The 72,089-nt window shown below is 33.3% G+C and overlaps 3 protein-coding genes across 3 annotated transcripts; 1 reads left to right on the plus strand and 2 right to left on the minus strand.

Moving 5' to 3' along the window:
• Positions 1–12,462: 12,462 nt before the first annotated feature.
• LOC107940603 (dof zinc finger protein DOF5.7) lies at positions 12,463–13,921 on the minus strand. The gene has a single exon (XM_016874043.2). It carries the CDS (start codon positions 13,587–13,589, stop codon positions 12,657–12,659), a length of 933 nt encoding a protein of 310 aa, XP_016729532.2. The 5' UTR covers positions 13,590–13,921; the 3' UTR covers positions 12,463–12,656.
• A 10,805-nt stretch (positions 13,922–24,726) lies between these two features.
• LOC107940605 (probable mannitol dehydrogenase) lies at positions 24,727–27,639 on the plus strand. Its single transcript, XM_016874045.2, has 5 exons — positions 24,727–24,919; positions 26,020–26,133; positions 26,369–26,882; positions 27,054–27,207; positions 27,292–27,639. Exons 1-5 carry the CDS (start codon positions 24,822–24,824, stop codon positions 27,495–27,497), a joined length of 1,086 nt encoding a protein of 361 aa, XP_016729534.2. The 5' UTR covers positions 24,727–24,821; the 3' UTR covers positions 27,498–27,639.
• Positions 27,640–28,586: 947 nt separating this feature from the next.
• LOC107940604 (probable rhamnogalacturonate lyase B) lies at positions 28,587–33,506 on the minus strand. The gene is made up of 15 exons (XM_016874044.2): positions 33,313–33,506; positions 32,714–32,777; positions 32,495–32,616; positions 32,363–32,401; positions 31,913–32,152; positions 31,693–31,834; positions 31,441–31,611; positions 31,189–31,350; positions 30,799–30,905; positions 30,617–30,707; positions 30,257–30,398; positions 30,019–30,175; positions 29,781–29,897; positions 29,076–29,202; positions 28,587–28,976 (listed from the first exon to the last, which is right to left on the minus strand). Exons 1-15 carry the CDS (start codon positions 33,423–33,425, stop codon positions 28,731–28,733), a joined length of 2,040 nt encoding a protein of 679 aa, XP_016729533.1. The 5' UTR covers positions 33,426–33,506; the 3' UTR covers positions 28,587–28,730.
• Positions 33,507–72,089: the final 38,583 nt, after the last annotated feature.

A 72,089-nucleotide genomic window follows, 5' to 3' on the forward strand; every position in this document is an offset into this window, starting at 1 on the left:
TAGGGAGGACCATGGAATGCAAATGGTTTCATTCTTCTTCTTTATCTGTTTTTCGACCCATGCATCAGTCATGTCTGTCAGTCTCACTATCTTTTTCTTGAAGGTCATCGGCTTAGGCTACTTCACATATATTTTGCCAAATTGTACATTGTCGATGCGGAGTAAAGCAGCATACTCTTCTATGGTTGGAGTCATGTCTTCTTGATTGAAGGTGAAACACTGATAAGCTGGGTCCCAGAATCGATCCATGGCTTGAATCAACTGTTCGTCTACACGGATGGTGATCAGGTGAGCTATATCCCCATACCTCTCAGTGAAAATGTCTCTAGTGTCTGAATCCCACTGATTCCAAATTCGAACCAAATCCTCAAGGTCATTTTAGCGAACATTTACAGTTATATGTTCGGGCAAATTGGCAATACACCCTTCCACTAGACTATCCCCCTTTTCTTTCTAAATTTTTAGAGACCAGTCCCGAACCACGGCACTCTTCTCGGTTATTTGTGTAATTGACTCCTCCATCAGAAACCCGTTTTTTGGCAACCAACTTTTAATCAACACCTTCCTAATATGATGCCTATGATGCATGATGAAAATAAAAGTAAAAACAAACAAACTTGGTTAGTAAACACAACAAATATAATTTGAAAAACAAATTAAACTACCCAATCCAATTATTTTGCATAAACAGTGTAAATGAAAGGCAAAAGGCATTTTCCCCGTGTACTTATTTTGGTGACTATAAGCGGACAGAGGTTCGGCATGGCTCTAGTTAGGTGGCTCGTATGGTTCACTATATGCAGTCTCGGTTCTAGACAGGTACTCGAATTGCTCGTACTATCATCTGCTAAGATCAGCACGAAGCCTCGGTCATAGCCTATCACAGGCTTACGAGATCAATTCGAGGGATTACATTTACTTATGCCTAAGCGGAGGGACAAGTTAACTCACGAAAGCATAAGTCATATGTAACCCGAAAGTATTCACTAGCCTGTGCGGAGGGACGAGTTAACTCACGAAGGCGTAGTGTTTACTTTCACTTAAACGGACGGAGCCCGGGTAGAGAGCTCATGTTATGCGAAAATGCAAGTACACGGTGTGTGGGGAACAACTCATAAACCTTTACGTTTCACTTAAAGAGACCAAACCAAAATTAAAACCATAAAAATTGAAACACTAAAAAACAACCAAATAAGCAAGTTAGAAGAAATATTTACAGCACGATACAAATGCATGAATTTTGAAAACGAGATTTTCGGATCATGACCAAATATTTACTTTGAACAAGGAAATTTGAAAATTTTGACAAAATGTGTTTAATTCCAGACACGACTCTCAACAAGGCTGTCCCCAGTGGAGTCGCCAGCTGTAGCGACGTAAAAATTGGTTTCGGGTCGCTAATTGTGGCAATCTAGTGAAAAAGTTTGAAAACTGAAGTTTGATTTTAAAATAAAGAGGGAGTCGCCACTGATCCTTTTCCTAGGTGTGATTGGACACCTATTAGATTCATTTTTTTTAAAACAGAAGGAAGGCTGGATTTAGGTCTACGTTAAAAGCCAGAGGAAAATTAGGGTTCGGGAGTCGGTTACGCGCGAGGAAGGTATTAGCACCCTCGCGACGCCCAAAAATTGGTATCTCATAAACACATGTTGTCTTAATTTTCAAAAATGCGAATTCAATGTAAAGTTTAGTTATGATCCGAAAAAAATGAGAAATTTTAGTTTATTCCGGTTTTTGAGAAGGGTATGCCGTTTTAACACGAGTCAATTGACGTTCACCCAACATAGCGATGAACTCGATGACTTAATGTTAAATCGGTACATTTCCTTGTTTATTGAAATTAATTAGCAAAACAAGTATATGATTTTCGAAATAATGCAAAGTAAATTGATATGAAATAAAAATAAATAAATGATAGGGCTAGGCATATTTGAAACAAATAACAAACATGACAATAATATTAGAAAATAATAACCGCGCGTGCAAGATCAAATGCAATGTTAGCATTGAATACGAGAACGTAAAGAGAATATGATGAATATACACATGAAAATAATTAAGAGTATATATGTAAAATATGTATATATAAATATTAATGGTATTAGAAAGATATATAAGATAATAAAAATATATAACTAGTAATGTTAAATATATATTCATAATATTTACATATGTACATAAAATAAATATTGAGGAACACATGCACCTAAAGAACATATATATACCAATATATAATATTATGAAAGGGAACGAAACAAATAATGCATAAGATTAAAACGAAGTTTTGAAAAATTATTACCTGTACACATATATAATAATAAAAATGGATACATGAAATGACATGAGAAATATACGTATGAATCTAGTATACAAAACTAACAATTAAATAGAATCATATACATGCACGGTATTAAAATGTATATACATACATATATATAATGTTGGGACGCCTATTAATAATATTACATAAATATATACATATATGTATAATAATGATGAAAATAATAATAATAATAGTGAAAATAAATAATATAATAATAAATATAATAGTAACAATATTAGTAATATGTAAGAAAAAGAAAATAAACGAAAAAGGATTAAATCGGAATAAGAACAGAATTTCAGGGCAAATTTAAAAAGAAATAAAGAAATAAAGGACTAAAATGGACACGCGTGAAAACAACGAGGACCAAAAGTGCAATATTCTCTATTACCAAAACGCAGCGCAACACGGAGGGACTAAATTGATGAACGGGCAAAATTCTGGGGCCAAATTAAAATATTAAAAACCTGATTGTAAAATAGCAAGAATGCGGAAGGGCCAATCTCGCAATTAGCCCTTCCGCTTCAAAAAACACGCGGACCCTGGCCGGACGGGTCGGGTCGACGCTACCCGAATCAAAACGGCGTCGTTTTCTGCTTTAAGGGGGGGTCCAAAACGGTGCGTTTTGGACCCTTATATAAGCCACATTTTTTTGTTTTTTTTCATTTGAAACAGCTGAGAGAAAAAAAAGAAAAGGGGGAGGGGAGAGGGAAGTCCGGAGCGATTTTCGGCCAAGGGGGAGGGCTCCGGTCCGATCGCCGGACCGTTGCCGGCGCCGGCGCTGGCCACCGCACGCGGTGGCCGGAAAAGGTAAAATTTCTTTTTTTTTTGCTTAATAATACATATGTTTTTATGTTTGATATTTTTTAGTATTTTATGTAAAAAACAAACTCAAAACAGTAAAGAAAAAAAGAAAAAAAGGTCACCTTAGGTTTTAGGTTTGATTCTCCGATTTGGTGTTAGAGCCCCTGATTGTATATGTATTTTCGAATGGTTCTTGTATTCAATCTGTTAATATTGAAAGAAAATCTTTGTTTTCATAGCAAAAATCCCTCCCCTTTTACAAATGCTTATTTCTCAGCTTTATAGCCGACTACAAAACTAGGAAAATATTGTTTATCTTTTGTCTTATTCTGTTTGGTCTGCTTCTGTCTTTGCAGGGTATGGAGGAGCTGGTGGTGGAGGAGGAGCATGCAGCGGCAGATGGTGTCAGACGCGTGGGGGTATGGGGCTGCTATAGTGGAGCAGTGTATGGGGCTAAGTACAAGTGGGGAGGGTTGCGGCTGAGTAGGCTAAGGTTTCTGAAACCCTAAGTCTGGAGTTTGGGCTTCTGGGCCTGGGTCAAGTGTTGGGTTTTGGGTAGTTGGGCTAAGGTTTGGGCAGGGGTTTTAGTGTATTGAAATGGATCAATCAGGTTTGGGTTGTAAGAGGGGGAAATGGGCTTGGTATTAGTGGGCCAAAATTGGCCTACTACACATACAAATAGTGTTCCTAGTTCTAACACACACTAACGAAGAACCCTCACTTTTGTATTTCAAAAACTAAACCTCTCACCACTAAATTCTCCCATTGAGAATTTAGTTGTAAAACCAATAACAAAAGGTTTTACCAACACAAATACACTCTCACAAATAATGTTCCTCAATAAAATCCTCACTATCTACTTCTAACTTACACAAGCCTCTAATATCTAAGATTTTAAGGCTTGCTAAGAAAAAGGTAAAGAACAATAAAGATCTTACTAAAATAGCCTTATAGAAAGGCTTTACAAATATACTCATAGAGTCTAGAATAAATCAAAGATTTTTAATATAAATATTCAAATTAGGCTTGGTTCAATCTCCATACTTTACAAGATTCGAATCTTCAAAGATTTGTTGTTCCACAAGATGGATCTTCAAATATGAGTCAACACACATCTACAAAATCGTTTAAGTCATTGCCCAACTGTTTTGGTTGAAAAGATTTCTAACTCCAAATAAGACAACTTATATTGTCCGTTCATGTGCTAGTGGAAGTGACCACTTCCATTGGCACATCAACGACAACTTGAAAAAAAACTTGCCCTAACAATAAAACCTTTTCAACATTGAACAAGCCTTCCAAATTTTTAATATGAATCCATCTTCATAAGGTAACCTTTAATCTATTTTGATTTGCCCAAATCTAGTCAAATCAATTATCCTTAATATAAGGATACAAAAGATCATAAAGTCAACTTATATTTTCATGGATTGCATATCTCAATATATAAGGTAAGCAGACCATATTAGAATTAATGGAAAATAATCTTACTTGATTCAATCTCTTCTCCGATGATAAACATGAGATTGGCTATACAAGATCCTAAAAAGAATGCAAGCAAATCATCAAAATATTTTGGTCAAACATGCCAACAACTAAGACAAGTTATGTGTCTAGCGCAATGATAGTGAAAGTGGCAACTTTTATTGACATATAGACCACCACTTTAAAACTAGGGAAAATAAAAAAATATTATAAAGGTATTAATGTCTTTTGATAATTTTATAAATTTTTTAAATTAAAACTTAAACTACAACCTTCAAAAAAAAATCTTAAACTACAATTTTAAAAAAGTAATGTTAAAATAATGAATAGTTAAATTGAGAGATTTTAAAATTCTTTGAGTGGATTTAAAATATATATTTTTATATAATTATCTTTTTCATTTTGAATGCTTTTATTGTTGATTTTAAGTTAGATTTTAAGGTTAATACATATAATAATTTCTTGATTTAATATATTAAATTTATGAGTAAAATGATAAATTGTTATAAAATATTTGTTACATCCTATCTTAAATCCCTTTACCATATCGTTTGATGGTTATATAAATTCGACAAAGTGTAGCTTTATACATGGCGAAGCTTAGCCGCATACCCTCTCCATTAAAGCAACATACCTTCTCTAAGCATCCTTCTAAATCAAGTGAGCCCACATAATTCTCAGAAAATATATTGGGAAGAGTTCACCTATCAATATGGGAGAAGGGTGGAAGACCTTAGCTTGGCTAAGGCAACCAAATGAGTTAGACAGTAAACGGGCGCAAATAGTCCACCAGGACATTAAACATAGGGATTATGTCAAGTCAGATCATGGTGGCATGTCGTTAAGATATTAAGGAAAGTTCACCGAGACAGTAAATGCATAAAGGTCTGCCAATAATGATACAAAATGGGCCAACATCACGTCAAGTGAGTTCGCCAGAGAGGCGACGTATCTTATGAGGTTAAGCAGACACAGACCAAACTCTATTGGCCTAATGTCATCAGTCTTAGGTTGATGGAAGGTCCGTTGGAAATTTGTAGGTAAAAGAGGCCGAAAAAGGTTGGCTGTTTAGAATAGTTTATTAGCAAAATATGGGAAATCGAGGTAGCAACGAGTGATCAAGCGGAGCCGGATAGTAGGGATCTGTAGGTGAAGGTTCGCCAAGGGCGGAATAAGTCCGTTGACAACCTCGCGGAGAATAGTTCACCAAGAATAGTAGAGAATGAGTAAAAAGGTAGGGTTAGGGTAAGGTAAAGCTAGGTCTGCCCTATCAAGTGAGCAATATCATTAAAGAATGCACTTGTGTCTCATAATGATTTTGAGTCAGGGCAACAAAAAATTGTAAGTGAAATGAGAGACAACATCTCTAGTGAAAACAATGATATACCAAAAGGAGATAGGGAGCCGAAATCTCTGCTTAAACCTTATTTCTTTATGTTCTCTTGCCAGTTTGTTATGTTATGTTGTTTGGCTGATTTTCGCTAAGTTCATCGGAACTTATAGATTTTGTTGTAGACCAAGCCAACCATCGCATATTCAATATAATGTAGTAGAAGTTATACGTGTATGTAGAGGGGCACTGATAAACCATAAATGTAACATATTTTAATCCCATTATTAATGCGTTTATGGATGATTAATAATGTAAATAGGTGAATTTGATGCTCCTAATCCCGTAAATTCATGTTTCTATACTTAGGAGAGAATTTGGGAGCAAAATGAGTGAAAAAGGGGCCAAAATCGGAGTTTTCAATATCCACACGGGCAGGCCACACGCCTATGTGATCCACACGGGTAGGCCACATGCCTATGTGCCAGCCCGTGTCAATATCGCTCCCTGTTTCCCAAACACGTGGAAAAAACCAATTTTTAGGGTTTCTGAGCATTCAAAAGTCTATAAATACATACAAGAAGAAGACCTAAGGGGGGATACACAGAGCAGATAGCAGAAAATACTCGAAGAGACACCGTCAGAGTCATCTCGGAAGCAAGATGTCCTCTAAGACTGAAGATTTCCTTTCAATTTCTTTCTAAGTTTTTGGGTTTTCTTTATTTTTTGTGGTTTTTCTATTTTTGAAATGTTTTCCCCCATTCGTATGAACTAAACTCCCTAAATACCTAGGGAGGATGAAACCTATGATGGATCTTATTATTTAATTATCTAAATTACGCGATAAATACTTGTTATTGTTCTTAATCATTGCTTTAATATTTTCAGGATATTAATCCAAGTTTGACGTGCTTATTCAGTGGAGCAAAAGTCCCTGTTTAAGAGAAGATCTAGCATAATTAAGCGGAGTTGCATGCAATCCTAGAAATATGACGACATAAATCTGCCGAATTAAAGCCAAATCTAATAGGGGAATCTATAAATCGAGTAATGCCACAATAGGGGTTTTAATTAGAAAGAGATTTCAATTAATCAACCTAGAGTCAGTTGTTCTTAGTCTCGAAAGAGATATTAACATAATTTAGGGGTTCCTACGGATCATGACAAGTGAATAAATCGTTTAATTCAGAGTCAGAATAATAAGTGAAGGCTAGGTGGATTCTTCCTTGGGTATTGTCCTCATTATTGGTTTATTCGTTTATTTCCTTCACTCTCTGTCACGTTCATTAGTTAATTAGTTTAGTTAATTTTAGATTAAAACAAATCCCTTTTATTTTAAGCTAAATAATAGAAAGATAGTTAATACTAGTACTTTTAGTCCTTGTGGATACGATATTCTGAACTCATCATAGCTATAATACCTTTCGATAGGTGCGCTTGCCTTTTTTGTGATCGTAGTTTAGTTTACTGTTTCATAAAACGATCATCAGGCACTTGCAGAGGCCTTGCCTAGGGGGCTGAGGCAAATATAAGAATTGTAGAATCATATTCAAACAGTGAAACTGTAGAAACTAAGGTCATAGGAAATCATTACGGTATTTCTTTAGTGTATGAGATTAGTGGCAATTAGGCCTATGTTTTCAAGTTGTTCTTACATGTAACTGAATTGATTATGAATGCATAGTAAAATTAAATAGGTTCTTGTAGCATCCGGTACTCGGAACCAGGGATCAGGTCAGGTATGGGGTATTTCAATTCCGCTTAGTAACATAAGAAATCATTATGGTATTTCTTTAGTGTATGAGATTAGTGGCAATTAGGCCTATGTTTTCAAGTCGTTCTTACATATAATTGAATTAATTATGAATGTATAGTAAACTTAAACGGGTTCTTGTAGCATCCGGTACCCAGGCCTAACGATTGGGTCGGGTATGAGGTGATACAATTCCACTTAGTAACCACAATAGGGTCGGGTATGAGGTGATACAATTCCACTTAGTAACCACAATATAATTCCTGCTTCATAGGAAATACATCATACAAAAGCCTTAGGATTGTTAGAAAAATAAAATAATGTTATTAAAATATAACGACTTTGAGACGTGTACCTTAGGATTTTTATAAGATACCCTTTTGTAGGGATATATCTTTTTAACGAGATACCATTTAATAGAATTGTGTTGTTTTACAAGACAACCTTACGTAAAATATATTTATAAGATAACTTTACGTACAAAAATTATGCCTTTACAGTACAACTATCTAATCCATAATTATAATTGATTAGACTTTTTAACATAATAAAATATTATTATTATCAACATTATAAACTATTAACAATAATGCCATGTAGCAAATTTGTCATAACTGATAATGGTGATTTTAATATATAACATCCTTTACTTAGAGTTTGAAAGAAACTCACTTTAATTGTTTAAACTTTAAAATGATATATAAAACAAAATATTGAAAAGAAACTCATTATTGTATTGATACAAACATCTAATTAACAAAGTAGATAGAAATTAAATTAATTTGGGACAAAATGAGAAAGGACATGGAAGTTCATGGAAGAAAATGCTAAGAATGAAATGATGAATGATGATGTCTGGGTTGAAGGTGTGGCAGGGAGGGAAAAGGGTAGACCGAAGCATTTTTCCCTTTTTGTTTCTATACACGACAAAATAAAATTCGGGTTTAAATTAATTCTAGTTTTATAAATTTGAAATTCAGACTCTAACTTTTACAAATTTTTTTAGTTTTTTAAATTATAACCTTTTTCAGAATATTATTATCGATTGACAATACTATATAAATTTCCTCTATTAATTATAATTGAACAACATATGACAAATTTTTAATATCAATTACGGAATAGTTAAAGTTTAAAAAGTATGATGGTTAGAATGTTCATTGCTTTAGATATAGTTTAAGTTCAAATCGCGTTAGTCGTGTTTGTTGTTCAGACTTTATCTTGTTATTGTATTTCACCAAAAAATATATATAATGATTATATTTAGTAATAGTTTTATATTAGTTAAATTCATGATACAAAATTTCTTTTATTCTTTTCATTTTCTTATTTTAATGTATATTTGGTATAATTTATATGATTCTAAATTCCAAAAGAAGATTTGCTAAGAATAGCATAACTATTGTGATTTGCTAATCAATCTTACTATCTTTGGACAAAATGGGGCCCCAGGAATTGTGTTCTAGTATTAGAAAAAGTAAGATTGAAAACTTATCATATGATTTCGTTAATTGGACTCATAACAAGGATTTATGTAAATTGAATTTTGTCGTTTTTATACATTGTTCATTAATTACAAGATTTATGATTAACAAGTGAGTTAAAAGTATTTAATTTAATAATATGTGTCACTTTACTATAAAAAGAAAATAATATGTGTCACTTTTATAATGTTATTAATAGGTTAGAATTTTTTTAATCAACTTCAAAATTTTAATTAATATGTAAATTTATTATATTGTCGAATATAAATGATTGAATTTCTACGTAATCTTTACTGATAGATCAAATAACAGCAAAACAAAAGTTTCACATTATCATTTTAACGAAGGATACTAATGATTATATTAATTTGGACCTACTCATGCTATTATAAAAGAAAAAAAAATCTATGCTAAATTATTACAAAAAAAATAGCTGACTAAGTTCAAGTTTTGGTAACCTCGTCACCCTTCCTCAAATGTGTAACCATAGAAAAACCAGAATTTTGGAACTAAGCCAGTAAAACCTCCGATTTTCGGTTTAGCTGGTTCAAATATAAATAAACTATTAAAAACTCATGAAAATATTAAAACAAATTATAAAGCTTGGTTTGTACCACTTCGTGGGTCAATTATTTTTTTTTCATTGTTTTGGACTAGTGTACCAGCCAATTCCCATTTTAACCGGTCTGATTTGGTTTCAACAATCTTGAAAGAAGCAAATAAAAAGATTAAATCCTAAATTTTAGACGGTAAAGGGACTAAAACCATAATTAAACATAAAAATCAATAAAAGGTAGTGTGGGGAGAGCAACAAAGGTGGTTGGGAATCAACACAGATAGTTTTCCAGCGTTGCAATGACTCATGAGCTTCTTGCATGTTTGTAAGTTGTAAAAATGACAGTTAGAAGCACCAACATCACCAAGTAATCTCTCTAACAAAACTTTTCTTTTATATTTTATTTTTTCCCTCTCAAAAATGAGACTCTGTCACGTTAATCGCGCTCCTTCATGTTCTTCATCAGTTTTTTTCTTCTGCTTCAGCCAACCATTTCTTTATCTGTCTCTCAACCACTATATATATAAGTAATATATACAATAGTTATTATTGGGTTAAATTATTATTTTGGGTTGAATTTAACGAACTTTTTTTATATTGGGGCTCAAGTTAAATATTGAACTTGACAATTGTTTCTTCATTGGGGTCCAAACTAGACAATTGTTCCTATATTGGGGCTTAAAATTTTTTGTCCAAGTTAATTTAGAATTTGACAATTGTTCCCGTATTGAGACCTGAACTAGGATAAAAAAAATTTCAAGCCCAATGTAGAATAATTATCAAATTTAGGATTTAACTTTGACAAAAATTGTTTAAACTCTAATATAAAAAAAATATCATATTTAAGTCCCAAAAGGTGATTTTAATCCTTATTATTTGATTATTGTCATGTCGTGGAGAAAAAAGAAAGGGGAAAATTCAGAAGAATAAAACAAATGGGTAAAATGATTGCTAAAAGCTTTTGGCGCATATGAGGAAAACGTTGGTAGGGAAAAGGAGAAACATGATGTTAAAAGGTGGGATTGGGAGGGGTGGGGGACCTTAGCCCAAAAGCAAAATTGTTTAAAAAAAATTAAAATTTTTGGTTGTCTTTTAGTCATGGCCTTTGTTTAGGTTAACATAAGCCTATAGAATGTTGAAAATTTAATGTTTAATAAAAAGAGTGAAGATAAAGGCAGACAAGTGATTAAATGGCCAAAAGTGTGTGTTTTTTCAAGGATGGTTTTATGTAATTACATATGATAATAGTTTGTAGCTATTATGTACCCCAAAGACAAATAGAAAATGAGACAGAATGGTGGCTTTAAAATAAATTATTTTTTAAGATAAAAATAGGGTTGCACATATTAATACTCAATTAAATTAATAATTATTTTTTAAGGGTTTGGAAAACTTTAGATTAAAGAAATGAAAAGTGGAACTAATTGGTTAAAGGTGTTGCTTGTTACTTGATTGATTGGTTCATTGGGATATGAAAAAAATCATATTGGTAATGATTGTGATTATATAGGGAAAACAAGGTAGCCATTGCATTAACCATGAAAAAAAAGTATATCTGGGAATGACATCTTATTTTATAAAAATGATGTATCTCAACCCCAGATTTTAAATATTCTTATTTCGATCAAGAAATTTAATATTTTTAAATAAATTTAAAATTTTAATATCGTGAAGTGAAAAAAAAAAAGAGAAAACAACTTTATCAATTATTTAAGGATAACATCTCCCTGAAATTACCATAAAAAGCTTAAAACAAAGAATCTTCAAGTGTTGACAATCTTTTCATTCAATTCACTTTGAAGCCACCATTTTTTTCCCATCAAACACCACCGAATTAGACCACACTGCAACTACTTACATCGATATTCGATAAGAGTAAATTAATAAATTTAAGTTTTCATCATTTAATTTTAAAAAGTAATAAAATAATATTAAATTATTTAAATATTTTTATTGAAGTCATCGAACTGTTAAAATTATTATTGTATGACCTTTTTTAGTTTAGTTTGTTTTACGAAATAATTTTATATGTCTTGAATCTATTTGTTAAAATCTAAACAGCTTTATTTTATGTTCTTCTACTTGTTGATAGGTATTTATTTATTGTACCGATTATCAAGTCGTCGCTTGGAGCTCGCTTGTCAGATTTTAAAAAAAAATACTTAACATCCAAATGACTCAAATAAAAACTTTCAAATAGTTCAATGACTTAAAAATAACTTTTGAATAGTTTAATGACCATTTTGTAACTTTTTGAAGTTGAGTGACCAAAATATAAACTTGCTAATAATTTAGTGACTCTAAGTCTAGTTTACCCGTTCGATAAAGGGGGAAAGTGGAAACAGTGGCAGGCTTAAACACAACCAAGGCAAAGGCAAAGGAAGGTGAAGCCGGGGCTTGGCCAGCCTACTCCCAGTGGCCGTGGTGTTTCATTTATAAGGTGACAAACTGACAATGTCCAGTAGATCTGAACAGCCTGAAACACAGTTCCTTAATCTAGCAGCTAGAGATATCAAAGGAGACAGTACTGAAACACTGGGAGTTTTGGACACTGACTCAACATACCACAAACAAAACATATGCCATTAAATCCCCCAACATTCAATAACAGTCCAAAATTACAGATCCCAAAGCGATTCGAGTTAAAATTTTGTAATCCATGTCAATTTCTTCAACACCAACAGTATCTAAAGAACAAATACAGAAAGCATATATCAAACGCAAACAGACACAAAACATAAAGCGATTACTTAATATTCAAAGAAGAACAAAAAAAGAAAAAACAATATCTCTTTTTGTTGTACCTGATTCAACTTTTACATGTGAAAGAAAATCCAATGGAACATACTAAACAGATAATTAGCTAAATGGGTTTTTGTTTTGGAAAATATATTAGTTTTTACTTTTTTTAATCTACCTTTTTAGGGCAACGTAGTGTACTGATTCAAATCATTCCATGGTTGAACTTGAACACCATTCCAGTTGCTTGTATTGTTATTATCATTGCCATTGCTGCTAGTGGTTGGAGTTGCATATGAATTCCCAAAGAACCATTCCTTTGCAGTTTCATTGCTTTTCCTTGGATTCCCCATTGTTGAAACGTTCTCAGGTTTTGAAACCTCTAGGTTTTGAAACAAAATAGGCAATGGCTTTTGTTGTTGTGCTTGGTTTTGCTCACCGCCATCAAAGAGCATAGTAGCCAACCTTTGTTGCTGCAACTTCCAGTGTAAATCTTGGTTTATGGAACTTAAAGACTCAATTGAAGAAGCAAGGTTGCTATTAACATTCAATGAAGAACCCATGTCTTGAATTGCACCAGTAAGGTTAGTAGTAACCGAAGGTAATGGTTGTGGATAATTACTAAACCCCATCAATGGAGAACCCACCGAGCTGTTATTGTTGCTAACTCCAAATGAAGCAAACTGGTTATAAATACCAGTTGCTGGTGATTGAAACGACAACCCACCGAGCTGAAAATCCATAGCTGGTGATATATCATGAAAGAACTTCAATCCACCACCCATTTCTGAAGTAGAGCCTTTAGGGTCACCTGATGACAGTCTTGAAGATGACTTCATCTTCTTGTTCTTACGGCAACCGCCGCCGATCGGCACGTTACGAAGAGCCCCACCTTTAGTCCAGTACCTCCGGCAAGTCTTGCAGAAATGCCTAGGCTGAGTGAGGCTGTAATTGTTGTAGTAACAGAACTTGGTGTTGGGCGAATCACATCTTGGACACTTTAGGGCTTGATCTTGTGTCCTTGTTGAACTTGTTTTCCGGCTGCCACCTTTTTGAGTTTCTTCTTTAGAATCACCACCACCTGGTTTCGCAGGAGGATTATCAAGAGACATCATGAAAATGAACTTGAAAAAAAAAGTGAAAGGAAAAAAAGCAAATAAATTTCAATTTCCTTTTGCAGAGGCAATAGTGATACTCAATTGATTGGTTTCATGCATGGGTTAGATAGATAGAGAAAGAGAAAAATATGGGTTTGATTTGATGATCAAAGAAAGCTTTATATACATATATGCTACGGGGTAATCTCTTGAGGTTAGATCTGAATGGAAAATGAGGAAAGAGTAGAGATATAAGGTTGAGGAAAAGAAACTATAGATGATCTGAAACCTTTGGCATAATATAAAGAGATGCAAATGTGGATAGACTGCTTGATTTTTTTTTTTCAAAAAAAAATTTCGGTATTTAAGTCGCACCCCTAAATATGAACAAAATTATTTCATACCTCCTTTTTTTTTTTCTTTTTTAAACTTGAAAGGCTAATTTTTCAAGATTCATGATTATAATTTTTTTTAATAATGTAGTGTATTTTACCAGTATAAAACAACACTTATTGGTCCTATAATTATTTGTCTTGGCAGTACTATTGCCTAGTCTATTTCATGGTACCAATTAAGACAAAGTGATGGCATTGAAACAAGAGGGCTAAAAGTAGGTTGGGAGCAGTACTAATCTAAAGTACTGTAATGAAAATGAAGCATATTTGGTTTTGTGAGAGGAAGTTACATAAAATCCACTCTCAGTTCCTTTGTGTCTTGTCTATTTCCCTTAAGTGAACATACGATGGGTCAATCTGTTAACCCAAAATAGATATTCAGAAATACAATGAACTCAAAGTATTAGAAGTAGCTAGTCAGCTACAGTCATCACCTTATCACTTTCGATTTCATTTGTTCAGAACTATCTCTTCTGATTTTTGACAAGGTTTCATAATTTAACCCATTATAGAAATTACTATTTTAAGAATTCAGTCAGTCATTTATTTTGTTTAAAAATAAATCAATCATTGTACTCAAAATTCAAAATTCCAACAAAAATGTTCTTTTATTTCTTAAATGAATTTTAAATAAAAAAACAAATTTACGTTTTTTTAATTATTATTTCATTTATTTTTATTAGATTTTATCTTTATATTCAATAATTTTAAAATAAGAAAAATCTAATTCATTATAAAAATAACAATAATAAAAGTTATTCCTTATAAAATAAAATCAATTTATAACAAGAATTTTTCCCAACATAAATCATAATAAATCTATATAATTTCCAGCCATAAACTGGAATTAGTCATTATCGAATGTAGTTGAGATGGGAAAGTGGGCATAGTAGAACCGACCAAAGAGCAAGGATGTTAAAGTAACAGTTACAAATTGGTAAGGAAAACGGTTCGATGGAAGGGTCCAGATAGACAAATAGCATCACTTGTCTGATATATACATATGAATATGAATGAAGAAACGAGAGAGAGAAAGAGACAGAGAGAAGGAAGAAGAAACATGTGATTGTTGAAGAGAGAGACAGAGAGGAGGTGGCTGGATTCCCGTGATTACCAAACCAGAAAACCCAACCTCTATACAAATACATACATATGCATGTTGATGTTAATAGTCGGGTCCGGTTCGATTTGATTGAGGGTTAAAAAATTGGGTAAATTGTAAAATGAATTATCCAATTTTTAGTATGTTTTTATTTTGGCCACCAAATTTTAGTTAGTAACGTTTTAGATAATTTCTATTTTGGTTACTCTATATTAAATAGTTAACTGAAGTGATGATGTGGCCTTTTTCTTACTGTTATAATAACATATTTAGTCCTCAATACTTATTCATTTTATTAATTTGAAAATTTTAATTTTTCACGTTTACAAATTTTATTAATTTATTTCTTGGACATATATAATTAAATATAAATTATTTATTATAAAAATTATAAATTATAGTATTATTTATACTAGTTTTAAATCCCGTATAAGTGGGGATTTACAATTTGATTTTATAATTAAAGTTATTTTAAATTAAATTTATATAACTAACATATTATAGCATTTTAATCATGAAATTTTTTATACAATTATAAAATTTATTTTATAAAAATAATTTAAAATCAATTAATAATTTGTGAGTAAATGTTGAGACCAATATTTTAAATACATAATTTAACATTGAAAATACTTTATCTTTTAATGGGTTATCTAATTAAGTGGATAAATAAAATGAACTTATGAATTTTTTTAAATACATCATTAAGAAAATGAATTTTTGGATACAAACATGTATGATCATAAACTTACAAAAAATTATATAAAAAAATTATTGATGTGTAAAAATTTCTAAATTTTTCTTGAATGTACTATAGGAAAACAATTTAACACAATGTAAAAAAAATGTAATTTGAATATAAAAGATTATTAATATATTAAAAAATCATATTAGTCTATAACTATATATAAAAAGTAAATACACAAACTTAAAAATAAAAATAATAACACAAAACTACTTCTTTTTCTTTATTTTTCTATTCTTTTTTCTCTTTTCTTTGTCAAATTACAATGGTGGTCTTTCTATTATGCTCAAATTTAGGATTAAGTCTCTATAATTTAATTTTTGACATAATTTGATCTTTTGTTTTTACAATAATGTTTTTATTACTCCATATAGCTAAAAATTAATTTGAACTATTCTGATTAAAATAATGTTGTGTATCATTTCTTAAAAACACCTCTTCTAATTACATCATGGCTTAATTACCTTTTAATTAATCATACTAACATTGAATTTTGTTTTTTTTTGTTGGAATAATAATTTTAAGGAAAAATCCACTTCAAAAATTCAACTAAAATTGTTAACAGCGTTAATTATTTTGACTAACTAATTATATTATAAAATGACATTAACAAATTATATCAAATTAAGTTATAAGGACTGAATCTCAATGTACTAGCCTGGTTTAGACCCTATTCAGAACAGTAGTTTTGGGACCACAAATCTAAGACAAAAAAATATTCTAATATTATTTTTGGTGTTTACAGCATGTTAATTTATATGTGTGAAAATTTTGTGTAAAAATTTTATCGTTTGAGTGTTAGATTTAATTAAAAGGACTTAATCGCATAAAATGCAAAAGTGGCTTTCTATTTGTTAAAGTATTTATTTGTTACGATTTATTAAATATGAGGTCCTTGAGATATTATTAGACCATAGTTAGTGGAGTATTACATAAATGGCCATCCATTATATGAATTTTAAATGTTTTCATTAATGGCAAATTAGTAATTTGTAAATAATGTTATTAAATTAAAATAAAACAACATTTTGTTCATCTTTTCTTCACTATTGCCGAAAGTTAAAGGTGAAAAACACCATTTTTGAGCAAGCTAGCCCATGCTTGAATTTTTGAATTGGTTGTGGATTTTGTGATTTGCCATTGTTGATAGCTTGAGATTTTTTTTATTTGATGATGAAAAATAAATATATGTTGTTAGGTTGTCAAGTTTAATTAAATGATTTTTGATAAAAATGTCTATTTAGGATTAAATTGTAAATTTTACAAATTGAGGGGTCAAAATATGAAATAAATGAAGCATATGGGCTTATATGGATTAGGGGTAAATTCGGCCTAACATGGGTGTATTCAAATTTTGAATATTTTGTGTTTTGTGAAATTGGGATTAAATTGTGAAAAATATGAAATGTCAAGGGTAAAAGTGTAATTTGTCTATTTATGTGTTTTTGGATGAATTTGATTGAATATTTGATTAAATAAGTTTAATTTATATTAATTTAGATCAAGAAAAGAGAAAATCGGATTTGGATCGGGGGAAATCTAAAGTTGTTGAATAGTCGACCCGGTCTATTCGTCTTCGTACGAGGTAAGTTCATAAGTAAATAAATGTCGTTAAATTCGATTGTATGTATCTTATTTATGCTGAATTGAATTATCACTTGTATATGTATGTTCAAACCGAATTTGTATAAGTATAGGATAAGTATTTACGAGCCTAAATTGATCGAGTTATGACTAGGGGTGTGCAAAATTCGGGTAAAATCGAAAAAATTTGGTTAACCGACCGAATTTGGTTAATCGGTCGGTTAACCTAATTAATTCGGTTGGGGGTCGGTTAATAATTTTTTGAGTTTTCGGTTAACAGTTAATTCAGTTCGAAACCGGTCGGTTAACCGAAAAAAATTAATAAATAAAATTATAATATATAAATAGCCTACTATTCACTCAAACCCAATCCAACATAAACCCAAATACCCAATCTAATATATATTAACCCAAGTACCAAAACCAACCCAATCATAAAAATTACAAATAATTTAATAAATAAAAATAAAAATAAAAATAAAAATCTAAAACTAAAAATATAAAACTAAAACTAAAAATAAAAAACATATAATTTTATACAAATAATTAGGTTAATTCGGTTAATTTGGGTAATTCGGTTAATTCGATTAATTCGGTAAATTCGGTTAATTTTATACTTATTTTAACCAAAAATAAAAAAAAAAACATATAATTTTCGGTTAAGTCAGTTAACCGACTGAACTAACCGAAAAATTTTCGGTTCGGTTAATTTTTTTGAAAAAATTTCGATTCGGTTAATGGTTAAAAATTTTGAAAGGTCGGTTAATTCAGTTAATGTTATTTCGGGTCGATTAACCGGTCAGTTAACCCATTGAACACCCTTAGTTATGACGTTAAAAAGCCCCGTACGAACCTTAGGAATAGTTAGGATACATATGTCATGACATAGGATTCCGATATGTGATTCATGTAAGACCACGTCTGGGACGTTGGCATCGATTTGTGATTTACGTGTAAGACCCTGTTTGGGACAGTGGCATCGATATGTGATTACATGTAAGACCACGTCTGGGACGTTGGCATTGTTCGAGCTTTTCGACTATCCGAGTATCCTTATTAATTCCGAATGGTTCCACGGACAATATTAAGTAAAGATCGAATGTGAAATCAAGCTAAAAGGTCAGGTATGTGCTAAGTTAAATGATTGAGAAAATAAGGTAAATGTGTACTTATGATTTAAATATGAAATATGCGTTATAAAGTGAGAATTATTTATGTTATGAGTACATGTACATTTATGAGTTAATGATTGAGTTTGTAAGCATAATTCATGTACACAAGGTTATAATTTGTTTGGTTCATTTTAGTTTAATTGAATTATGCATATTATTGAAATGTTTTATTTGCTTATGACTGACTAAGCTATTTAAGCTTACTGTGTGTGTGTTTGTTTGCTGTTTTATAGATTTTGGAAGCTAGTTACGAGCTCGGGGATCGTTAAGGAAATCTGCCACACTATTGTTCGTTATTTCGGTATTTTAAAAGTTTGAACTTTGAACTTATGACATGTATAGACTAATATTTGTTTTGGTCGATTTTGGATTTGTATATTTATATATATAGCCATGCAAAAATGGCTTGATCATTATGCTTATGTTCGATTATATTTGATCATGGTTTATGCTCATTTTAGTAAGTATGCTTTATGACATATATGAATTGTGTTTAGTTTTATGTCTTGATTCGGGTAATGATATGAACAACTTAAAACTAGCTCATTTAATAAGCTTGGTATAGGGATTTGATTAGCATATGTGGTTAGTCTTGTGATTTGGTTTTGTAATGGAGTAAGTGATGAATTTATAGCCGATTGTATAATGGTTAATCTAATTCATTTGTAATGGTTAATTTGGTTTGTGTCCTATAAATATAGATGAAGGTTATAAGCTATTTATGAAATGGTATTGGTGATTAAATTGTAGGTTGAGTGTTGGTATGTCATTATTTGCATTTAGCTATTTATATTCGATTGGTGATGGCAAATTACAAATATGTTCTATAATTGTTTTAATTTGATCAGAGGAGTTTTAACTTGAGAACCGAATATTTGATTAATGAATCGGTTGTGCATGTGTTCTTTGGTTGATTATAAAATAATAATAATGTCTAGATATGATTACTAGAATGCCGAATAAGCATGTTATGCTTTATTATTAGTGATTGCAATTGATTCAAATTGAAATGGTAAAATGTGCGTAGACTTATAGGTTCAAAAGTTATATTTGGCCATTTGATGATCGTTGTTAATGACTCATTTTTTTGTGGGTTAATAAATTGTATGCCTTTATTTGATATATGTGTTTTAAAATGGTCTATTTTGATATAGTAATATGCGCATGAAACTTTGTAATAAGTAAGAAATATATTTGACTATTTAGTAATGATTGTTAATGTTTCATGTAGACAGGATTAACAAACGAATGTGATTTAGTTTACAAAATGATGTGTTTAGTAATTATTGTAAGAATTAAATGTATACAAGTGAATGTTTTGATGCATGCTAGATATACGAAATTTTATAATCTTGATTAAGTACTGGTTGTTAAATGTCATAGTTGAAGAGGACATTTGGTTCAAACATGGATTTTTTTTATGTATGACCTAAACAACTTGATGTATATTTGTTGCTTCGAAATATTGATTAGATATTTGGTTATACTTGGTTGGTTTTTGGAAATCAAATATGCATGTCTGGTTTATATGAACTGTTGACTTGTGGCTATTTTAGTTGTGAAACTTCTATAAAGAAGATAATATTTTTTTTGTATATTCAGAAATGAATGATTGTTTTGGACTGTGTTTTGGTTGATAATGCCTCGTAACCTAATCTAATCCGGCGACGGATGTGGGTTATTAGGGGTGTTATATTTGATTGGTATCAGAGTTACAGTTTAGTCGATTCTAGGACTAATGTAGCGCGTATGAGTCTAGCTATACATCCCTAATCTGTCCCCCTCACTGACCGCGCTTCCCGTCCCCTTTTACCGTCTCTTCCTTCGAGACACCACCAAAATCATTGTCCCTTCTCTTCCCTGAGTCCACCATGCACAACCACCCATGCCTCTCTTTTCTTATTTCTACCGTCAACAACACCCTAACCTCCCCTAGATCTACACCGTGTGCAGCCTACTTCCCCCACCATTTCCTTCACCAGCCATTTCTACTAGCCTACTACTGTTCGCGTCGACCTCCATATCTCTTTCCATAATCGCCACCATCGTCCAACCATAACCCTGGCAGTCCTTCCATTTCCCTTATTTTATTATTATTTTATTTATTTTACTATTATTATCATCATCATCATTATTATTATCATTTTTATTTTTATTATCTTTAGTATAATGCGTGAGCTTACTGTTGCAATTAAAATTTTTAGGTTTAGTTATAATTTTATTGTTATTGTTGTTCCTATTTGATTCTAATTAGTATTAGTTCTAGTTGATATTAGGAGTAGACTCTTATTTTGGTTATGTGATTTGGCTTTCGTCATTGGTTGAGTTGGTGCTGATGTGTTCTACTTTTTCATGCTGATTTGTCCATGTGCTATTTCATTTGTAGTGATGTTGCGTTATTCAGTTGTTATCTATGCTTGCAGGTACATTATGACTAATACCAGAGGTAAGACTAAGACCGCCGTCCTTGCTTTGAAAAAGCGGAAGACACTAGGGGCGACTTCGTCTTGGCCACTAATTCAGTCGCGAGACATCTGTGTCTCCAATCATTCTTAGGTTCACATGAGGACTAATATTAGTAGCTGAAGGCACGACCATTGGGTCGAGTTCGTTGCAGAGATTGGGAAGCATTAGAGGTGATCCATTTGGCTGATCGGGTTCAGGCTCTCATCGGCACAGCTCTATGGGATCAATTTTTTACCATCGTCGAGCTGCTTATTCAGAGCTCACACAAGAGTTATATTCTACATTCTTCCTTCAACATGCGATGTTGTAGTAGGACAGTATAGGGCAATTTCAATTCTCTCTCGGGTAAAAATCCTTCAACATGCGAGCTCGGGGGTGTGACACACTATTTGAGAATCCCGGGTTTTGAAGCCACACTTGGACTCTATTATGAGGAATTCATGAGTACCGAGGGGTTCCCCACATTATACCAACACATTCACCAGTCACTTTCTCTTTGTTGGATTGACATTGTTGCGGCTGTGACACCATATAACCCGAGTCAGTCGAAGGCAACTTCTCTACCTCCGACACTACACTACCTCCATGCCATTTTGGTGCACACATTGATCAATCGGAGGGAGAACATTGGGGTCATCGGTACTTATGATGCATATTTTCTTTGGAGCATGGTAATGCGACATTCATTTGATCTTGCATACTTCATCGTCTTATCTTTTTGCCATCAGTCTGACCGTAGTAGGAAGGGTCATATTTGTTTGAGCCTTTACGTGACTCGCCTAGTGAGGTATTTTGGCTTTATTGATACTCCAGAGTTGACATCCTCTATTACACTGGTTGGACAGATGATCTTGCAAGGGTTATTGATTATGAGTCATATGAGGATGATTGAGTGACAGTATGGAGTGGGTCCCCATCGATATAGATTATCTCATTTTGATCGTCAAGATGAGCACGAGGAGTTTCTCGATGATGATCCTCCTCACCATGAGGACTCACCTCATCATCCACCTCTGAGTCACCTTACTGCTACCTCGCTGTTACACTCGAAGATCTCTCCGAACGGTTTGACCGTTTTAAGCAGTGATGCTTTGAGTGGTTCAATAGCCTCGACGTGACTTTGCATTAGATTCACTAGCACCATCAATCTCTCATTCTGATTATGCACTGCACGATCCCGACGCCTCTTATGATGACGATCACTGTTCTTTAGCTTGGAAACAAGCTTTTCATTTAGATTTTCCCATAACATCGATTTTCACTATTTTGACGATTTCATCCAAATTTAGGGCAATTTTAGTTCTCTCTCTCTCTTTTGATATCGTGCTTATTCTGTGCTTATAGCTGTTTATACATTGAGGACAATGTACATTTTAAGTGTGGGAGGTTGTTTGTATATCTATGATAAAATCTCTGAATTATTTGTTGTGTTTAAGTAATTTTCTCATACACTTCATTAGAGTGAATTATTTTATTTGAATTTTTTATTGATGTTGTTTTGGATTAATTTGTGAATTGTTATGTATTGGTTGATTTATACTTTAAGACATGAGAGAGTCAAGCATGATAAGTTGTTTTTTAGAGATAAATATTTTAGGTTGTCTCCCTGAATTGAAAAATTATTTTGAAATTTGAAATTGCAAGTTTGACATCAAAACCATAATTTTTTGTGAGCTTTTGAGCCTATAGAGCATATATTTTATTTTGTGCTCATTTTATTTTTGGTTTTGAGTATGTCAACTTGATTTGTTATTTTAGAACTTACTTCGATTATGCATATCGAGACCACATTATTGATTTGATATACTAAGATGATAGAGACACTTAGGATTTAACCCACTTAACCTATAAAAAGCTTACCTATTGAATTAACCCTTAGTAAACCCTATTAATCCTAACACATTTTTTCCTAACCCGTTAATGTTAACCTATAACTCATATTTATGTTGTAAAATTATCATTTTTATTGACTCCCTTTTTGTTGAGATTTGATTTGGTTAGTTGCCTAACTATGTTCCATTATTTGAATTGCTGAATTTTATTTAAAAAAATCAATAAAAAATTTGGTTAGTTGCCTAACTATGTTCCATTATTTGAATTGCTGAATTTTATTTAAAAAAATCAATAAAAAATCAAAATAAAATGGAGGAAAAAAATCAAAAAGAAAAAAAAGAAAAAAATATAAAAAATTTGATTGAACTTAAATAATTAGTTTCATATTTTGTTGAAAAGCTTAGTTCCATTTGTGATTATTCTTGTTGATGTAATTTCTTTTAATTTAGCAACTGAATTTTTTTGTCTAGTTTGGTAATTTATCAACTCGATCTAGATTATAATCAACTTTTCTGACCTTTTTCATACTCTTAATCTAGCCCCATTACAACTATGTAAGACCTCTTGATTGGTGTGTCATCTCATTTTATAGTGGTGGTGATTTGATTTTCATGCAAGCATATGGTAATAATATTTCTCGTTTGATTGTTGTGTGCATATAACTTGAACCTTAAACACCTTGAGTGCTTTGAGTGAACCTTAGTGAGGATGTCAATTCTTGTTGAGTTTGAGTTTTAAGTAATTATTGAGATAGGAGAGGTGCCTATGTTTTTATGTTTTAAAAATCGCTGCTTGGATTGCTTGTGTTCTTTAGTGTCATTTGGGTTGAATTTCCAATGTATGATTATCTATAGGTTGTCCTAAAACATGATTGGTGAAAATAATGAATTAAGAAAAGTTAACTTGCATGTGGGTTGGGGATTTTGTTTGAGGATTAACTTGCATGTGGGTTGGGGATTTTGTTTGAGGACAAGCAAACGCTTAAGTGCGGGGATATTTGATAAATGTCAAAAGTAACATGTTTTAGCTTCATTCTTAATGCATTTTTGGATGATTATTCGATTTAAAATGGTGAATTTTATACTCCTAATCCTTTAAATTCATATTTCTATACATAGGAGAGCATTTGGAAGCAAAATGTCAAATTTTTTTAACTCTTAAAGGTCAATTTTTTTTACTAACTTTTAAGGGCCTAAATTATTTTTTCTACAACTTTTAAGGAACTTAAAACCTTATTGTTTTGCTTAGGTCCTCAAAAATGTCAAGGACGGGGTTGGTTACCCCTAGAGGTGACACATGTCCTTAGATGTCTTAGGGAGGATGTTGACGAGTAGGGGAGAGCGAGTAGGACATTGGTTATCTAGATTGTATATTGTGGACTAAGATGAGTGACGAGCACGCGTGTACTTGATAAAAAAACTAGAAAACGGGCGAATCGGACAATAGTGAAAAGTCAAATCTCGAGTCAAACATTCAATATTTTATAGATAAATTGTAACTTAAATATTATACTGAAAATTTTTTGATTCATTCTTCGAACGAGAGTCGATAGATATAAATTGTGAAGCCGAAATTTGTAAACAATGTTATTAAACTGTCGTAATTACCATTAAAACATCCATTGTAACAGCTTTATGGTATTGGGAGAGAATCTGCAATTAATTTATTGAGCATTAAATTGAAAGATATAAATGATAACCTCAAATAGGAATTAGTTTAATAAGCATTAAATTCAAAGATATAAATGTAGAATAAAAGTATTAACCACAAATAACACTAAACAATTAAGTATTCAGATTGTAAATTCTATAAAATTCATAAATGATTAAACTTCATGAAAAGCTAAATATAAAGCCTGTTTTTAAGCTATAAAGTTGAAGCTTTTGAGAAAGAAAGAACAAAAACAGATTCAAATTTTGAAGAATTTAATTCCAAAAATTAGAGATTCAAACAATGACAAGATTGCCAGAAGAAGTGCACTACAACAAGGCTTTTGGATGGGCAGCCAAAGATAGCTCTGGTGTTCTTTCTCCCTTCAATTTTTTCACAAGGTGTTTGTTATTTACTAGATTTTATCATTAAATCTGCGTTTCTTCTTCTAAAGGGTGTTTTTTTAATGGTTAAATTCTATAAAATAATTTAGGTATGGTGTATTTTTAGTGGATTTAGTCCGTTTATCCTAATTTAATAATTTTTAGAAAAAAGATGTGATGATGTGATATATATATTTATTTGGATATTTTTTATACTCTTAAAATATAAAAAAAAATTATCATATCCGTCAAATGTCAATATGTTTATGTAATATTAAAGTAGTTTTTATAAAATAAATCATTTCAAATTATTTGATTGAATTAATGGAAATGAATTTCTCTAATCTTGCAAAAAATTCATTTTATTATCCTGAGGTTGGCTCCTTTGGTATCACCATCGTGCATGCAGCCAACAACCAGACCGACCTAGCGTACTCTAATACTAGTTCTCACCATTGGTGGCCATCACCAGCTTGACTGTATGGCATTCTTTGTTTTCTCGATGACATTTGTGGCGGATGTCGGCATTGATGGCTCGCCGGTGCCTTGTTTGGTGGTTGGGATTTGGTTGTTCTGGTGTGGCTCTTCCCATGATGGTGGGCTTCAATTTTCTGGATTTTTGTATTTTGTTCCTCATTGTGACCTTTATTTGGGTCTTGGGATGTTATTGGATTTGACCCAGTATGCATATTCATGGTTGCATGTGCCGGTGCTCTTTAGTATTGGGTTTTCATCTAAAGTTCATATTATCCAGCTGAAATGGAGGATCTTCGTGTAGAAGGGATCATGCACATTTACTCGACTTCTTTGAATAAATGATTAAAACCTCATTGTATGATAATGATCCCTCCAACATTTCAATTGTTTAAAAGGGGTGACGACACAGACACTTTTTTCTTTAGGGTGTTCTCTTGGTGTTGATGTTGCTTTTTTGGTTTTAGGATCTTTTTGTATTTCTTTTGATGAAATGAGTCTCGACTTTCAATGTGTCCAAAAAAAAATTTATCAAATAATAGTAGAAGGACTAAATATACTAAAACTACATATACAAGGACCTTCGTTACTATTTTACCTTTTTTCTATTTGTTTGCTAAACAAAAATGATGTGAGATTTGCAGGGAAACAGGGGAAAAAGATGTGACTTTCAAGGTGCTTTATTGTGGGATATGCCATTCAGATCTTCATATGGTTAAGAATGAATGGGGGAATTCCATTTATCCTCTTGTCCCCGGGTAACTCCAATTGTCTCCGTTTATATCTTTCGTGTTTATTCTACTGTCTATAAAAATTAATTTAAAATTGTAGTTGCTACTCTTAACAATATGTCTTCAAAGTTTGGAGCTGTGTTCTCTCCCTGAAAATACAATGTCCGTTACCATTGTACCAGCACTTGTACCAACACTTGGTTCTGTTAACTCTTTTATCTTCGTACATTTTCGTTGCTAAGTTACATTAGATTTTATGCAGGCATGAGATTGTTGGTGAAGTGACTGAAATTGGATGTAAGGTTCAAAAGTTCAAAGCTGGAGATAGAGTTGGAGTTGGCTGCATGGTTGGTTCATGCCATTCTTGCGACAATTGCATTAACAATCTTGAGAATTACTGTCCCAAAATGATTTTCACCTATGGGACAAAGTACTATGATGGAGCTGTTACACATGGAGGTTACTCCAACACTATGGTTGTCGATGAACACTTTGTCGTCAGCATTCCTGAGAACCTGCCTCTTGATGCTACTGCCCCTCTTCTTTGTGCCGGTATCACGGTGTATAGTCCGTTGAGATTCTATGGACTCGATAAGCCTGGTTTGCGTGTTGGTGTTGTTGGACTAGGAGGACTAGGCCACTTAGCTGTGAAATTTGCAAAGGCAATGGGAACCAATGTTACGGTGATCAGCACATCTCCTAGTAAGCAAAAGGAAGCATTGGAAAATCTCGGTGCCGATTCGTTTTTAGTCAGCCGAGACCAAGATCAGCTTCAGGTATGTCGTATGTATGGATTATAAAAGCCGAGTCACTCTACGAAATTCACTTGAGACAATTTTAGTAAATTCTTCATCAATACAATCGTGGGACGGAGATGGATGAGGACATCTCAACCTCCGTCCTGTTTCTTTGTCATTCGTAGCCTTATCTTCTTTTTGCATGTTTAGGATGGCATTGGCACATTGGATGGAATCATCGATACGGTATCTACCCAACATCCATTGTTGCCATTGCTTGGGCTGTTGAAATCTCATGGGAAGCTTGTGATTCTTGGTATTCCAGGGAAACCATTTGAGTTACAAGTATTTCCTTTGATTCAAGGTAATTTACATATCTTCAAATTTGAGTCCTGTAATGGCTAATTTCGATGTTAACGGTATAATTTCTGCATCACTGAATGGACAGGGAGGAAATTAATAGGAGGAAGCATGATTGGAGGAATGAAAGAAACTCAAGAAATGATTGATTTTGCAGCTGAACACAACATAAAAACAGACATTGAAGTTATAGCTATGGACTATGTGAATACCGCCATTGATCGCCTTCTCAAAGGTGATGTTAAATACAGATTTGTCATTGACATTGGTAACACATTGAGGCCCTCCTCTTAAAGGTGTTTCCCTTTCATTTAGATATAAAAACCATCGAGACCATTTGTTCAAAAAAAAAAAAAACCATCGAGACCAGTCCCCTTAGTCTTAAATTCCGGTAGTTTTCATCTCCTTTACTATGTAATAAAATTTGTTTTGAGTACTTGAATTGTTTTAAAATTTTCATGTTCAATTCACCAAAAAAAAATTCATTTTCTGATCGAGATAGCCTCTCCTTTTCAAGACTTTTATATGCATTAATTTTTTTTTTATGTTATAAGTATTTCTTAATTTTAATCGAAAATTGATTCAAATTGACTTAATTGATTTAACCAATTGCTTGGTTCAATCATATCAATTATGATGGTTAAATTGGTTTTTTTCGGTGGGCCTATTATCCATTATCAATTTTCATATAACAAACTTAACCAACCAATGCTAAGTAGGTTTGTTGGTTGTTTTCAATTTTTTTTAATTGAATTGTTTTTCTCTAATTGTGATAATTTCTATACTCAATCCTTGATTTTCTTTAAAAAAATTATAGACCCTGTTTGACAATTAGCTGATAACTAATTATAGTGGTTGATTTGACTGGTTGATTGATTCTATTAACTGTTTATTTAAAAGTATTTAGTAAAACTTAATTAATAAATGAAAGTTGATATGTAAAATGACAAATAAGGATATGACCCAATTTATTGTTAAGTATTTATTTGTTTATAATACTTTAGTCTGGTGAAATTATTGAAATAAAACACTATTACCGAAGAATTAACACATATGTTATGAAAATTAATTAGTGAATATTTTTGAAATTTTAAATAAACAAATTTCTTAGTATTTTTTTATTTAAATAAACATTCATTATGAAAATTAATTAGTGAATAATTTTTTAACAAGCATGATCAGATACGTATTTTCACATATGTTATTCCTAATCAGTTGTGAAAAAAATTGTCTATCTCTGCGTTTTTTATTTTGAAGGTTTTAGCTTAAAAAACTCTTACAAACCTCTATTCATCATACACTACAATTAGAAGTTTTGATTATCAAATTTTTAATTTATGTCCAAATTAATTAAAAAAAACTTAAAACTCTATTTATCAAACACCCATAATTTATTTCATAAAATTAATATATGATATACAATCGAATGTTGCCAGAGTAATAGAAATCAAGGCTTGAATTACAATCATATTACCATTAAAAAAGAATTTAAAAAAACAAAGAACAAATCACATTTGATACCATTAATTAATTGTTTAAACTATTAGGCCCTTCTAACCGAATGTAATCATACATAACAGCTTCAAAGGAGTTGTCACTTCTTGTCTGAGTAAGATATATTGTGTTGCTCCCTTTAAGAAATCTATATCCAGGTACTTCAATGCTGTACAATCTGTACAATCCATGAATCCCGTGCCTTGGTACGGCGTTGTCGTAACCGATTCTTCTGGTTGTAAAATGAGGTCGATCGGAATTTGGATCGTTGAATCGAACCTGTAGATGCCAATTCATGAATAAGTGGTTGAAATAGTGAAATAAAGTGAAAAAGATATCTCTGATAAATGATGGAAATGTGAGATGAGATTTATGTACCTCTACTTCTGCAAAAGAAGCTGCTGCTATTGCCATTTGGAGAGTGTAGGTTCCTCTATTGTTTACATCTTGGAGATTGTATTTGATTTGCCATGTTGTTGGTCGGTACCAATCGTCCCCGATTTTCCTGTAATTGATAAGGATCAAAAAAATGGATTAGACAATAGCGGAACATAGCATTAAGTTTTGGGGTTAAGAATTTAAAAAAAAATTAGGGAGTTTAATTAATTTTCTTTTAAATTTTGAGAAAATTAATGAGAATTTTCAAAAATTTTAAAAGGTTTAATTAAAATTTTCAAAGTCAAATTAAAATTTTCAAAATTTTTGAGGGGCTCTTAAGTTACATTCCTAGGATTAGACTAGTCAATTCTAATTTGAACTTAAAAAGTTTAGTCAAGTAATTTGAATCCGCACTTAATCTAATCCAATTTTATTATAAAAATTTGCACCTTAAACTTGATTAGCGCAAACTTAAAAATGATCCAAATTAAAAATGGTTAGAACTAATGACTTAAAATAATCTAAATTCTAGATGATTCGATCTAAATACTTAATTAGAATTCAAACTAGAAATAACTCGTAAATTCTAAAATTCAAATTAATCTGATACAAATTAATCCTATCCAAAATTAAATCCAATGTCTAAATCAACCATGAAAAACATTCGAAGATGTTGATGAAATCAGTGAGTTAAAAAAGTGGCACCTTGGAACATGAGCAAAGAACCAATCCTTTGAATAGTTGCTTGTACCCACAGTGTAGACAAGGTCACTATCACGATAAATATCCGAGTATCGATCCCACAATCCATATTGCCTGAATCTGTTCATTGTAATAATAACATCAAATAGCAAGTTAATGAAAAATTGAAAATTCATGTTGAAATCTTAAGCAAAAAAAGGATTCAAATCTCGACCATGGTGTTAAGACATAAAGAGCTTACTTGTCTGCACCATCATTGGTAATTGAATTGACATATTGTGGGTATGGTTCAGGTATGAAGAACTCGGCCGCTGTCCTGTCTGGAATCCCAATTTCCCACAATGTTGGTCCATTTCTTGGTGGATCATATATAAGTGTATCCAATTCGATCTTATTTTCTGGTATTCAAATATTTCTTTAAAGAACTAATCTGTAATGAAAGTTACAATTGAAAGAGATCAATAATATATGAAATTGACCTGGTTGGATAGTGATATTGAGATCTAATTTGTAGCTTCCAATGAAACCATGGACCCAAGCATACAAATTATACACCCCTGGTCGCACATTTTTTATGTTGAAACGACCAATCTTGTCGGTTTGGGTCCAAAATTGGTAGCCCTGTAGACAAAACAATAACATGATAAAATCAGTTGAATCTTCATATTAAAGTAACGTTTCAACCAAGTCTTTTTGCGAGTCTAGCTATCGGTTTATATTTGACATAAGCTAATAGACTAACTAAAGGACCTGACTAGAATAATACTTTAATTTGAGGGTGTACTTGAAAAGTTTTGAAATTTAGGGACTAATATGTAAAATTTGTTCATAATATTAACCTTTCCTTCTTTTTGCCATGAATCAGCTTCTCCAGGGGGGGCCAATCCCACAAAGGCAGATTTTGCCTGCATTAATTGCTTATCCATGTACCTAAACACCAAGAAAATTAAAGTAAAGATAAGCTTCATGCAATACTAAATTGAATTAGATGAAGATATAGAAGGGCTAACTAAACAAATACCGGTCTTGCACTAGCAGTTGTCCATTAACTTGTCCTCGTTGTTGAGAGTGAGGAAAATCTTCTGATCGAGTGAAATTGTAAGGCCAACTTTCAATTTCTTCACTCAACTAATAGTAAAAAATAAAAATAAAAAAATTAAGAGTTTAAATCGTTATTATAATTAAATATGGAAAAATTTTGGTATTGGTCCCTCTACTATGCTCATATTTGGTATAATTTGGTTTCTATAATAAAACATCATTATTTAAAGTATTAACTATTTTGACTGATTAATGAGAATATAAAAATAGAAAAACCAAAAATAGAGGAATTAAAACTAAAATTTAACTATTTAATATGTTGAAGAGAAAAAAAAAACAGGGACTGAAATTAAAATAGCGATAAAAAAACCTGTCTTTTAGCATCATTCCACAGGATCTTTCGGTGATCATCGTCCTTTAAAGAAGCAGAATTAAGATAGATCAAAACCGGACCAAAAACTTTTTTCCAAGCCTCTCCTTCCTTATAGAATGTGTCGATTTCAGTCCCGGTATAATGTGTACTAACAAACATCTAAATCATGAAAATTAAATCGAATTAAATTTATTTTATGACAAATATTATAAAAAAAATTGTTTGTGTTAGGCTTATAAATAAAATTACCGAAAGAGCAGTCGGACCAACATGAGAAGTAAGGTCCTGTTTATGCGGACCGCCTGTTCGAAACTCATTACTAGGGGTCATTATCCAAAAACCAATGGAATCGTGGTCTGATATCCAACCGTTAAGCTTGTTATCTTTATTCTCAATAGAATATTGGTACTTATCGTCAACCTGTCCTTTTTAAGGCACTTAGTTAGAACATTATTTTACATGCGATTTAATTGTTTTAAAAGGCTATTAGAAAATTATTACCTCTCCTTTAAGTTTTGGATTTGATGGATTTGTCAGTAAAACAGCTTCTTTGAAGTCAAGAGGCTTACTATGACCTTTGACCCGATCTTCACTTCGAGGCATGACTCGTTGTATCGTGTCCGATAACGCCATGAATCGGAACCTAATTCAAAAAATAAAAAATGTCACATACACGTGTACCATATATATATTGTTGTTATCAAGGTTTCATGTATTTTACTTGTCTTCCTTAAGCTTGAAAGCAATCCTTATTTGGTACATATGAGCTTTGGGAAAATCTTCCTGGCGCTCGAAAATGCCGTACATGTAGACCCCTGAGATGCCGCGCCGGACTATGTACCTTTTTTGTATGTTCAAGGGAATTGTCTTGCCATGGTTTTTGGAATTCCATGTTTTGGTAAAGGAAAGCTCTACAATGTCATTAGTTTGTGTTATGACCTCGACGTGTTTGGTTTCTAGTCTGTTATGAAACATTAAACAGTTAAAACCAGGGTTAATTCCACTTGACAATCTCAATTTATAGTTAAAATTTTAAATTAGTTCCTAAAACATGACAACCTCAAATTATCATTAAAATTTTAAATTAGTTCCTAAAACAAAAAATGTTTTAATTTCTAAATGAGGATAGAGTATGTCAAAAAAAAAAATTATTTGGGGTTTAAGAACTTACTTATCATAGGAATCACCATCCCACACAATGTCCCAGTACCTAAAACATAAAATGTAAGTAATGGAAACAATAAAACAACAACGATAATATTACCTTGCGACCGTTATTTAAAACTTAAGAAAATTTGAATACCCTCTATTAGAAATGTGGTTTCTCCTTTCAAGTACATTTTGCATCTTTTTATATTTAATTCCTATCAAGTAACCAGATGGATTCTCGATAGTGACTTCAACAAGTCCATTATCAATAATCACCTGAAATATAAATAAAAAGAAAGTTAATCATAATAATGAAAAAAACAAAAAGCAAAAACAAATTATAAGAACAGTGTAAGAATATTATGAATCTTACTTGGCGATCACTTATGTGTAACCGGACATCATTAGTGTTAATGTCGTTGTCCTTTAGGAATTTTCTGCAATTAATCAAAATTTTAAGTATATGAACAATTGTAAAAAAGGAAAAAGGAATTGAAAAGTTGAACTTTAAATTGTTGTTGGAAAAGTATGACTAACGTATGCTATAATTCTCCAGCTCTTTTATTTTACTTAAACTATTATGACGTTTCAAATGTCTATTCATATCTACACTTGAATTTGATTTCATCGGTTAAAGACATCATAAATAATACTAGAAAAATAATTTGTATTAAAACAAACTGTCAAAGGGAGGATGTGGAACTGTTGAGATACCAACTCTATTACCAAGTTATGGTGGTAACCGGTAAGAATTTAATCTTGCCTTTGTGGTTTAGATTAAGTGTGAAAAAGGCTATGATGTCCCTAAACCTATAGCCGAAGACTCAATACTTTGTGAAACAGACGAGAAAACAGCGATTTGGATTAAACCCAAAGTCGAGCAGGAGGCAAAACTCAAACTCGAACCCGAAACAGAAAGTGAAAATATGTGGGTGGGGGTGGGGTGGTGGGGAGAAGAGATTAAGGAAGAACCTGGCATGGATTTCAGTAGAGAAAACAGAGAGAAACAGTGATAATTGAATCACCATTACCATCCACAAAACAAGTTTTCTTCTCCAATGGCTCATGTTTACCACCTTCTCCATTATTTACCTTCAATGGATTAATCCAACTGTACAACCACAAAATAAAAACATGCAAACCATGAAGACGAAGATTCCATTATATATCATTTGTAAACGAAAACTAGTTAAGGAAATAACGCTTTACCAGAGTCAGCGTAAAACGAAAAACAAATCAATGAATTCTAATATCTGTGTATGTATATTTATAGTTTTTAAATGGCGAAAGAACGACTCCTTGTTCGTTTAGTATTAGAATTATGATTGGTTTTTAATATATTTTTGGTTAGGTTGTTTGACCTTTGACTCATAACTACGTTTTAAACCAGAATTGGTATATTCTAGGTTCAATTGCAAAAATTAGACTAAATCGAATAAATTTTAAAACCTAAATTTGATGTCTCTAGGTGAACAATTAGATAAGTGAGACTAAGAGAAGAACCTATTAGGAATCAATGTGATTGTCCCAATTTAGTTTAGTGAAGTTAAGAGATAAACTGGACTAAATTGTCTAATTTGATAAAATGATTAATGAAAGGTAAAATTGGACCAATTAGGAGTATGAACCCTTTAGATCCCTAATCCAAGAATTAACTAGAAACATGTATGTCAACCAACCACTTTAGCTCTTTAAATTGATTTTTGTGCATTGTTGATTGTTTTACAATTTAGTCCTTCTAAGTATTAGACATTGTAATTAATCATTGATAATGATTTGTCGTATTATAATACTTAGTGAGTAACCGGCTAGACTTTTATTTGAATGCATTCTCATTGTTAATCACCTTATCACCCGAACTCCCCGTGTTTCTTTGTAACATAAAAATATTACAACTAACCTGTCACACTTCTAGATAACCATTATATATATTTTTATTGTATTTATGTTGATTCTCTTTCCCTTGGTGCATGCACGCCACTTGAAATTAATGCTAACAGCCACCTGATAATTAATTCTAACAGCTTTAAGATTAAGCCGACAATGATTTAGATGATTTAATGCAACTTGCAATTTAAGAGCTCCATGAATGAGGATCCTAATAAACACCTTAAACATTTTTTCTGTAACACCCCTAACCTGTCTCTGTCATCAGATTAAGATTACGAAGCATTACTGTACAAAATAGAATATTCAACATTGAAATAGAATTAACATGCAATTTATATATTAACATTTGATGACATAATTAAATTATAGCATAATTAACTTTCGGGACTAAACCTAAATGCCTTAAAAAAATAGTTTGGAAATAATCAGGGACTTATTTGAAACAAATCAAAAATTTCATGCCAAACTTGAGAATTTTCAAAATAGAGGTCACACGGCCGTGTGAGCATTCGAACAATAAGACACAAGGCTGTGTCCCGGCCTGTGTGTCTAACCGTGTAACTCACTGACTTGAGTCATACGGCCGTGTCATAGGCTGTATGTCAGATTGTGTGAAACTTGCACATAAATTAATATGACACACGGCCGTGTGACCCAGGCCATGTGCAACAAAAAGTGCCCCTTAAACAAACCATTTCAAATTCAATTACTTGCATCGCAATGCACACCATATCTAACCTATTTCATATGGTTAAAAGTATATTCAAAGCATAAAAAACATGCCAAATTCTCATCCAACCTATGACTAACTAATATGTCATCAATAGACTCTCCAATTCACACTCCAAAACCATTCATGAACTAAATTACAATATCATATCTCAATCATATATCATAAATACCAAAAGATCATTTCTTTTCAAATTATACCATCAAAACTTACCATTTTTGACAAGTAAAATTAAAATGATCATGTCCATAAAATTCTAAACATATACAAGCCAAACCAAACTATATATATATAATACTAGACACAAGAAGAGCCAAAATACACCATGTGATCAAACTACACAAGCACTTGTTACATGTCAAATCACATGTATCATTTAATCATTTCAATGAACTAAACACATATCAATCAACCATTTCTTTCATAATTTCAAAAGGCCATGCCCAATTAGTAACAAAAGATATTAAAACATACCAAAGCTTGACATAACCCAAAGCATACCAATTTAACATACAACCCTATACATGTCATTTATAACCATAGGTTAAAACATTAAAAAAAAACCAAAACAGATCGATGGATAGTGTGATTGTGCTCTGACGATGTTCCCAACTGATTGAGTTTTCTGATGACCTACAAAGAAATGAAATAACTAACATAAGCATTAAGCTTACTAAGCTCGTATAACATGAACTTAGTCTTACTGAACATAAAAAAATTAAACCATTGAAACATGAATTCATTTATATGTCAATTGCACATCTTTCATTTCTATACCCTTTCTATACACACATGTTTCAAAGGTTAGCAAATGAAACAATAAGACATATAAATACAACCAATCTTGAACGTGCGTAATAAACTTTGCCTTCCAAATTCCATTTAACACTTAATTCACCATCATCAAATCCTATATCAATTCTTCACAACATTAATTTTCAATTTACAAATAATAACTATGTAACCTTCCATACATATATTCGTATTATTCCATTAGTCCTTGATTACCCAATGTACCTAATGAAATAACATCGAATACTTAGAAAATACTCATATATCTATTTTACTCTTTAAACCCTCCGCAAACATAACTAATTAACATATTTAAAGACTCATGAAACATATAATTACAACAATGCATTTATATTCATCACCAAACTATACTAGTCAAACATTCATCTCATATTCCTACTTGTGATACATATCTCACCTGAAACATATTTCCTGAATAGCGAACGATTGAAGGATGAGATACCTTTTTGTTAATATCTTTTTCAACCTTTTCATTTATATCCTTTCAACCTTCTTCAATGGATTGTTTATACATAATCAACATGGATCAATCTGTTTTTGGCACCTAATGCTCAACAGATAAACTTAACAAAGTTTCGCGCCCAATGCTAGTCGGACAAACTGACGATAGATGTGCCCTACACTAGTCGAATAAATCGACAATGTTTTGTACCTAGCGCTAGTCGGATAAACTGACGATATCAAATGTGTGCCCAGCACTAGTCAGATAAATCGAAAATGTTTTTGTAACACCCCTTACCCATATTCATTACCGAAATAGGGTTACATAGTATTACCACACTTATTACACAGTTAAACATACATTTCTCATGCATTTTCAAATTCCAAGTAAACATTAATCAAAGTCATCCACATTGTCCCTAATACGAGCCTACAAGGCCTAAAACATGCATTCGGAGTGGTTCAGGACTAAACTGATAACTTAGAAAACTTTTAGAAAACTTAGAAAATTTTTCATAATACAGGGGACACACGCCTGTGTCACAGGCCCTATGGACATTTGAAATAGGATCACATTGTCGTGTCTCAGCCCGTGTCCGACCCTGTGTAACTTTTTGACTTGGGTCACACGACCAACACACACGCCGGTGTGGCTAGCCCGTGTGCCCAAAAAAATGGCCACATACGCCCATGTGTCAGGCCGTGTGTTAGGCTATGCCAAACCTGTAGGGTATACTAACTTATGCCACACGGCCAGGTCACATGCCAGTGTGTGAGGCCGTGTGGAGCATATTGACTTGCTTTCTAATTAAACACTAGGGGATAGACGGACGTGTCACCTGGCCGTGTGTCACACACGGCTGAGACACACGCTTGTGTCTCTGCTCGTATGGAAAAAAATAGGTTATTTGCCAAGTCATTTTGCTCACCCAAATAACACACACCTTGTAACACCCCCTACCTGTATCCACTGCCGGAATAGGATACGAGGCATTACCGGAGTTTACTGAATATTTTCAGATAATTCTGAGTCATTTATTATTCATATTTTGAAAATAATCATAACGTCTCTCTATTGGGCCCTCAAAGCCCCAAACATACATTAGAAACCAACCGGAATTAAATCGGGATTATAAAAAAATTTCGCAAAATCTTAAATTTTATTTTCATCTAAGTACTTACTATTTCAATGCTCCTTATAATTAAACATGTTACCATTCAATCAATAGTTTGGCACTTGTCTAAGCGTCAAACAACATCATTGTTAGTATTCTTGCACATATTTCATCTAAATTCAACATTGATATACTTATTTTCTCTACATATTGCACTTGAGTTTAATAATAGTCTCAACTTACATAATTTCCTTGTATCAACATATCAAAGATAATCATATTTGTAACATATCATGCTCTTACCGTTTCTTCATAAGCATATATCATTCATTTCATTATATCAATATTTCATGCTCCATCATTTCCATATATTTTATGTATATTTATTCCGGTAATAGTTTATATCAAACTTAACATAAATTATATTCAATGTACTTATACTTATTTCGTTTATCTATCTTCATAATTATTTCATACAACTATTTTGTACATATATTTCCATATGACCAGTTCTTGTAAACATTTCACACAACCATTTCATATAACCATTCGTCATCTGATACATATTACCTGAATATCAATTGTTCAATAGATGTCATAGCGTCTCCCATCCACGGTCTTCTTTATCTTTGACATGATGCCATAGTGTCTTTCAACTATGGTCTTACTCATTTTCTGTCATGTTGCCATGGTATCTTTCAACCATGGTCTTATTCTTTTCATATCACGTTGCCATGGTATCTTTCAACCATGGTCTTATTCATTTCATATCACGTTGCCATGGTATCTTTCAACCATGGTCTTACACATTTCATATCAGGTTGCCATGGTATCTTTCAACCATGGTCTTACACATTTCATATCAGAGAGCACACTCCCGCGAACCTCATCCTTACAGTGGGATTACCAGTCTAGGCTAAATCCCCTGTAATATAAACTCATAGAGTATTGTCGGGATTACCAGTCCAGGCTAAATCCCCTGCAACGACAATTACTCTAATGAGCTTGGATCTGAATTACCAGTCCAGGCTAAATTCAGACCCTGATTCGGATTACTCGTCCGGGCTAAATCCATTTTACACATATTCTTCGGGAGGGCTATATCAGGATAGGATCACCCATCCGGGCTAGATCCTTTTTACCGTCAATTCCTTTTCAGAGATCCATCGAAATTTCCTTTCATTCAACCGGGATTTCTTCCTCTTTTATCAAATATATCAATGTTTCATAAATTTTCATACAATGAACTTTCAAATCATATTCACATCAATAACATACATTTCAAGCATTTAAGAATATAATTCAAGTTACATGAACTTACCTCATTGCTTGTTTGTGTTTGTAATTTCATTAATCCGATATCTTTTCTTTTCCACGATCAAGTCTCATATTTGAGTTGTCCGGATCTTTATAAATAAATTTAATCATCATTTTCATTCATTTCATATTCTAATGCATTTAATTAATGCTCTAGGAAAATTACCATTTTGCCCCTAAACTTTTAATTAATGACGATTTCATCCTTAGGGTAAGGAAAATAAAATTCTTGCAATTTAATCCTTATTTCCAGATATTATTCTCATACATATTGATAACAATCCATGAATTCTATAAAATATCAGAATTTTCCATAATTTCAAGACTTTTTAATTTAATCCCTAAAACATATTTTCCCCTATCTTGAACTAAATTAATAATTTCATTCAATTTTGTAATTTAAATAATAAAATTCATCCATTTCATGCAATTTGGTCATTTTTGACATTTTTACAAAATTACCCATAAAATTTTACTTTTATTCAATTTAGTCCCTGAGCCTAAAATAAGCAAATTAGCCATGCTAAATGAATATTCATATATGTTTTCCTCCTCCTCCTCTCCATTCCACATCCTTAATGCATATAACACACTTGTAAGTAACATTATCTATATTTTTTTATTATTTACTTTTATGAATATTCAAGCTATCCATCCGTGTCATAGTCACTAAATTATTCATATCTGGAGCTATAGAACTCCAAATTAAGATCCAATAATTTTTCCTGAAAGTATACTCATATGTCTTCTTACCATAACATTTTCAGAATTTTTGGTTTAGCCAATAAGTACATTTTATTCTTTAAATTTACCCCTGTTTTGTTGTCTGATAGTTCTGAACCTTCTTCACTAAAAATTAATTATCTCCTCATACAGAATTCAAATGATGTTCTTGTTTGTTCTATTAAAAACAGACTCATTCCGAATTCTAAAAATATAAATTTAAGCTCATAATTATTTTTATCCAATTTTTTATGATTTTCCAAATTTAGAACAGGGGAACCCGAAATCATTCTGACCTTGTCTCATAAAATTTATTATATCTCATGATTTGTAATTTCGTTGCTTACATAATTTCTTGTATAAGAAACTAGACTGAATAATTTTTAATTTCATATTTTATTCATCCTATAATTCGATTTATAAAATTTTTGGTGATTTTTCAAAATTAGACTACTGCTGCTGTCCAAAACTGTTTTAGTGCAAGATATTATTTACCATATTTATAACACCCTTATTTTTTTTCTCTACACTATTTCTCACCACTTTCTCTTGTTTTCTCTTCACTAACATATCAAGAATATAGGACCATATGTAAGGAAACTCTACATTAACATTAATCCCATGCTTTTTCAATAATATTAAACTTAAAAATATATTGAAATCAAGATGTTCTTACCTTGTTCTATTGATTTCAATCTTCATCTTGATTTTCTTTCTCCTTTAGCTTCCATTTCTTGAATCCAACTTGATATTCTAACTTCCCATAGTCTCCTTAACATTTTTCTCTCTTGGAAGCTATGGAAATTCTTTTGATTTTTGGGTGAAAATGGTGAATTTTTGGTAAAAGGACCAAATTGTAAAGAAAGTAAAATTTTCTTTCTTTCTCTCACGTTAGTGCATGGGAAATATGGATGAGAATTTCTCATATTTCTTTCTTTATATACTAATAAAATAATAATAAAATAATAGTAAAATATCTTATTAAAATATTAATAAAATAATATTTATCTAATTAAATAATTATAAAATATCAAAATATCTTTAGCATCATTATTACTTTCTAGATTTCTCTCTCTTCCAATTGACCATTTTTCCCTTCATTATCTTTTAAAATTCCATCCTTGAGTCATCATTTAATTTGGTAAAATTACAATTTAGTCCCTCATAGTTCTTTATCTATTCAATTTGGTCCTAATTCATCAATTTTCCTTAGTTTGTAGATCATTCCACCCTTAAAATATTTACACTATTGGTCCTTCAAAATTTTCATATTTACACTTTAACCCCTCCAATTTTGAATATTTTCTCTTGTGCAACAAAATTTTTCTCACTTTTACAATTTAGTCCTTTCTTGAATTAATATACCATAATATACTTCCCAATATTGTCATAACTCAAAATTTCCCTTTTTGTCACTTTATTTCCTTATTTTATAATATCACGGATAATATTTTACTGTAAAAATTTTCGAGATATTACACACCTATACCAAACCAATTTGTACATAATATGGCATAAATAGGCAGTCAACCAAACTCAACCAAGCATAATTCAGACCATTACAATACCAACAACTATTAGACACACAAGTACTACAATATGCTATACTATTCATGCCAATTTGACATTCTCAAATCAACTAAATGAACATTTTCAATCATGCATTATTTTACCTAAGATTCACCATCATACCAAATTCAAATATCAACCATTTAATATCCCTAATTACCATTATCAACAAGCATCACATATCCATAATCAAACACATAACAAAAACCATATGCACATTTATATACATTACCAAATAAACCAAAATAAGCCAACTCACATGGCTATATACAAAAAACCAAATACTTAGCATTTACAAGCCAATTCAAATGGCTAAATTCACTACCAACATATACCAAAATGACCATAATTCCTATACATGCCATATAACCAAAAACATAAGCTCAAAAGTACCAAAGTGATAGCTTGATAGTGTGATAAAGTCTCCGACGATTCCCAAATCCGAGCTAGCTTTGATTTCACTATAAAACATGAAAAAATAAACAAAGTAAGCTATATAACTTAGTAAGCTCATATGATAATAAACTCAACTTACCAAAAATATACAGTTCAACAATTGAACATATCAATATACAACTCATATAAATACACAAACCTATCATATTATAAATCACAAGGTTAGATATGAACTTCACAAGTTTTTTCGATTCAAAGCTTATATGGTTCATGTAATAGCTCGGTTTAGACCCTAGTAAGAACAGTGGTTTCGGGACCATGAATCTGAGTCAGGAAAATATTTTAATATTATTTTATGTGTTTAAAGTATGTGAATTGATATGTGTGAAATTTTCGTACGAAAATTTTATCGTTGTGTGCTTGATTTAATAAAAAGGACTAAATCGCGTAAAACGTAAAAGTTGCATGCTATTAGTTAAAGGTGTCAATTGGTCTTGGCTTTTTAATATGATGGCCTTAAATGGTAAATAGCCCATTTATAAGATAGTGGATGATATTTGGTTTGGCATTTGTGTAAATATGAATTTATTTTAATGGTAAAATGGTAATATGTTAAAAAAATTTAATTAAATAAATCAAAAGCCATGTTTTTTGTCTTTTTATGCTATCATCTTTCTCCATAGCCGAATGTGAAAAGAAAAAGATGAGTTTGGAAGCTTTGAATATTCGGCACCTTTGGAAGCTTAATTCGGGTATGCGTTTTACTCGATTTTTGATAATTTTTACGTTTTTGAGATCGTTGCTTCGTGTACTAGTAAACCCATGCCTTAATTTTTGGATTTAATGAAGAATTTGAGATTTTCCATTGTTTATTATGTGATGAAATTGTTGTTTGATGATGAATAATAAATCTCTGATGTTTGATTTTCATGTTTAATTAAGTGATTTTTGATAAAAATTTGTATTAAGGACTAAATTTAGAAATTTGTAAATTGGGGCGTCAAAATGTGAAATAAATAAAAGAAATGGGTTGCTAGAGACCTAAGATAAATTCGGCCTAACATGGGTTTGATGAAATTTTGAGTAATTTGTGTTATTTTGAAATAGGGCCTAAATTGTAAAAATATGAAATGTTAGGGGATAAAATGCAAAATGCCCAGATTATATGTCCTTAGATAAAATTTAATGAAATGTTGAATAAGTGAGTTAATTTTGATATTAATTAGATTGGCAAAAGTGGAATTCGGATTTGGATCGGGGGGAAAATCAAAGTGATCGATTAGTCGTCTCGTTTCGATTACCGTTGTCCGAGGTAAGTCTATAAGCAATAAACGTTTTAAAATTTGAATGTATATGATCTTTATATGCTGAATTTAATTGTGTGAATTTTTATTAGTTATAGCCAAATGTATAAATGTTTATGAGATTTGGGAACAAGTTCGATTCAATTGAGATATGATGTTTGAAAAGCTTAATATGAACATTAAGAAATAATTAGGATTTCTGAAATATGAATTATGTGTAAAACTGACTTTGTATCAGTGATATTCGGGCTTTATTGCCTAGCAGGCTTTGTGCCGGTGTATTATATCAGGTTTATTGCCTAGCATGCTTTTTTGCCAGTGTATTATATCAGGCTTATTGCCTAGCAGGCTTTGTGCCAGTGTTTTAAATCAGGCTTATTGCCTAGCAGGCTTTGTGCCGGTGTATTAAATCAGGCTTATTGCCTAGCAAGCTTTGTGCCGGTGTATTAAATCAGGCTTATTGCCTAGCAGGCTTTGTGCCGGTGTATTATATCAGGCTTATTGCCTAGCAGGCTTTATATGCCGGTGTATTATATCAGGCTTATTGCCTAGTAGGCTCTGTGCCGGTGTATTATACTAGGCTTTATGCCTAGCAAATTTTATGTGAACAACGGTAAAAGTAATCAAATGTGTTAAATGAGCTAAAGTGATCAAGTATGTGAATGTGGTTTACTTATTTGAAATGAAGGTAAATTGGCTGAAAGATATGTGATAAAAATGTTATGTAATGCTATTTTCTACCGCATGAAAAATCGATTTAAAAGGCTCAGTTATGTATTCATACTAAATTATGAAATTATGGCAAGTGGAATGTTCGAATTAATGATATAAATGTTACATGTTAATGTGAATTATATGTATGCATATGTGAAAGTACACATTCGGTTTACTTATGTATTCATGACATAAATGAGAGTATATATGTATAGGAAAATCTATAATTGGCCAAATGAAAAGTATAGGTGATTTTGTAAATGAACTGTATATGTTTTCATATTTGGCAATTGTAAAATATATATTTGACCACATATTATGTATATATATGTGTTATTATGGTTTGCTTTATGAAGATATGTATATAAGAGTTTAAATATTCGGTTATATATACATTGATAATATGGCTTTGAAAGGGTATGTTATTTTGATAATAGATACATGTATATTCGATCAAGGTAAAATTTGTACATAGAAGTATATGTTATATATGAAATTGTGAGCTTGAAAATAAATGTGATCATGATAGTATAAATTAGTTTGATTAAACTAAGTTGATATTAATATTGAGTTATTTATTTGCTTATGACTTACTAAGCTCTCGAAGCTTACTCTGTGTGTTTTTCCTATGTCTTTAGAGTTTCAGTGAATTGCTCGAGTTGGAAGTTGTTGGAGACGTCATCACACTATCCGGTTATTATTTTGGTAACTAATAATTTGAGATTTGGTTATGTGGCATGTATAGGCTTGTTTTGATATATTTGGTTTTGAAGTTTGTATATTTATATATATAGCCATACAAAAATCGCTTGATTATAATGTTAAAGTTAGTGTGTATGTGGCTATGACTTAAACTTATTTTGGAAGTATCAAATGTGGTATAATGTGTGCTGGATGATTGTATAATATTGGCTTGGTGATGAGGTAAAATGATGGATATATATTTGGTTGTAAATTGGCTTTATAGGTTCGGATCCAAACGGCTAGAAATAATGTTTATGATTATATAGATTTGATCATGATATATGTTCATGTGGGGAATTAGGTTTCATGGTACTTATATGAGGTGTGTTTGATATATGAATCAATTTGGAAACTGTTTATAAAGTGTTGTGTATTCGGTTATGTGATGAAATTATATATGATGATTATAATCAACTTTGTGATTTGGCAATGATAGTTTAAATCATTTAGTCAAGTGTTTAGTAAAATGTTAATGTTAAATTTGTTGTGTTGGTCTTATTATAAAGATTATTTATGTGTAAAATATATGTGTTTACTATGCCGTGGAAATAGTTTAATTTAGATTATTGTGTTAACCGAATAATTCATGAGATGAATAATATATATATATATGAATTGGCTTGATTATTAAATTTGTAAATTGATTATACTTTGATTAGTAGTATGTGTTTTAAAATGGTTTATATTAATTAGGTAAAATGAGTACATGATATTGATGTTTAAAAATTCTATACTTGATCATTTGGTGAGGTTGATTATACCGAATGTGTTTTGGTTTATTTCCCATGTGATATTGCATATTAAGTATAATATGCGCATGTATTGGATTAAAATAAAATGCATGATTATATTTGGTTAAACTTAGTTAAAAAAAAATTATTGTAAAGGAGTTAATATTACTATGTGCATGATTGAATTGTATGACCATATTGAGTGGTAATTTGATCGGTAATGCCTCGTAACTCTAATCTAGCGACGGATACAGGTTAGGGGTGTTACAGTTCATGTACATACTTGTACCATCTCGTATCAATCTCATACTCATCTATATCATTGATTTACCCATTGAACCATTCAGAATAGTATCGGATACTCGGGAATCTCACACCCTAAGTGCCACATATATAGCCGAAGCTATCTCAATCACATATCACATATAATGCTCACTCTCGAGCTATCAACGGGTCTACTCACACATGCTGATGAGAATTCGCAACACATGACGGATAACTCAGCCACCGGTAGGACGTACGAACCAACACTCAAATCACATAAGCCCTAATGACATGTCATTCGTATCCTAATCTATTCCTAATGTTCAACTGGGATTTCTCATTTGCCAAATCGTCGTCGAATATGTCCGTAAGGTCGTATTCACAAGTAATTCAATAATAAAGCATTTTAAACAAAATTATATTAATACTTGTTAACATACGAACTTACCTCAAATGTAAAAAGGGCGAACTAAGTCGATTAATCCGATACTTTATTTTTCCCTTGATCTAAATTTGAATTTCGCTTTTCTTGGTCTATATGTAATCAAATTTAGCTTATTTAATCATCAATCTATTCAATTTAACCCAAAATACACATTAAGGAAACTTTAGACTTTAGTCCCTAATATTTCAATATTTTTACAATTTAGTCCTTATTTCATAAAAATAAAAATTCATGCAATTCACTACCAACCCATGCTAGCCGAATATCAATTAAGTCCCTATCAACCCATATTTTTCATTTATTTCACATTTCAACCACAAAATTTACACATTTCTTAATCAAATCCCTAATTGGCAATTTTACTAAAAATCACTTAACAAATGTTGTTTATTTAATAACAAGCATGTATTTTCTATCATCAAACATCAAAATACTCATGTATTCATAATGGAAAAACCCTAAACCTTCAAAATTTTTGCAAATTAGACCCTGAGCTAGCTAGATTAACCTGCAACAATCTCAAAAACATAGAAATCATTAAAAATGGGACAAAAATCATACCTAATTGCAAGAAATGAAGTTGTCGAAACTTGAAAGCATAAAAATGGCTTCTCAAGCCCTAAAATGCAGTTGTAGAAGATGATATGAGAACAAAATTTTGTTTTGTTTTATTTAATTAACCTTTATTTACTAAATACTAAAATTAACCTTTAAAACTTTTACAAATTTCAAAAATACCAAGCCAATAACATCCACTATCTAATTAATGGGCTAATTACCACATAAGGACCTTCACTTTAAATTTCCATAGCTATTATACCCATTTAGCTAATATAACTCCACTTTTACACTTTACGTAATTTAGTCCTTTTTATCAAATTGAACATTCAAACAATAAAATTTCTTAACAAAATTTTGACACAGTCTTAATATCATGCTATAGACATTAAAATATTAATAAAGTAACTTTTTTGACCTCGAATTTGTGGTCCTGAAACTACTGTTCTAATTTGACTAAAAACGGGCTATTACAGTTTTGCTCCCAGTGTTAGTCGGAGAAACCAACGATATCAAATGTGTAGCCAGCACTATTCGGATAAACTGACAATGAGTTGTGTCCAACACTAGTTAGATAAATCGACGATATCAAATGTGTGCCCAACCCTAGTCGAATAAACCGACAATGATTAGCACCTAGCGCTAGTTGGATAAACCAAAAAATACATACGTAATTACATCATTCCACAATTCTTCAATTCTTAATTTAAATACTTTACATTAATCTTCTATATTAAATTTCTATAATTCATTCCATAACCATTTTCATATATATATTTCCATAACATTACATTACATTTAAAATACTAATCATTTGAATACATATAATTGACTACCAAATTAACTAATAATCAAACTAATTAAATAAATAAAGTTCGAGTTTAAGAACTACAAACTTGCCTGAACTCAAAAATGACTTTTAACATGAACCGACTACTATTCCGCTACTTTGGCTTTTTCACGATTTGTGTCCGTTCAAGTTGTTCCTTGATCTAGATAAATATTTTTATTCAATTAATCTCATTCCAACATTTAAAATAATTAATTCAAGCCTATAACCCTTATCTTTATGAATTTACTAAATTGCCCCAATATTTTAGCCTTTTTGCAATTTAGTCCTAAATCCTGAAATTCATGAATTATCCACATTTAATCAAAATACCAGCTAGCCCAATTTCATATGATTTATAACTAGCCCATATCCATTGTCAAATCCTAATATTTACATGAAGTTTTAGTATTTAACAAATTAATCCTTAAATATTAAAATTATTAAAAATCACTTAATAAAATAATCAAATCTAACAATCAAGCTTCCAAGAAAACCAATTAACATCAAAGACATTCAAAATCATCAATGGTAAATTTCTAAATGTTTGATGGTTTCACAAATCAATCCTTAATTTAGTTAGATATCAAAACAAGCATCACAAATACACAAATTCATAAAAAACAAGTCAAAAAAATACTTACATGCAAAGAAAAGTAGAAAACCCAAATCTCCCTCCTTCCTTCAATAGTATTCGGCTAAGGAAATAAAAGAAAGAAGATGATGGATGCTTTTGGTTGTTTTATTCTATTACTTTAACTTTTGTTTAATTAATAAACATATATCAAATTATAAGTGTTTTTTTCTTGTCAATTCCTACATCCAGGCCATAATTCTTTATTATGGTCTAATTGTAACATAAAACCCCTAAATTTAATTATCTAATTTATTTAGTTATGAGAAATCTATAATATACAACTTTTTACCTTTTTACTTTAATTAAATAAACATATTTTAAATTTAAAAATCAAAAGCCAACCGCACTTACCTAATAATTATGGCTTAATTGCCACATAAACTCTTGTAACTTTAATAATTTACCAATTAACACCTTTTTAACTAATAAAACTCACTTTTGCGACCTTTACGATTTAGTCTTATTTAATTAATTAACTATTTAAATGATAAAATTTCTCAACCAAACTGTAATATGACCTTAATAACACTCTGTAAATATTTAATAAAATATTTATGAGCTTGGTTTATAGAAATGAGGTCCCGATACCTCCTTTTTTAAAACCACTTGACTTTAGGATTTACCACTTGAACTAATCACTTGACTTTAGGATTTACCGCTTGAACTAACTTATTCGTTCAAAAAATATATATATCAAATAAAAATTTATTATAATACTATATTTGGCTCATAATTATTAAATAATAATATTTATGAATCCACTCGTCGGATTTTTGGCCTTGAAACCACTGTTTCTGACACCATTGAAAAACAGGCTGTTACATTTTCTCTTATTGTGATACATTTAAATATAACGGAGTATTTGATTACGATATATGTCTTCAGTTATTCCCTTTTTCTTTATGTGATGACACATTTATGTGGTTGGATTCGTAGCCAGTGGACTACATCACCATTTGGAATGAGCTCGTTAATCGTTTCTTTCCCAAGGACTTCCCTCTGAGTAGGACCATAAAGTTGCGGATGGACATTACCAACTTTTGGAAACTAGAAAGAGTCATCGTATAAAGCATGAGAGTGCTTCAAGTTAATATTTTGTAAGTTTCCATATCATGGTTTACAAGATTGACTTTAATTGCAAACATTCTATAATGGATTGGATGAGAATTTATGGTCGAGTTTAGAATAAGCTTTGATCTTCCGTAATTTTATTTGTCAAATTAGGCTATCCAAAATACTTGAGGAGCTTATTTCCAAGCGATTTAAGTTTCTTTTCCATATTTTTGTTGATTTTTTCATTTTACCATTAATAATCGTTTTGGTTTAGTTTTACTCATTTTGATGTCCAAATTGGAGAAATGGTGCCATGGGGAACCTAACAGTGTGTTTGAGTTAGTGTAGGGAGATAACATTCAACGTGGGTGTAGCAACAATGATGTTATGGATGTCTAATCTATCATAATTTAGTGTAGTAGATTAAACTAGTTTTTGCATTTAAGGAGCTTGAATACAAGCACTTTTGTTATGTTTCAGTCAAGTTTTCATAATTTCATTTACATTCAATAAAAAGTGTAATTTAAGTTTTTTATTGACCTTAGGGGCTGAATATGGCCTATGGGTGAGCTAATATTCTTTGATACTAGTCGTTGTGTTGCAACACGGAGAGTTTGATGTCACAACATAGGGAGCAGAATAGAAGAATTTCAAGATTGCCTTTGGTGTTGCGATATTGGTCCTGTACGGGAAGCACTTACATGCCATGGGCATTTTGGTCTACATAATCAAATGTTTAACACAAGAACGTTAGCTGACTTATAGTTGAGGATGACGACAATCCTAAATCTATAAATAGGTTTATTTAGCAGTTGTTATAGATGGCTTTTGATATTATTAGTTTCCTTTGCAAAATTTAGTTTTTAGTTTAGTTTTCTTTCTGTCTTTCTTAGGGTTTTAGAATTTATTTTTAGTTGGTCTTTGTTTTTCAAAATATCTGATTTGGGGAGATCATCAAACTTTGTAAATTCCCAATCAAATCTTAATACAATCAGGCTTTTTCGTAAACTCTATACTGACAATTTATTTAGCATGTTTGCTCTTTATATTGATCTTATATTGTCTATGGAAGCCATGAAGAACTAATCCCTCTATGGGGGATTAGGGAGTGAAGGTATGATCTATTAAATATTTTGTACAATTGCTCAGCAAATCAGTTGTTTGGGAAAGGAAGAACGTGAAACAAACCCTAGGCCAGACAACCTGGGAAGTTATTAAGGTGGGAATTAACTCAAAATGGGTATGGTCCATCCATAAACACCTTCATCCTAAACTAGTCTTGACTGTGAGGTTAGAAGATAAGTAGTCCTTAGTGACTTGTTATATTAGTGGAAGATTGGAATATCTTGCTAGGGTGTGACTAGTTTATTGATGAGGAACCCGAAAAGATTGTTGATGGGGATTACCGAAGTGATCTAACACCCATAATCAAGATTTGCTTTACTCTACTCTTTAGTCTCTTAAATTTTTATCGTGTTATGTTATTTTATTTCATTATTATAAAAACCTTAAAATCCTTTATTTATGTTTATTCGTAATATAGTTTATTTAAAATACTAATTAGATCTATTGATGTTTAGGTTAGAATTACTTTAGTACTAGCCTCCTTTGGGTACGATCCTCGGAATACTTACGAAGTGTTTCGTTGTAAACAAACTATATTACAATCTGACCTATATACTTGTGGACACTACCTTAGATTCCATATATTTTGTAGCAGTATTCACACTCTGGATGTTAATGTAATACCCCCTAACTATATCCTGTAGTCGGTGTGACAGCCCAAAATTGACCCTAGTCGGGAAGTGGTTTCGGGACCGCTAAACCGAGTCACCGAAATGTTTGAATGTGATATCTATTGTCTAGAATATGTATATATGCATGTGTTAAAATTTCATGGTTGAATTTTGTAAATTGTAAGTGAAATTTTATTAAATAGGACTTATGTGAGAAAATTTAGAAATGTGCTAGGCTAATGTAAGGTGGCCCATTTATGCATGTTGCAAATAGTTGTACTTGCATGTCAAATACCCCTTTTATTTTAAGTGGTGGCCGGCCATGATGGTCATATATATATAATATGTATTAAATCTTAATTAAATGGCCATTATTTTATGCAAAAGAAAGGAAATAGATTAAAGAAAGAATAAAAAGAAAAGTAATGAAGACAAAGCATCATCTTTGTCTTCTTGGCCGGATTGAAAGAAAGAATTGGGGCAAACATTCGGTCACTTGAAGCTTGAGAAGGGGGGGAAATGGGTGAAGAAAACTAAGTGTTCATCTTTGTTTCTTCTAAGCCGAATGTGAAGGAAGGAATAGGGGCAAAGGACTTTCGGCCATTTGAATGCTTAATAAGGTTAGTATATTGTGTTAAAGTTGTGAAATTTTTAACTTTGATGGATGGATGGAGCATTCGGCTATGGCTATTAAAGAAGGAAATTTGATTACTTCCTTTAAGTTTTGATGAAGAAGGTGTTGAGGAAAGAAATTGATCTTGCTAAAAATATAAATTCTAAATGCTCATATATGTAATACCCAAATAAAAATGCTTGATGTCTTGAACAAATATTGTTTCGATGGGTGGAATGAGTAATGTCATGTATAGGTTTCGGCTATGGATTTTCATGTTTAATATTTTTATGTTGGTGTTCAAATTGAAAATGGATGTTAGTTGTGCTATAACACTTGCTTAATGATGAAAAAATCATGAGCTTAAGGCTTGAGAGGCATTCGGCTTTGGAGTAAAAATAATAGAAATGGTGTTTAGTCAATGCAAGTGTCCATACTTGTAGGATGTATTGAGTGTTGCAATCGGCCTTAACATAGACATGTGTGTGTTCGGCCACATAAATGAGCACCTAAGTTGATGTGTATGTTCGGCCAAAGGTAAGCATGTTGATGGCTTTATCTTGACTTAGAAGGTTCGGCTAAAGGGAAAATTAGCTAATATGTCGAATTCGATTCGTGAATTCGTACATATGTGACTCTAATGTCTAATGTGTATATGGACTAAGTACCTTGAGGTTCTCTTTTGATGTTCGAGTGAATTGTATTGAATCATTTGATGTGATTAAAAATGCATATGACCATTGTGTACTTGAGCTAAAAGGTGGCCATATGACCCATCAAACTCCTTGTCATATTCGGCCATAAGCTAGCAAAATGAGACTTTAATGAGTTAAATTTGTTTGATTTAGCTCAAGGAGTTAAAGGAGGTGAATCGAGCAAAGGCAAAGAAAAGGTCATCGAGTAGCCGAGTTGGAACCGTCTTACCCAACACGAGGTAAGTCATTAAGCATGTAGTTGGTATTATTTCAATGGTCATAATGTTTATGTATTGATGCTGAATGGAATGAATAAATATACATATATATATGCATGTACGTATGTGATGATGAAATTGTTGAATGAAAGAAAAGAGGTAAGATGTACTGAGTTGTTGATCTCGGCACTAAACGTGCGGGATAACCATTTATGACCATGAGATTGGCGCTAAGTGCGCGGGATTAAATTGTACAGCACTAAGTGTGCGATTTGACTATGTTGCACTAAGTGTGCGAAATGAATATGATGCACTAAGTGTGCGAATTGACCATGCGGCACTAAGTTTGCGAGTTTGACTATGTAGCACTAAGTGTGCGATTTGATTACGTAGCACTAAGTGTGCGAGTTGATTATATAGCACTGAGTGTGCGGGCTCAATATACATTCGTGAATCATTATGGACACTATGTGTGCGACACTATTGAGTCGATCGCGGACAGCGGATCGGGTAAGTGTCTTGAGTACATGGCTAATAGGTGCTATGCTTATACTTGGTGTTGAGCTCGGTAAGTTGAACCTATGTGACAACTATACTTGAAGTCACATACATAAAATTTATCGTAGGATGGGTGAAAGGCCGTTTAGTCGTTTGATTGTAACGAAAACAAATTGATTTATGAAAATGCTTCAATGTCCTATTGATGAGTATATGGATTGTGAATGCATGAATTGATATGAAATTGAATCGATAGGTTGGAGGAACTATGGTATGGTTCGGTATGGATGGAGTAAATTGTCTCGTTCCATTTTGTTTCCTCTTGTGATAATGTTATTGATGGATGGTAGTGCATTGCTTATGACTTACTGAGTTATAAACTCACTCGGTGTTTCCTTGTCACCCATTATAGGTTGCTTGGACTCATCTATTTTTGCGGGGTCAGGCCGTCATCGAAGTCATCACACCGGATAGCAAGTTTTGGTACTTTCTTCTTAGTTGGCTTAGAAGAACATTTTGACATGTATAAGCTATTACGTTGTGTTTGAATTTTGGCATGTAAACTTTAAGCCATGCGAAAATGGCACGAATGTTCGATTGAGTTGGATCAAGGGTAGGCATGAGATGGACCTAGTTACTTTCGTAACAGATGCTGGCAGCAGCAGTGTCATGAGATTGAAAAATCACTAAAAATAGTAGGAGTGGAATTAATTGATGAATAAATTATGTAATCGAAGCACGATGAGTCTTCTTTCATGAGGAAGTAACGAAAAGATCATATGGGCAGTATATTAAGAGATAATCAGATTATTGTGGGACAGGGCCAGAACGGTTTCTGGATTCCCTGCTCCGACTTTGGAAATTCATTACAAATTAACCAGAGATAATTAGGGGTCGTACCATATATGTACAGATTCCTCTCTGAGTCTAGTTTTCATAGAAACAAACGGTATCAGTATTGAAGCCCCGTGCAGGGAGATATCCAAGTCGTAATGGGCAAAGGTCAGTGTAGTCGACCCCTGCAACTTGGGAGAATTTGACTAATAAACTGTACTAATTGGCCCGACCAAAAATTCTAGAAAAAAATACATAGATGGGCACATGAGTCTAGTTTCTGGGAAAAATTACGAAACTGATTTTTGAGTTACGAAACTCAAGATATGATTTTTAAAATGACTAGTACACAGATTGGGTAGTGTCTGGAAAATAAACTTTGTAAGGGGTTAAAGTCAGTTAACACCTCGTGTTAGACTCCGGTGTCGGTTTCGGGTTCGGGGTGTTACATTTTATTGGTATCAGAGCTATGGTTTAGTCGGTTCTAGGACTACCATAGCACGTATGAGTCTAGCTATACATGCCTTAATGTTAATGTTTAAAAGGGTGATGACTTCTGACGGTTGAAATGTTTTTGTTTTGATTAGTAAATGGATCCCGGTGAAGAAAGAACCCTAGCGGATGACGTTGAGAGCGTAGCGGCTGCTCCTGCACAAGGGACGCCGCCTGTTGAACCTCAGTCATCTGCGAATAATCAAGGTGAGGTGTAACAGCCCAATTTTTAGTAGTGTCAGAATAGTGATTTGAGATCACTAAAATTGATGAAAAAGTTAGAAAAAAATTTATTAATTAATAATTATAAGTTAAGTGTGATTTTAGAAATATTTTTTAAATCGGTGAATTTTGTGATTTAAAAGAAATTATTAGGTAAATTGGGTCGAAAACGAGGTATCGAGACCTCGATATTATAAACTGAGCCGTAAATATTTTTATAAATATTTACGGAGTGTCAATAGGATAATATTAAAGTTTCGTTAAGAAATTTTAATGTTTCGATAGTTAATTATGAAAAAGGATTAAATTGCAATAGGGATAAAAGTTTAATTATAGATTAAAGAAAAGTTAAAGGACCAAATAGGCAATTATGCCTTTTTCTAAAGTTGAGGCGGCATAACAAAAGAAAAATCTAAGATATTTTTAATTTAAAATATATATTATATTATACATGCGTAAGTAATAATTATGTTTTATATTATATTATTATATTATTATATTATTATATATATGACAAAGAAAGAAAGAAAAGAAACAGAGAGCAAAACAAAACAGAGAAGGGAGAAAGAAAGAAACAGAGAGCAAAACGAAACAGAGAAGGAAGGAAGGAAAGAAAGAAAGAAAAGAAAAGAAAAAGGGAAATTTAAGGTTTTAAGGTTCCAAGCTCAATTGGTAAGTCAAATTAAGTCTTTTTCTTATAATTTTTGAGTTTTTGGAATCCTAGAGATAAATACTACTTGATTTATGTTGATATTTTGAAAGTTAGTAGATTGTTAGACATGAGTTATGTTGAATTAATTGATGAACTAGAGGTTAAAATGATTGAATTTTAAGTTAGAAGTTAGTAAAAGATTGATTTGTAAAATAAAATATAAGTTTTGAATTGATAGGGATTAAATTGAAAGAATCCCGAAATTAGGGATTTATGGGGCAATTGAAGAATTTAACTGAGTTTATAGTAAGAATTAAGAGAGAATATAGAGTTAGAATGCAAAAATAAAATTAGTATTGATAAGGGATTAAATTAGAATTTGATGTTGCCATAGAAGGGAAAAATGTTCAGAATGTTATAAAACATAAGAATAAGAGATGAAGTTTAATTTCCGAGCCTTGGGGCAAAAATGTAATTATGTAAAAGTTTAGGGGCAAAATTGTAATTTTGAAAAAGTTAGAGTCGAGGGCTATTTTGATGAATGTGATTATTAAATAAGTTAAATTTACTATTTTAGATCAAGAAGTACGAAACTCGAGGTTAGACAAAGGGAAGAATAAAGTTGAAGCCTAAGTTGGTAAATTTGGCTATAATTGGTACCGAGGTAAGTTTACAGTAAATAAATGCAATATTCTTTTATTTTACATTATTATTGTCAATTTCCAGCATTTATATATTTATGTTATGAAAATATTTAAAGTCGAATTTAAGGTGAAGTGACAGAGGAAAAGTGTTAGAAAGCTCCGGTTGAACCCTAGGAATGTTAGGATATTAGGGTTGACAGGACAGAACAGAAATGAGCCATGTAAGTCCATATTAGAAATATGGCTTTGGAGACAGGATTGAGCCATGTAAGTCCATATTATATATGGCATTGGAGACAGGAATAATTCATGTAAGTCCATGTTAAAGACATGGCATTGGCAGGATATTGATAGACAGGAACGACCCTAGTATCCTTAGTATTCCGAGTGGTTCAACGGGTCAGGGTACGAGTTAAATTACAGTGAATTAACAGCAAAGGAAAAGTAGATTATATTTATGAAAACGGAAAGGTCAGGTAAGAAAGAAGGTAAGGGAATAAAGAAGAAGATAGAAATTGAGAAGTAAAGAAATTTATGATGTTAGATGATATTATGCATAATTATCCATTATGTTGAATGTTGTGATTTATTTGCTTGTAAGCTTACTAAGCCTAGTGCTTAATCTCTTTATTTTCTTCTTCTTATAGTACTTATCTAGCCACTCGGGGATCGAAGGAAACGTCGGAGGCCGATCACACTATCAAAGAAATAACTCGGTATAATTAGACGTTTTGTTTTGTGTATGGCATGTATAGAAACTTAGCTACTTTTGGTATAATATGAATAATGAGTGATGTGTAAGTAGTTGATGATGTATGGTTATTAAAATGATTAAGGATGAAGGTGTTTGTTGTTATGAAAGATTAAGTGATAAATTATGCATGGAAATCATAAAAGGATAAAATTTTGCAAAGAAACAGAATTCAGGCAGCACAGTGACGTGAATTTGAAAAATCACCCAAGATAGTATAAAATGAATTAGAGGGTGAATGATATATGGAATTAAAGCCTGTTGAGTCTATTTTCATGGAAAAATAACGGTGTAGGAAAAAGAAATTTATATTTTAAGATATGTGAATTTTAGTAAGATAGGGTCAGAACTGTTTTTGGAGTCCCCTAATCTGAGTTTAGAAAATAATTACAAATTGTACAAAAATGGTTATGAGTTGAAATTTACATGCTTAGATTCCTTAATGAGTCTATTTTCTATAGAAACAAGTAAGAACTTCATATGAAAATCCTATAGCGAGAAAACTTATTTTTAGTGACTAGAGGTCAGGGCAGTCTGGTGGTGACACAGGGGAGACTTTAACTAATAAACTGTACTAATTTGCTGAACAAAAAATTCTAAAAATTTTATGGTGAGTAGATATATGAGTCTAGTTTCAGGGAAAATTTACGGGATTAAATTTCGAGTTCTTTAGCTCAAGTTATAATTAATTTAGTAACTGCTGCGCGACTAGACAGATTTGCTGCGAATAATGAAATAAATTTTCAAACCTAGTTTTTATGCTCCGAACTGGTAAGATAAGCCAAGTAATGCCTCGTGCTCGACTCCAGAAACGGTCTCGGGTAAGGGGTGTTACATGAGGGGGCTAAACAAGCCTTCTTTACCATGATGAATGAGTGGGTCGCGCAATATGCCCGAACCAACCCGGCTGTCCAACAATTCCCAAATTTGAATAATCCACCCCAAGAGCCTGTAATGCCATCAGTCGCTGATCCTGTGAGACTGAGTAAGCCACCTGTAGACTTGATTAGGAAGCGTGGGGCCGAGGAGTTCAAGGCCATAGTAACTGATGATGCCGAAAGGGCCGAGTTCTGGCTTGATAACACCATTCGGGTGTTCGATGAATTGTCATGCACACCCGACGAATATCTAAAATGTGCTGTATCTTTGTTGCGAGACTCAGCCTACTATTGGTGGAGGACCTTGATTTCCATAGTCCCGAACGAGCGAGTAACTTGGGACTTCTTTCAAACGGAATTCCGGAAGAAATTTATTAGCCAACGGTTCATTGATCAGAAGTGTAAGGAGTTCTTGGAACTCAAGCAAGGCCGTATGACTGTATCTGAATACGAACATGAATTCGTAAGACTCAGTAGGTATGCCCGGGAGTGTGTAGCTGATGAGGTTGATATGTGCAAAAGATTCGAGGAAGGATTGAATGAAGATTTAAAGCTACTAATGGGTATTTTGGAAATAAAAGAATTCGTAACACTAGTCGAACGAGCCTGCAAGGCGGAAGAACTTGGAAAGGAGAAGAGGAAGGCTGAATTTGAAGCTAGAGATTATCGTAAAAGATCGACGGGTAAAGCTCCGTTCTCAGCTGTAAAGAAGTTCAGGGAGGACATTAATAAGTCGAGGGCGACTGCGGGAATTTCCATCAGGGCAAGACCATCGATGGGCTCCCGAGCTACTTCGGTAGCTAGTGTGGGCAATAATCGTCACGAGAAACCTGAATGTCCCCAATGTGGAAGACGACACCTAGGTGAATGTTGGGGCAAGTCTACTAGCAGGGCCTGTTACGGATGCGGTTCGAAGGACCACTTCATTAGAGATTGCACGGAGCTGGATGAGAAGAATAAGATTCAAGGTGCAAGACCTAGTGGAGTGACATCTAGAGGTAGACCACCGAGAATTTTAGGAGGCAGGGGTGGTAGTCAGAGGGGGGCCTCTGATACGGCCGATCGAGCCGAGAACCGTACTCCTGCTAGAGCATATGCCATTCGCGCACGAGAGGAGGCATCCTCCCCCGACGTCATCACTGGTACCTTCACTCTCTTTGATACTAATGTGATTGCATTGATTGACCCTGGTTCTACTCATTCATATGTATGCGAAACCTTAGCAACCAGTAAGACTCTACCTGTTGAGTCTACTGAGCTCGTAATTCGAGTATCAAACCCTTTGGGTCAATGCGTACTTGTTGATAAAGTGTGTAAGAGATGCCCTCTAATAATCCGAGAATCCTGTTTTCCGGCCGATTTGATGCTTTTGCCGTTCGACGAGTTTGATGTTATTCTTGGTTTGGATTGGTTAACCGCGCATGATGCGGTTGTGAATTGCAAAAGCAAGACTATCGATTTGAGGTGCGCAAATAACGAAATAATTCGAGTTGAGTCTGCGGACTTAAGGGGGTTGCCAGCTGTAATATCAGCAATGTTGGCCCAGAAATATGTAAGGAAAGAGTGCGAAGCATACCTCGCGTATGTACTTGATGACAAGGAGTTAGAAAAGAAACCCGAATCGGTGCCGGTGGTCTGTGAATACCCGGATGTTTTTCCTGAAGAGTTACCGGGTTTGCCACCTGTTCGGGAGGTAGAGTTTGGCATTGAGCTTGTACCTGGAACTACGCCAATTTCGATCGCTCCGTATCGTATGGCACTAACCGAGTTAAAAGAGTTGAAAGCTCAGTTGCAAGAGTTGACGGATAGAGGTTTCGCTCGACCGAGTTTCTCACCTTGGGGTGCACCAGTATTGTTCGTGAAAAAGAAGGACGGAACCATGAGGTTGTGCATTGATTATCGTCAACTGAATAAAGTGACGATAAAGAATAAGTATCCGTTACCGCGTATTGATGATCTGTTCGATCAATTAAAGGGAGCATCGGTGTTTTCAAAGATAGATTTGAGATCGGGTTATTATCAGTTGCGGATTCGAGATTCGGACGTACCCAAAACTGCTTTCAGAACGAGGTACGGTCACTACGAGTTCTTAGTGATGCCGTTTGGGCTCACTAATGCCCCTGCGGTGTTTATGGATTTGATGAATCGGATCTTCAGGCCGTATTTGGATCGGTTCGTAGTTGTGTTTATTGATGACATCTTGGTCTATTCAAGAGATGAGACCGAACATGCTGAGCATCTGAGGCAAGTGTTGCAAATTTTGCGGGATAAGCAGTTATATGCTAAGTTCAGTAAGTGTGAGTTCTGGTTAAGAGAGGTTAGCTTCTTGGGTCATGTGGTATCCGCATCGGGTATTCGAGTTGACCCGAGCAAAATTTCAGCCATACTTAACTGGAAGCCTCCGAGAAATGTTACCGAAGTCCGGAGCTTTCTAGGGCTCGCTGGTTATTACCGACGATTTGTCAAAGGTTTCTCGATGATAGCCACACCAATGACGAAGCTACTTCAGAAGGATGTTAAGTTCGAATGGACGGAGAAATGTCAGAAAAGCTTCGATCAACTGAAAACTCATCTGACTGAAGCTCCAATTTTGGTGCAACCCGAATCGGGTAAAGAGTTTGTCATTTATAGTGACGCATCCCTACTTGGGTTGGGTTGCGTATTGATGCAAGAAGGTCGAGTTGTGGCCTATGCGTCGAGACAATTGAAGCCACACGAGAGAAATTATCCGACCCATGATCTCGAACTAGCCGCCATTGTGTTTGCATTGAAAATATGGCGACATTATTTGTTTGGCAAGAAGTGCCATGTGTTTTCGGATCACAAAAGTCTCAAATATTTGATGACTCAACGAGACTTGAATCTGCGACAAAGACATTGGCTTGAGTTGTTGAAAGATTACGAGCTTGTCATTGATTACCGCCCGGGAAAGGCTAATGTGGTTGCGGACGCCTTAAGCCGGAAATCACTGTTTGCTTTGCGAGCGATGAATGTACACTTGTCTGTTCTACCTGACAATGTGTTAGTAGCTGAATTAAAAGCCGAACCATTATTGACTCATCAAATTCGTGAAGCTCAGAAAGTCGATGATGAATTGGTTGCAAAACGAGCTAAGTGTGTTCCGAACAAGGAATCGGAGTTTCAGATTGATGATGATGGTTGTTTGAGGTTTAGAAGTCGTTTGTGTGTTCCAAGGAATTCAGAACTCATTCCGATGATTCTGAACGAAGCCCATTGTAGCCGAATGTCAATTCACCCGGGGAGCACGAAAATGTACAACGACTTGAAACGTCGGTTTTGGTGGCATGGTATGAAACGAGACATCTCCGACTTTGTTTCGAGATGTTTAATATGTCAACAAGTGAAAGCAGAACATCAAGTGCCTTCAGGGTTACTTCAGCCGATCATGATACCCGAGTGGAAATGGGACCGAGTCACAATGGACTTTGTGTCCGGACTGCCATTGTCAACAAGTAAGAAGGATGCAATTTGGGTTGTGGTTGATAGACTGACTAAGTCGGCTCACTTTATCCCCGTACGTACGGATCTTTCATTGGATAAACTAGCCGAATTGTATGTCTCTCAGATTGTGAGATTACATGGAGTACCTATTTCTATCGTGTCGGATAGAGATCCGAGATTTACCTCACGATTTTGGAAGAAATTGCAAGAAGCTTTGGGTACCAAGCTGCATTTTAGCACCGCTTTTCACCCCCAAACCGATGGTCAATCCGAGCGGATAATTCAGATACTTGAGGATATGTTGAGATGTTGCATCCTCGAGTTCAGTAGTTCATGGGAACGGTATCTACCTTTGATTGAATTCGCTTACAACAATAGTTTTCAATCAAGTATTAAGATGGCACCTTATGAGGCTTTGTACGGTCGTAAATGCCGTACGCCATTGTTTTGGACCGAGCTCGGTGAAAGTAAAATTTTCGAAGTTGATTTGATTAAAGATGCCGAACAAAAAGTAAAGGTAATCCGCGAAAGTCTGAAGGTAGCCACAGATCGTTAAAAATCGTATGCGGATTTAAAACGAAAGGACATTGAATATCAGGTGGGAGATAAAGTGTTTCTTAAAGTGTCACCTTGGAAGAAGGTACTCAGATTTGGCCGTAAAGGCAAGTTGAGCCCGAGATTCATTGGGCCGTACGAAATTTCCGAACGAGTGGGGCCGGTTGCATATAGATTGATTTTGCCCCCTGAACTTGAAAAGATTCACGACGTCTTTCATGTTTCGATGCTTCGGCGCTATAGATCTGATCCTTCGCACATAATTAGTCCGTCGGAGGTTGAAATTCAGGCTGATATGAGCTATGAAGAAGAACCGATTCGTATCCTAACTCGTGAAGTGAAAGAGTTGCGAAATAAAAGGGTTCCGTTGGTTAAGGTGTTGTGGCTCAAACACGGGATCGAGGAAGCAACCTGGGAACCCGAGAGCTCGATGAAAGAACGATATCCAAACCTATTTACTGGTAAGATTTTCGAGGACGAAAATTTCTTAAGTGAGGGAGAGTTGTGACAGCCCAAAATTGACCCTAGTCGGGAAGTGGTTTCGGGACCGCTAAACCGAGTCACCGAAATGTTTGAATGTGATATCTATTGTCTAGAATATGTATATATGCATGTGTTAAAATTCCATGGTTGAATTTTGTAAATTGTAAGTGAAATTTTATTAAATAGGACTTATGTGAGAAAATTTAGAAATGTGCTAGGCTAATGTAAGGTGGCCCATTTATGCATGTTGCAAATAGTTGTACTTGCATGTCAAATACCCCTTTTATTTTAAGTGGTGGCCGGCCATGATGGTCATATATATATAATATGTATTAAATCTTAATTAAATGGCCATTATTTTATGCAAAAGAAAGGAAATAGATTAAAGAAAGAATAAAAAGAAAAGTAATGAAGACAAAGCATCATCTTTGTCTTCTTGGCCGGATTGAAAGAAAGAATTGGGGCAAACATTCGGTCACTTGAAGCTTGAGAAGGGGGGGGAAATGGGTGAAGAAAACTAAGTGTTCATCTTTGTTTCTTCTAAGCTGAATGTGAAGGAAGGAATAGGGGCAAAGGACTTTCGGCCATTTGAATGCTTAATAAGGTTAGTATATTGTGTTAAAGTTGTGAAATTTTTAACTTTGATGGATGGATGGAGCATTCGGCTATGGCTATTAAAGAAGGAAATTTGATTACTTCCTTTAAGTTTTGATGAAGAAGGTGTTGAGGAAAGAAATTGATCTTGCTAAAAATATAAATTCTAAATGCTCATATATGTAATACCCAAATAAAAATGCTTGATGTCTTGAACAAATATTGTTTCGATGGGTGGAATGAGTAATGTCATGTATAGGTTTCGGCTATGGATTTTCATGTTTAATATTTTTATGTTGGTGTTCAAATTGAAAATGGATGTTAGTTGTGCTATAACACTTGCTTAATGATGAAAGGATCATGAGCTTAGGGCTTGAGAGGCATTCGGCTTTGGAGTAAAAATAATAGAAATGGTGTTTAGTCAATGCAAGTGTCCATACTTGTAGGATGTATTGAGTGTTGCAATCGGCCTTAACATAGACATGTGTGTGTTCGGCCACATAAATGAGCACCTAAGTTGATGTGTATGTTCGGCCAAAGGTAAGCATGTTGATGGCTTTATCTTGACTTAGAAGGTTCGGCTAAAGGAAAAATTAGCTAATATGTCGAATTCGATTCGTGAATTCGTACATATGTGACTCTAATGTCTAATGTGTATATGGACTAAGTACCTTGAGGTTCTCTTTTGATGTTCGAGTGAATTGTATTGAATCATTTGATGTGATTAAAAATGCATATGACCATTGTGTACTTGAGCTAAAAGGTGGCCATATGACCCATCAAACTCCTTGTCATATTCGGCCATAAGCTAGCAAAATGAGACTTTAATGAGTTAAATTTGTTTGATTTAGCTCAAGGAGTTAAAGGAGGTGAATCGAGCAAAGGCAAAGAAAAGGTCATCGAGTAGCCGAGTTGGAACCGTCTTACCCCACACGAGGTAAGTCATTAAGCATGTAGTTGGTATTATTTCAATGGTCATAATTTTTATGTATTGATGCTGAATGCAATGAATAAATATACATATATATATGCATGTACGTATGTGATGATGAAATTGTTGAATGAAAGAAAAGAGGTAAGATGTACTGAGTTGTTGATCTCGGCACTAAACGTGCGGGATAACCATTTATGACCATGAGATTGGCGCTAAGTGCGCGGGATTAAATTGTACAGCATTAAGTGTGCGATTTGACTATGTTGCACTAAGTGTGCGAAATGAATATGATGCACTAAGTGTGCGAATTGACCATGCGGCACTAAGTGTGCGAGTTTGACTATGTAGCACTAAGTGTGCGATTTGATTACGTAGCACTAAGTGTGTGAGTTGATTATATAGCACTGAGTGTGCGGGCTCAATATACATTCGTGAATCATTATGGACACTACGTGTGCGAAACTATTGAGTCGATCGCGGACAGCGGATCGGGTAAGTGTCTTGAGTACATGGCTAATAGGTGCTATGCTTATACTTGGTGTTGAGCTCGGTAAGTTGAACCTATGTGACAACTATACTTGAAGTCACGTACATAAAATTTATCGTAGGATGGGTGAAAGGCCGTTTAGTCGTTTGATTGTAACGAAAACAAATTGATTTATGAAAATGCTTCAATGTCCTATTGATGAGTATATGGATTGTGAATGCATGAATTGATATAAAATTGAATCGATAGGTTGGAGGAACTATGGTATGGTTCGGTATGGATGGAGTAAATTGTCTCGTTCCATTTTGTTTCCTCTTGTGATAATGTTATTGATGGATGGTAGTGCATTGCTTATGACTTACTGAGTTATAAACTCACTCGGTGTTTCCTTGTCACCCATTATAGGTTGCTTGGACTCATCTATTTTTGCGGGGTCAGGCCGTCATCGAAGTCATCACACCGGATAGCAAGTTTTGGTACTTTCTTCTTAGTTGGCTTAGAAGAACATTTTGGCATGTATAAGCTATTACGTTGTGTTTGAATTTTGGCATGTAAACTTTAAGCCATGCGAAAATGGCACGAATGTTCGATTGAGTTGGATCAAGGGTAGGCATGAGATGGACCTAGTTACTTTCGTAACAGATGCTGGCAGCAGCAGTGTCATGAGATTGAAAAATCACTAAAAATAGTAGGAGTGGAATTAATTGATGAATAAATTATGTAATCGAAGCTCGATGAGTCTGCTTTCATGAGGAAGTAACGAAAAGATCATATGGGCAGTATATTAAGAGATAATCAGATTATTGTGGGACAGGGCCAGAACGGTTTCTGGATTCCCTGCTCCAACTTTGGAAATTCATTACAAATTAACCAGAGATAATTAGGGGTCGTACCATATATGTACAGATTCCTCTCTGAGTCTAGTTTTCATAGAAACAAACGGCATCAGTATTGAAGCCCCGTGCAGGGAGATATCCAAGTCGTAATGGGCAAAGGTCAGTGTAGTCGACCCCTGCAACTTGGGAGACTTTGACTAATAAACTGTACTAGTTGGCCCGACCAAAAATTCTAGAAAAAAATACATAGATGGACACATGAGTCTAGTTTCTGGGAAAAATTACGAAACTGATTTTCGTGTTACGAAACTCAAGATATGATTTTTAAAACGACTAGTACACAGATTGGGCAGTGTCTGGAAAATAAACTTTGTAAGGGGTTAAAGTCAGTTAACACCTCGTGTTCGACTCCGGTGTCGGTTTCGGGTTCGGGGTGTTACAGTCGGAACAGGATTACGGGGTATAACCAATCACTACAGTTCGATTACGGTTTATAGAGAAAGAAATATAATTTAGTTCATAAAAAAATATATCTTATTGTCTCTTAATGAGCTCTCGAGACTTATAATGTATGTTAGAACCAAACTATGACACAATCGGAAGCTTATAAATTTTTTCGTACAATTCTTAAAATTTCCTTTGGTGAACAGTACCATACGCCCGTGTGGCCTAGGAGACACCCCCGTGTCTCCATGATACGCCCGTGTTGTCACCCCGTGTGACTCACACGGCTTGGACACACCCGTGTACAACACTGACTTATTACTCATTAACAAACTAGCTTCACACGGCCAAGTCACACGCGCGTATGCTTAGCCTGTGTGGTATTCTGTTTTACAAAGTTTAGGTGCAGAGGACACATGACCTAACAACATGTCCGTCTGCAAGCCGTGTGTCTCACATGGTCTGATCACACGCCCGTGTGATAGGCTGTATGGACTCAAGATTGAGTATTATGACTCAAGTTTACCACCCCGCAAGCCTCAAATAACAAGTAACTTGAAATCCAATCTTTCAACCAATCCAAAACATGATTAAACGCATCTAATACACATTAAACCTCCAGTATAACGATTTAACTCATGTATTTTCAATAACTATTTAACATAAAATTTCCAAACATTATACTTAAATACCATCCAAATCAATTCAAAATAAACTATATAAGTGACTATATTATAACATAAATTTTGCTTATATAGATTATTAACCTTTATCATCCTTACACTAGTAACATTCATACTAAAAATAACATAAAAAACAACCTAGGTACATGACATTATTTAAGATAAGATATATCACCAAGTATTTGAGTTCAGGAGTTGGCTTGGATGCTGAGTTGTTAGTCGCTTTCATACCTAACTTGTGCATGGAAACATACCGTACGCTGAGTATACACTCAGTGGTATTTCTATAAACTAATACTTATTATGCATTTAAATCATAATAATAAATTCTAACATCAAGGACTTTATAAATTTTTATTCAATTATCTTTATATCATAGCAAAATTTAACAATTTAATCATAATCAGTAAGAAAATGCAGTTTCATTCAATATCTTTCAGTGTTCGGTACAGTAGTTTACCCCTATTAACATAGACCTGGATGGATACACGGATCCAACCCACACACTGGTATAATATACAGTGTTTCATCGGCCGAAGCCGGAATACACCATAACAGTAGCAGTAACAGTAGTGGTACACATAGTACCTCATCAGAACGAATCCGGAACAGTAACAGTAGTTGATATTCATAGTGTCTCATCGACACAAAGTCGGAATATCCCTGAACACTTCCAATCCTATAGCATGCCAACTATATCCAACTAGCTCGACACTGTTAATAGGGTTTTCATTTCACTTTCAAATTTTTGTATAACAGTTATTACATTTCAAATTTAACAATACTCACCTTTAATTTACTTACCATACATAATAAAGTAATACATACAACATTTAATTTAAAAACTCAGTTTATAGAAATACAAACCGTAATTCTCGAGTTTCTTCGTTATCTTCGCTCACTTTCTCTTTTCCCTTCTTTGATGACGTTTTCGGTGCTACGTTAGCTACAAAAAATTAACATTTAAAAATCATCAATACATATCATTTAATAACACACTCTTCTATTTTCCATGTAAATTTTACATAAATTCCAATTTAGTCCTTCCACCATAACCATTCTTTCTCTTCAAATAAATCTCATATTTTCATTTAATACCTATTTTAAACAAGTTTCAGCTCTTAATATTTAATATAAAACATCAATTCTGAATTCCTTTCAATTTAGTCCCTCAAACATAAAACTTATAGCTACCTTTATAATTTAATCCCTTAATCATTTCTAAATTGAAATTTATTCAAGTAAATCCCTAATTCAACAATTTGTTCAATATGACCCATGTCTAAAAATCATCTAACTTTCAAAATTTCCACTTACATCAAGTAATATTTGTCTCTAGGACTCCAAAAACATCAAAATTGCAAGAAAAATGACTAAATTGGCTTACCAAATTAAGCTTCAATCTTTAAAACCCTAATTTTCCCTTTTTCTTTTCTCCTTTCCTATTTCGTTCCACCTTCTATGTTTTCTTTCTTTCTGTTTCTTTATTATTATTATTATTATTATTTTATTTCTTTTATTTCTTTTATGCTTTATTATATTATATTATTATATTACATATGCTTATGATCGCGTGATTTCGTGATAGGTTTTAAATATTTATAATTAATCATTCTTGAAACTAACTATTATCGTGATGTAGGCAAGTGTACCTATCGAACAGTAGAATAGTTTTAACAAGACCGGATTGTTGAACCCAAGGGAACTAAAAGTACTAGTAATGACTGTCTTTTTATTATCTAGTCTAAGAATAAAGAGGTTTTTATTTTAACTAACTAATTATCTAAACTAAGAATTCACAGAGAATGGAATTGGGGAATTGCTTTTGGGAAAATCGATTGAATTAAGACAATACCTGAGGAAAAATCCACCTAGACTGTACTTGTTATTCTGGCTCTGAATCGGACGATTTATTCATTTAACTTGTTCGGTAGAGATCCCTAAGTTATGTTATTATCCCTATTCAAGACTAATAACGTCTAATCCCTAGATTGAATAATTGAGACTTTTCTCTAATTAACACTCTAGGGTTGCATTAACTCGATCTGTGGATCCCCTTATTAGGTTTCACCCTAATCCGACAAAATCTTGTCACCCTATGTCTAGGCGCACAAACAACTCCGGTTAATTATGACAAATGTACTCTTAGATAGTGTTTATTCCTCCTCTGAATAAGAGCTTATCTTGAATCAGTATCCTGGGATATCAAAACAAGAATTAAGAACACATAATTAAGAACAAGTTAAATATTTATATACAATTCAAAAAATAATAACAAGATTTGTCTTAGGTTTCATTCCCCTTAGGTATTTTGGAGATTTAGTTCATAACTAAAAAGGAAAACATCTTAAAAGAATAACAAATACAAAACATAAAGAAAACCCAAAAATCCTGAAGGGAAATTGAGGAGAGATCTTCAGTCTTGATGGTGAATCCGGCTTCTGAGATGGATCAATTGGCTTCCTTGGAGTAATTCCTTACTCCCTATTCTGTGTCTTCCTTTTCTTCCTCTTTTAGGGTGTATTTATAGGCTTTGGAATGCCTAAGAGCCCTCAAAATTAGCCTTTTCTAAATTGGACTCAACTTGGGCTCGGCAGGGACACGCTCGTATAACACGCCCATGTGTGATTACTTCAGATCGTGCTCGAGCTTGCTAGATTGACACGACCGTGTGGTCTACCCGTGTGAGGAGGTCCAGGCCGTGTTGATTTCGTACTTTGGCCCATTTTCTTTGGTTTTGGCCCGTTTCTCGTTCATTTCGCTCTCCTATGCTCTCCTAAGTATAAAACATGAAATTAAAGCATTAGGAGCATCCAATTCACCAATTCTAATAGAAAATCATCCATAAAATGCGTTAAACATGGGGTAAAAATATGTATAAATTACGGTTTATCAAATACCCCCACATTTAAGCATTTGCTTCTCCTCAAGAAAAATTCTCAACTCATAATCAAAATAAATTCTTCTCAACTTATAATTTCTATCAACAATATCTCAAAATAATCCATAGGTAATCATACATTGAGAATTCAACTGAAAGAACATAAAAGTTTCAAACATTCCAAGTTGAGTATTTAATCATGCAAACATAGGTGTCTCCCCTCATCTAAGTAATTACCTTTGATTCAGAATATCACAGAGTTTCACATCCTCACTAAAGATTCACTCAAATCACTCGAGGTTGTTAAGGAAAATAAATGAAGCACTCAATAGTCAATAATGAAAAGTCATTACCATAGGCTTGCATGAAAATCAAATCTCCACCACTATAATTTAAGATGATACATCAATCAAAAGGTATTTAGAGGGTTGTAATGAGGCTTGGTTAGGGGGTGTGGTCACAAGCTGAAAGAAAGGGTTAGAATCAAGATTGAGTTGAAAAATTACTTAACTAGAAAAATAGCTAGTCATCAATTGCGTACAACAAAGCTTTTCTCAAAATATGGAATTTGACTTCTTAAGCTCAGAAGATTACTACTATTAAGATGTATACATTTTTTTTAAGAACAAGTTAAATACAAAGTAGAATAAAACTTAGCTAAGCAACTATTTCAATTCCAATCTCGATAAAAAATGGGGATCAAATTAATTTAGGGGATTTCAACAATAATGGGTTAAGGGTTAAATTAAGGGTAATACAAGAAATGGGTTGTTGGGCTCAAGGGGGTTTATTAGGGGTTAATCGTGGAGGTAGGCTTTTCATGGCATGAGTGGGTTAATCCTAAGTGCCTTAATCATTTTAACACATCAAATGAAATGGTGTGGTCTCGACATGCATAATCAAGCAAGTTCTAGAATAATAGTTCAATACTGACGCACTCAAAGAAGTTATAAAAGTGAGCATGAAAGAATTAATAGATACTCAAAAGGCTCAAAAATCTCACAAAAATTATGGCTTTTTGATGGTTAAAACTTGTGAATTCCAACTCAAAGTAATACCTAAACTTTGAGAAACAACCTAAGATTTTAAATTCTTAAAAATCAACTTATCATGCTTGATTCTCTAATGTCTTGAGGTTTAAACAATAAATGCGTAAATGCCTATGTTTTAATTAATGATATATCAAAAAAATCATAAATCAATCAAAATTTATCTTAAATATGATATGAGAGCTTTTCGAGAGAATAAGGTAGTCATTTAGGGATTTTTCTGATAATGAAATAAATACCCCCCACACTTAACGTGTACATTGCCCTCAATGTACAAAGGTAGATATTAGAATATAAAAATAAGATAGGGAGAGAAGTGAAACTTCCTGAATTAAGAATGGATGATATTCTTGGATTGGCGAGACCGAGTATTGGAAATAAAGCTGGAGGGCAAGCGTTATTCTAAATGATCAAAGGAGAGTTAAGGGAATAATTTGATAGTAGTGATAAAGATAAGCCGTGTTTTAAAAAAAAAATCTTAAAAACTTAATAAAAGAAAAATAAAATAAAATAAGATAAATAATTGAATTTTTCAAGTGGCACGGCCGGTGCACACGCCCGTGTGATTGTGTCCTGTCCGTGTTCGTCGCGAATTGTGATGTCGTCACACGGCGTTCTGGCACACCTGTGTGTTTAGGCCGTGTGGCTACATGATCGTGTCGCACAGCCGTGTCTGGCGCGGTTCGCTTCTTCCATGGTCCTGTACCTCTGTGCACTCTCGTGTTAGTTTGATCGTGTCGTCCACGGGTGCTAGACACGGGAGTCGGACGCCCGTGCTGTTTTAACAGGTTCACCCATGGTTCTTCCACAAGGGCGTGTCTCACCCCCGTGTTGTTTTTGCAGGTTCGACCGCAGCCATGTGACACGGCCGTGGCGTTTTATCGTAGCCCGTGTTTAGGAAAATTGTTGTCCTATTTTCACACGGCCCTAAGCACGCCCGTACTCTTAGCGGTAGGGCCATGTCCCTGTGGAAAACCTGTATTCAATTGCTCTGTTAGTAAGTTAGATGTTGAAGACGAAATTTTAAAGAAGTTAATACAGTTAGTGCTCGGGTTGCCTCCCGAGAAGTGCTTGTTTATAGTCTAAGCTCGACTGTTACCTTGTTGATTTATTTAGGGCAGTTTGTAGAGTCGTAGCTCCTCTTCATCATCTTTAAAATTCTCCCCGTTATAAAGTTTGAGACGATGTCCATTTACTTTGAAAGTACCGTGTGATGGGTGACTTACCTCTATTGTGCCATATGGAAGAACATATTGAATTACGAAAAGTCCTGACCATCGCGGTTTAAGTTTCTTGGGAAACAATTTGACTCTTGAGTTGTATAGGAGGACAAGATCTCTGACTTCAAATTGTTTTTGTTGCTTTAGACGAGTGTCATGGCGCCGCTTTGTTGCTTCCTTGTATAGGCATGAGTTTTCGTATGCATTGGCTCGCCACTCATCAAGCTCGTTCAATTGCATCAACCTATTTTTTCCTACAAGTTCGAGATCAAGGTTTAGAAATTTAATTTCCCAAAAGGCTTTATGCTCTAGTTCGAATGGCAAATGACAAATTTTTCCATAAACAAGTCTGTAAGGGGATGTTCCTATGGGGGTCTTAAAAGTAGTTCTGTAAGCCCATAAAGCATCATCTACTTTCATTGCCCGATCTTTTCTGTTTGATTCTACTATTTTTTCAAGGATCCGTTTGATTTCTCGGTTTGCCACTTCAACTTGTCCATTAGTTTGATGATGGTATGGGGTGGCTGTTCTATGATGAACTCCGTATTTTTTTAGAGTTTTTTCAAATTAGGTATTACAAAAATGAGTGCCCCTGTCACTGATAATTGCTCTAGTGTTCCGAATCTCGAAAAGAGTCTCTTAAGGAAACGTACTACCACTCTAGCATCATTAGTAGGCAGAGCTTGGGCTTCCACCCATTTAGACATATAATCAACTGCTATTAAGATGTATTTATTCCCATATGAACTGGGGAATGGGCCCATGAAATCGATACCCCAAATGTCAAATATTTCACATGAAAGCATATAGTTTTGAGGCATTTCATCACGTTTGGATATGTTAGCTGTCCGTTGGCATTTGTCACATGAAGTAATGTACCTGTTAGCATCTTTGAATAATGAGGGCCAGTAAAAACCTGATTCAACTATTTTATGGGCGGTTTTAGTTCCACTATAGTGTCCTCCAGTTGGCCCTGAGTGGCAATGTTCCAGAATTTTCGATGTTTCAGATCTTGTAACGCATCTTCTAATGACTTGATCTGCACATCTGCGAAAAAGAAAGGGGTCGTCCCAAAAGTAGTTTTTCACATCATTAAAGAATAGCTTCTTTTGCTAGTGTGTTAACCCTTTTGGGATAATGTTAGCGGCTAAAAAGTTTGCAATATCTGCAAACCAAGGTACCTCGGAGTCAGATATAGCAAAAAAATTATTCTTCAGGAAACGAATCATTTATTTCAACTTCATCTAGTTCCTTGGTATTGGAGTTCTCAAGCCCGGATAGGTGATCAGCCGCGAGATTTTTAGCTCATTTCTTATCCTGAATTTCCAAGTTGAATTCCTGCAATAGGAGAATCCATCGAATGGGTCGAGGTTTTGCATCAATTTTAGTTAAAAGGTAGCGAAGGGCGGAATGGTTAGTGTACACAACAACTTTAGACAATATGAGATATGATCGAAATTTATCAAATGCAAAAACCACAGGTAGCAACTCTTTTTCTGTAGTAGTATAATTCTCTTGTGCGGCTGTTAGAGTTTTGCTAGCATAATAGATAGGTTGAAAATGCCTGTCTCTCAACTGTCCCAGTACTGCACCTACTGCAAAGTCACTCGCATCA

The sequence above is a fragment of the Gossypium hirsutum genome, chromosome A02 (assembly GCF_007990345.1).
Source record: "Gossypium hirsutum isolate 1008001.06 chromosome A02, Gossypium_hirsutum_v2.1, whole genome shotgun sequence".
In the NCBI taxonomy this organism is placed as follows: Eukaryota; Viridiplantae; Streptophyta; class Magnoliopsida; order Malvales; family Malvaceae; genus Gossypium; species Gossypium hirsutum.

Coding starts and splice junctions, on each gene's coding strand:
- LOC107940605 (XM_016874045.2), top strand. CDS start 24,822: ATGACAAGATTGCCAGAAGAAGTGCACTACAACAAGGCTTTTGGATGG. Junction 26,134..26,368: donor ATTTATCCTCTTGTCCCCGG/GTAACTCCAATT, acceptor GATTTTATGCAG/GCATGAGATTGTTGGTGAAG. Junction 27,208..27,291: donor AGTATTTCCTTTGATTCAAG/GTAATTTACATA, acceptor CTGAATGGACAG/GGAGGAAATTAATAGGAGGA.
- LOC107940604 (XM_016874044.2), bottom strand. CDS start 33,425: ATGGAGAAGGTGGTAAACATGAGCCATTGGAGAAGAAAACTTGTTTTG. Junction 30,399..30,616: donor CATGGCAAAAAGAAGGAAAG/GTTAATATTATG, acceptor TTTTGTCTACAG/GGCTACCAATTTTGGACCCA. Junction 29,898..30,018: donor ACCAATGATGGTGCAGACAA/GTAAGCTCTTTA, acceptor TACAATGAACAG/ATTCAGGCAATATGGATTGT.
- LOC107940603 (XM_016874043.2), bottom strand. CDS start 13,589: ATGATGTCTCTTGATAATCCTCCTGCGAAACCAGGTGGTGGTGATTCT.